This window comes from Argopecten irradians, chromosome 7 (assembly GCF_041381155.1).
Source record: "Argopecten irradians isolate NY chromosome 7, Ai_NY, whole genome shotgun sequence".
In the NCBI taxonomy this organism is placed as follows: domain Eukaryota; kingdom Metazoa; phylum Mollusca; class Bivalvia; order Pectinida; family Pectinidae; genus Argopecten; species Argopecten irradians.
The window spans coordinates 10,521,151-10,593,239 of NC_091140.1; the positions used below are offsets into that span (position 1 = coordinate 10,521,151).

The 72,089-nt window shown below is 35.3% G+C and overlaps 1 protein-coding gene and 1 pseudogene across 3 annotated transcripts; both read left to right on the plus strand.

Moving 5' to 3' along the window:
• The first annotated feature begins 8,703 nt into the window (after positions 1-8,703).
• On the plus strand, positions 8,704-54,185 carry LOC138327530 (alpha-1,3-mannosyl-glycoprotein 4-beta-N-acetylglucosaminyltransferase C-like). Of its 3 annotated transcripts, none has more exons than XM_069273699.1 (4): positions 8,704-8,980; positions 31,762-31,844; positions 49,463-49,556; positions 51,856-52,017. In XM_069273699.1, the coding sequence occupies exons 1-4, from the start codon at positions 8,851-8,853 to the stop codon at positions 51,900-51,902; spliced, it is 354 nt and encodes a 117-aa protein (XP_069129800.1). In that variant the 5' UTR covers positions 8,704-8,850; the 3' UTR covers positions 51,903-52,017. The 3 variants fall into 3 exon arrangements, with proteins under 3 accessions (XP_069129800.1, XP_069129797.1, XP_069129798.1); XM_069273696.1 differs by having other exon boundaries at positions 8,737-8,980; positions 51,856-54,185; XM_069273697.1 differs by lacking the exons at positions 8,704-8,980; positions 31,762-31,844 and adding an exon at positions 48,087-48,350 and having other exon boundaries at positions 51,856-54,185.
• Positions 54,186-64,480: 10,295 nt separating this feature from the next.
• Positions 64,481-66,373, plus strand: LOC138326900 (uncharacterized; annotated as a pseudogene).
• The last annotated feature ends 5,716 nt before the right edge of the window (positions 66,374-72,089 follow it).

A 72,089-nucleotide genomic window follows, 5' to 3' on the forward strand; every position in this document is an offset into this window, starting at 1 on the left:
CTGTAGTGATGGTCAGATCATCCATTAAAGCCTCTGTTTGGTGACTGCCTAATGTTATTGGATGTCTTTGGACCTCTCGACTACCTTTCTCCAGCTTGGATGATCATCTTCATGCCCATTACGAAGAGGATAACTGAGATGGTACACCCTGTCACGATGTCCTTCTCCAACTCCTGCCACGATGTTGTGAATGACTTGGTTGTATTTCGGTGAAGTAGCTTTGGACCAGTCTTCTAAAGTGCTCTGGAATATGGTAATGTTCCAAAGCCTCCTGTATCAGCATATGTGGGATGGTTCCATATGCGTTTGCAAGGTCCAACCATATCACAGTGAGGTCTTTCTTGTTGAACCTGGCTTCCCGGATTAGTTGGGTTATGATGCTGGTGTGTTCTACGCACCCTGAGAATCCAGTACATTAAATGTTTTCCTCTCTTCTGTACTGATGCATCTATATACTGGTTCTCTGTCATGTATGTTGTCAGCCTCCTTAATAATACTAAAAATATGTCGCTGCAACAAAGTGCTATCTCACTAATTAGCACAATTAACAACTTTCGATTTGATAAATTTAATGTAAATTCTACATAGCATAAAGAACTATAAATAAATTAACGATAAGTGATAGCCACCTTATTTTGTACATTCGATGTTCACTGTTAAAACACTTTAAACGCGGTTTTCTCAAAACTATAAAATCGAGATACCACTTTGTTGCTCTAAAGGAACGATAATTATTCTGTTACTTTGTGAGGGAAAGATAAGTAAACAACATCAAAGATTATTAGCCGAGGGTTTTACATTTTGTAACCTCCAGGGTGGAATATCCTCTGTCCTCCAAGTATACATAATGAAAGATTTTTTTTATCTCTCATATCAGTACAATATAACTGTTAAAAATACCTTCCGGTGCTTCATTTTAATTGATTTTAAAAGCGTATTTGTTTTAGCAAACTGAAAGTTTTCAGGCAAAATAAGACCATTTTGTTTCATCTTATCTTGGTGAATGCATAATTCTTCGAAAAAAAATATTACCGACTTTTTTCCTGTATTCGATCACAACGTACAAGTATGCGTACATCCGCGAAATATATAGCGCCAATATCCAAAACGAAAGAACAACCAAGGAGAAAGGATTGATTTTTTTTGTGTTACATGAATTTCATAATCATAATCTAAATGCGAGTGAACATTTGAATTTCCCGCTTCAGCCATTTAACCTCAACTTCGCCTCCTCTGATATAAGTTTATTCTAGACCCAATATTTTTTTCGTATTAGGTCACTAACAAACTGTGTAATTAATAATCTCAGTCGAGGGCTAAGACTTTGTAACATAATCCCAACCGAGGCGTTAGCCGAGGTTGGGATATTACAAAATCTTAGTCCGAGACTGAGATAACCCGATCTCGATCACTTACATGTAATAGATTTTTTTCTCGCGCCTCTAAGATATTATAAAACCATTTATAAACGCGTCCAGTGTAAAATTATCCCGTCTTGGGTCTCCTGGTTCAAAGCCGATTGACCATTCCATCTGCGCTTCGAATTTAGTCATTCCGCGTAAAACTATAGTTCGGTTATGATCAATCAAACAATGAATGATAAATGACTGAATGAACATATTTCTAATAATATTGATTCTCTGAAACGTGTGACGTCACCGATTCGAATGTATGACGTCATATGCGCGGACTAATACAGGAATGGAGTATCATGTGAGATTTCTTTGTCCGAGGTGCGAGAAATCTTATTGTGTTACTAAATCATTAAACATATGGTCTTCCTAGCTACAATATTGTAGCTCAAAAACTGTTACACAGGAAATGGTGTCGTCCGGCCGAAAGGTATAGTAGGCCGGGTACGTATATTCGTTCTAATGGTCTTCCCAGTATAGATTTTAAACGTAAATAGTGATACTATCGCCCACTATCTTTCATGTATATATTATGTTTTATATCTGAAACTGAAACTGGTGAGCTAATTAATACGCTCAGAGTACACTGTATGGTAACGGGTAGCCCAAGATACTCTAGTCCTGACACCAGACTTAGATATTATGACATCAATTATATAGATGTCTGGTTTAGGGCCAGAGCGCACTGCTATATTAAAACGTGGAATAAGCCGACATCGTTTGGTATCGGGTCAGGTCATCTCCGATTCAGACTGCTTACAAAATATTACCACCAAGAATCGCCACTTACCTTGGTCTTTTCAACAAATGAATAATTTATGTACTCATAACCATCCATTTTATAACACATGCACGTTCTTTTGTGTCAACACAGTAGTTTCTTTTCCGCAACTTTAAGTTTCTCTCGTTGTCGGCGCCATTTTCTCAAAGTATGCAAATCACCTTTAATCTTGTCGAATTACTATATTTGGGGAGATATAAATTATTCATTTGTTGAAAAGACTAAGGTTAGTGGTGCTTCTCGGTGGACAGGCTGAATCGGAGATGACCTGGCCCGATACCAAACAGTGTCGGCTTAGTCCACGTTTTGATATAGCAGTGCGCCCTCTGGCCCTAAACCAGACATCTATCTGTCATAATGTCTAAGTCTGGTGTCAGGGCCAGAGATCTAGGGCTAATTGAAGATATATTTACATTTTATTTTCTAGCTCAAAGTAAAATATAATTTAGATGCGAGTGAACATTTGGGTTTCTCGCTTCAACCATTTAACCTCAACAGCCAAGTTCAATGGGATAAAAATAGTCCATATGAAAAATTGAAAACACAAAAAAATCAATGTTTTTCAATAGCTTTTCAGTTTACTTTCAATTATCCAGACATTTAAAAGATTTTTTTATAATTTTCATTACCATATTGGTTCATTCAACTACAATGTCAATTTTCCCGCGCGGACTAACATGGTGTAAGTAAACAAGACTCACATCCATTTATATAGATATTACTACACCAAGTCTAGGCTGCATTTATTGGCTCATAATGCAGATCACGATTATCATTAGAGTTATGACAGTTGCTGTGGCAAAATGTTAATATGAAAGAATAAACGAACGAACGAATAAAATTATGATTGTAAGGGCGCAGCCCTTCATGCGCGAAGGGTACGAAGTGCAAAGCACTTCTAAGGTAACACATGCATGAAAATATAAGAAAAATCCCTATCTTCAAAATCCAATTAAATATAGAAACTGCTTCAGTTTGCGGCCGCCATTTTTTATAAATATGGGGAGGGGAATCATGGGCAATCACCGTGGATATGATGCTTTGACGTAAGCTCATTATATAATCGAGCGGTTCAAACGCTATTATGATCTGACAAACGTTATCTTCATCCAGCAGAAGCTCAGTGCTGTTGCTCTTTATTTGCAAGTGATTTAGACCCTCTTTCAATATCATCAGCTGACCATAAACGGAATATCTGTTACTGAAATAAAATTTCTCCCTTGTATCGGGGGTTTCCTTCTTAAGTGGGGGTTTGGGGACAAGGGTAGAATGTGAATAATTATATGAATAATAAATAAGCAGAAAATTTGGCTACGTTATTTCCATAGATTGCACTTTTTAACACAATTGTACAATTAATTGTTTCTGAAGCACCTATCTGCGTTCAGTCATATTATATATCCAGCTGAGGCTATGGGTACCACGTGTCCTTCCGTCATTCCGTCTGTTAGTAAATTGTCTGTGCACACGTCCAAAAGTTTCAGCCATTAAACCATAACGTGCTTCTTACGAAAGAAGTATGGTCAAGCCAAAAATAGATTTTTTTCGTGCGTCCTTTTTTGCTCGTTCGTTACTTTGATCGTTCATCCGTTTGTTCCTTCAGTCAATCTGATTTTATTATCCCCCGCGAAACGCGTTTTCTGTGAATATATATCACACAAGTGCCCTAGTTGTGCCTTTTGCTATTGCAAACCTTCCGTTTTTGGTATCTTTTCTGTTACCATGGAAACTTAGTCAGAAATACCAAATTACTGTTTATTTTTGTCACCAGCTGGGTTTTTTTCAGTTTTTAAAGTTATGCAAGTACATTGCGTTTTCATATATATACCAACTGTGGAGCGCGGGGGATTATGCCACGCTTTGCGGCTCCCTGTTTGTGATTAAAATTTAACCAGGTTGTTATACCAAACTGTATACTAATGATTATACCAAACCGGAGTGTTGTGCGTACCAAACACGTACATCATAGTCATAACATGCTCAATAAACACCGTCGATTATGGCACAAAGGACGTATTAACGATATATTTGAAGTGGTAGATCGTTTTTGTTCTAACCTAATTCTTCATTCAACATCTTATTTTCATGAAATGTATCCGATATCTTGAGATATTTTCATATTTTCACGCATTTTTCTCAGTTTTGTACAGAAATACTATCCAGGTTACATGTTTGAATACAAAAAAGGATACTTTATTCTCATTTTCACATACAATTGTGGGAATTATTAAAATTTCACTGTTCTAATTTTTGATAGGTTTCGATAAACAAATGAAATAATATTGAGTTTTTGAAGCGATTTAGCATGTACCCCATTCAATATTATTTGGTACGATTTTTCCGGAAGTAGATACCAAACAATTTGGGCCGGTGTGGCATTTTCATTTGTGACCCGTTTTCAAGTGTGACCTGTGGCACTATGTAATACATGGACTGGACTAAGACTTTTATCGATCCGTACCGCAATACTATGTAACACTTATGGATATATGACAGAAATACATTTCAAATGTATAGTTTTTGGAGGGGAAATGGTAATTAAGTATCTCTAAATAAACAAGAAGCTTTATTGAACGCGATAAGGAGAAAAATAAAATAAAAAACCGGAGGTAGAATACAATAAATATACTGCGAGGACTTTTTAAAGTTTCTTACATTAGAGAATAAATGTAATTAAAATCTACTTAGGATAACTCACCATAATATTTTGTTTAATGTCTTTTTTTTTTTTTTTTTTTTTTTTGAATATCAGAATTTAAAAACATTAAATCCAGAAACGGATCCCGTTACCATACAGTGTACATGTAATAATTGGGAACTCGGCATCTTCTCGACAGAGGGGATGTCTCCCTAACTCGGTTGGTAGGGTGGGCTGTCGGACCAGTAACTCCTTAGTCTGGAAATTGAAATGCCTATAGTGATATATAAATACAATATACTATTACCAACAATATTACTCAAACTCCAAATAGGCCATGGGCTAGGAGGGTCCCACATGCACCCCCCCCCCAAACCTCCGAACCAATATTTTTCTGAACCCTTATGACCCACTGATCACAAATCAAAATGTTAACATTGCATAAGTTGGGATGAACTTCCGGTTATGACGTCATCAAGATGGCCGCCATCTCGAATTTGACTAAAAATTGAAAAATAGTCATAACATTGACATTTTTCAACCGAAGTAGACAAATGAGGTATCAAAATGACCACAATAGAACAACAAATACATATCAGGACCAAAAAATCCAATATATGTAGTGATTTCTACGCAGGAAATGAAAAAATCTGATTTTAACCTCAAAAATGGAGATTTTTCAGCAATTTTTTTCATATTTAGCTTGACGCAGCAAAAATGTTTCCCAACAGCAAACTATTATTTCTAATAAGTTTTTTGACCACTTATCAATCAGTTTAAGCAACAAAAACAACAAAAATCAATGTTAACATCGTATAAATTCCGGTTATGACGTCATCAAAATGGCCACCATCTCGAATTTCACTGAAAAATGCAAAATAGTTATAACACTGATATTTTTCAACTGAAGTAGACAAATGAGGTATCAAAATGACCACAATAGAACAACAAATACATATCAGGGCCAAATAATCAATATATGTAGTGATTTGTACGCAAGAAATGAAAAAAATAAGATTTTAAGCTCAAAAATGGTGATTTTTCAGCAAATTTTTCATACTTGGCTTGACGCAGCAAAAATGTTTCCCAACAACAAATTATTACTCGTAATCAGTTATTTAAACTCCTATCAATCAGTAAAAACAACAACAACAACAACAAAAATATACAGGAATGCAAAAAAAAATATTGTTATACCCTCAATTGTGTAGATTAGCAGCGCCTCAAAAATAATTATTATAGCACAACGCCTAATGATAGCGTAACAAATGTAACCTAAGCTAAGCTTGTGTTTCCGTTAATATCATTAACAGTTTCCAAAACGTTTGTGTCTTTGAAAATGAGCAGATTCATTGTTTATTTTCTATGCATAGCATAAGCAAAATGTAGGATGGTTACTACAGTGTCACATATGTCTTTCACTGGTTCTCAATGATAACCATTATCATTGCGCGTGCTTTCTCGCCTCACTGCACTATCCACTGAAGAGACTCGGCATATCTGGTAGCTGGCACATGCAGTCCGAATCAGAGTAATCGAGATATCGGTATCCAATTCGTTGAAAGTCAGAGCGTCGTCTTCGATGTCGATGAGCTGATGTGACACTACATTGCCAGTGTTTGTTCTAGCCTGTCTTCTTTTATGACCCATCCATGGCAAGAGTTCATATCAGGAACAACAGGTTCAGAGATGTGGGATCTCTTTCAGATTCTAACATATCGTACATATATGCTGTTTCAGACTTCTCCGGCATGATGGGAATTACACCAGATCCACATTCATTAGTTCTCCTTAGCGCATAGCTCCATAATTCGTATGAAGTACTATTCATCAATCGTGTGGACCCTCGTGCAACCATAAATGGCACAGGTGATATCATCGAGGTCATTAATGAGGCCATAAATGTTAAATGCTTTTCATTGGTCTGACTTTTCCCACTCCCTTGAAGGTGCTGGTTGTGTCACATCTGGTGTATGCGTAAAGAGAACATTGAAGACTCTCAAGTAAAAAGTTCTCTACAGTGCTTTCCAGACTTGGCAAAGAGTGAAACTTCACTGCAGACCTCATCTATGACCTCAAAGAATCCACCTGTGCCACCTATGGTTACTGAGGTTCACAAGAATGAGGAATTGTGCTTCATACGAATTAAGGAGAACCAACCCAACCCTCCGCAGAATGTGGATCTGGTGTCTTTTCCATAATGCCGGGGAAGTCTGGAACATCATATACGATATGTGAATCTAGGTGAAACTAGGTAGGAAAGAGGAAGAGCTCCAACATCCCGGAATCCGATGTTTCTGATGTTATATCATGGACGGTTGACAAGTTAGAACCACGATGGTAACCCGATAATGTAATGTCACATCGGGTCATCGAGGTCGAAGACGACACTCTGGGGAGAAAGCACGCACAACGAAAATGATTATCATTAAGAACTAGTGAAAGAAATATGTGACACTGTAGTAACCATCTTATATTTCCTAACGTTATACACAGGAAGTAAATAATAGATGTGTTCATTCTAAAAGACACAACATGTTTCGAAAAGTGTCATGGTATTTGCAGAATTTTAATTTGATACCCTATAGCTATTAGTTGGCGTTTTGCTGTAATAATTCAGTTTGAGAGGCTACTAGTCTACAATAATTCGAACATGAAAATGAATTATTTTGAAGTCCTACTTAGATATTCAGCCAACTTTAAATTCAAATTTGTTAAGATATAAATCGTCAATAGCCAATGTTATATTCAGGAAATTCCGAGACACCAGGAAACTGTAGTGTCAGTGGTTTGGAAAAAAATAACAATCATATGCCGCATCCGGTGATGTTTTGTAAACCAAATGATGGTATAACAACAATTCTCTTTTGCATTTCTATATATTTTTGTTGTTGTTGTTGTTTTAACTGATTGATAAGAGGTCAAATAACTGCTTACGAATAATAATTTGTTGTTGGGAAACAATATTGCTCCGTCAAGCCAAATATGAAAAAAATTGCTGAAAAATTACCATTTTTGAGCTTAAAATCGTATTTTTTCATTTCCTGCGTTCAAATCACTACATATATTGGATTATTTGGTCCTGACATGTATTTGTTGTTCTATTGTGGTCATTTTGATACCTCATTTGTCTACTTCAGTCGAAAAATGTCAATGTTCTGACTATTTTTCATTTTTCAGTGAATTTCGATATGGTAGCCATTTTGATGACGTCATAACCGGAATTTTTACGATGTTAACATTGGTTTTTGTTGTTTTCGTTGCTTAAACTGATAGATAAGTGGTCAAAAACTTATTAGAAATGATTTTTTTCTGTTGAGAAACATTTTTGCTGCGTCAAGCCAAATATGAAAAATTTGCTAAAAAATCTTCATTTTTGAGCTTAAATTCAGATTTTTTTCATTTCCTGCGTAGAAATCACTATATATATTGGTTTTTTTTGGTCCTGATATGTATTTGTTGTTCTATTGTGGTCATTTTGATACCTCATTTGTCTACTTCGGTTGAAAAATGTCAATGTTATGACTATTTTTCAATTTTTAGTCAAATTCGAGATGGCGGCCATCTTGATGACGTCATAACCGGAAGTTCATCCCAACTTATGCAATGTTAACATTTTGATTTGTGATCAGTGGGTCATAAGGGTTCAGAAAAATATTGGTTCGGAGGTTTGGGGGGGGGGGTGCATGTGGGACCCTCCTAGCCCATGGCCTAAAACACTTAGATCCCAATTTCTTCTTTAGCAGTTCGTACATGTGACCTTTGTAAAATGAACAACACTATCCTCATTCGTTAAATATCACTTACCTGTACGTTGCAACGAAGACACCTATTGATAAATTTACATTCTATTATTGATATTTTACCAGAAGGACATGTCCATAATGCCCGACACTCTCGTTAACCAAGCGTAACCGTTCAGCGGGAGCAGGTAAGCTACACGTCAGTGACACAGAGTTACAGTCAAAATACCATCCCATTTCTGTGTGCATTTACTTAACCAGCGTCGGACTATTCACATGGTGCGAACACTTTGGATAAAAATGCTTATGTCTCGGAAAAATCTGTTCTCTGCTTTCGCCTTCATTTGTTTCTTTACCGTGACCGGAGTCTGGATTCAGTTTAAGAGTATATTCAGTCAAAGAGCATGTAAGTAAACAACTTTAATAAGACATAGATTATTATTCATTATGTTTTATGTTTAGACAGCGGTTTAAAATGGATAATTCTATTAGCCTAATGATTATTATACTTTATGTTTTTAGTCCGCTAGTTTTTGTTTGGTTCACTTCCAAGTCAGTTCTCATTAGCTTCTTTAAAATCTAGTTTTATGAGAACAGAAGCACTCCTTATCGATGCTACCATGACACTTCGATTGATGTCAACATAAAGGTGTTTTTTTTTTGGCAGTTTGAAAACAATTGTTCACATCCAAATCTCAATCATTCAGTCACTTCAGTTTACGGACGCCAATTAGAGTAATCAAGTGTGTGGCTACATATGTATTTATACCGTTTTATCTAGAGAAACAGTTAAATCTTGGTTCAATTTCACTTAATAAGGAAACGACGAAGATGTGGTTGTGATAGATATTTAAGTCGTGATTACGATATACAAATGTAAGTTAGTCAAAATTACAAGATGGCCGAATGATAAATATAGGTATAAGTTGCCTCTGTCGTTATTTCGGTGTAATTAGTTACCGTAGTAATCAATGTAAGTGCTCTTATTCCTCACAGAATATGGTGAATGACATTAAATTGTTGATGTAATAAGCTTATGTTTTAGTTTTACGCCTGTGTTCCCTAACGTTGAACATGTTTTAACCTAGACTTGATGGTCTACATACTGTTATCTTCGTTATCCAAACACAGATACCACAGTATCAATAAAAATATTATAACGAAACCTATTTAAACATAGATCGAGACCTAAACTACCTATACCATTGCTCTGTCTAGATGGCAATGGAAACTACTGAGAATAACACCATGTTTCCGGAGCTTGTTTCACTAGGGCTTTCTAATCTACATGTAAGTTCAGCTCCAGACAAAATATATAAAATGAAAACTGCTGGAGATACAGAACTGCACTATGTTTACGCTACTCGTATCCATGTACAGATGACTGAATGTAACAGAAAAGATGTAACTATACATGTTCAATAAAAATGCTAATTATTTTGCAAAATATTTTTCTCGCCATTTTAATTTTTAATTTTAATCTTTATTTATATAAACATTATTAAAATACGATGTTGTGATATAAAGTTTGGCGGCCATAATGACTATTGCTATTATTATTAATGTATAGATATTATTCTTTTACCAAATCTTGATTAAGATATAGCGAATATTTATCGTTCTCAATACGTTTTACAAACACGGTCGCTTTTATTTCATGCACGTCAGGAAGGATTCCTAGCAGAATAGCAAAGATATTAGTTTTTTGTCGTTATAGTTGGAATGACGTAAATTGTCACGTTTATACCCCGATACACTCTCTAAATCAGTGCGCCCCTCTTAAGAAACATACCACCGATTAAATTCCTCACCGTTAAAACTTATTCGATGAATACCAACTGTGGCCCTATATACTTCTAACCACTACCATTATACAGCTGGGCGTGATGTAGTTTGGAGATTTAAAATGTTTAACTAGTATTTTGTGGACTTTATCATAGCTGATAAAGCGGGTGGATATCAACATAGAGGTTCGTGACATATGCTGTCTATTCTCTGTTCAGCATGAGTACACATGTTTGACAATGTCTGGGTCGACGGAATTCAAACGTGAATGGAGTCGCTATTCACAATCTACGCATTCTTATAGAGAGTAAGTTCGTTCTCGTTTCTGGAGGGACAGGCATAAGAAAGCGGATACATTTTATATTGTCCTTCGATGCGCAGGGCTCATATTTCACTACAGAGTCAGTTGGACAATGACATTACTGTGTGACGATTTATCTAACATCATTCTCAAAATACTAGATATCAAACGTTAGAAAGATAAATGTAAATAAGTCCAAAAGATCTTTTAGAGATGAAGAGGGTTTTTCTGTCTTGATACTGAACCTCTTTTCCACTAAAAGGTTGAAAAAAGGCAAACCTAATTCTATTACATTGGTACTTGCATTCTGCAGATAGGCTTTTCTTGTTCATCAAAACAAGTAGGAGATACTCTCTCTGGTTTACAACCTATGCGAGGCCGCGGTGACCGAGTGATTAATATGTCCCGACATATTACCACAAGCCCTCAAACACTGGGTCGCGAGTTCGAATCAAATATGGGCAGTTGCAAGATACAGACCGCTGATCGATGATTTTTCTCCGGGTACTCAGACTTTCCTCCAACAACAAACCTAACACGTCCTTAAATGACCCGGGCTGTTAATAGGACGTTAAATTGATAAAACTAAACCAATACAACCTATTGTTCAGATCTAAACGAAAGGTATTCAATGAGAAAATTCATAAGCAATCTTCTTCTTCTAGCAGTACAAAGTTCGTGAAGGACGAAGACTTGTGCAAGGTTGGGTGTGTGTGTAGAATGGGATCCATGATATTGGTAATTACTGATACTACAAACAGAAGATTTGAAAGAAGAAAGTGTTGGTTTTGCTGCTAATTCTGGTAGTATATAGTTCCACTGGTATTGTTTTCAGGAAGAAGCTCCCCTTCAATGCCATGGTGTCATTACTTAATTACCAACTGATGATGCGTTGTTCGGCACCTCAAAACCTTAGCAGCTCCATCGATACTCGATATCCCAGGGTTACCAATCACTGGTATTCACGACAGTGACACCCAAATTCAAAGCCATATAGTTAATCATAGTGTACCGTTATTCGATTCTTTTGATGTACATCAAATGAGCAAACTACTTGTCTCATATGATATCGCACACAGAGCCTTCAGCTTTGCTATCATATATTTCATAGGGGATATTACGACAGGGATTGTAATCCCTATAATATCGATAATGTTCCATCGAAGTTCCCAGTGGAGAGTGAACAGTTCAATATCTAATAGCATGGTATATGATCGGATTTTTTATTAATCTGTCGCCGATCAAAGACCATAAATACGTTTTTGATAACGTGCAAAAGGAAGGACAAGGAAATCCAATGAATACCGAGTGAAAGATCATTGGAGTGACTTGATAGATCTGTTACTCACAGCAATGTCAGTAAAGCGTTGTTGCAGATATGATTCAAATTCGTGACATGCAGCAAAGATTTATTCATTTACTTACAAAGCTCTGATCGGATTTACTGTCATGGAAAGGTAATGGGATAAGGACCTATAGCTAACAGGGAAGAAAATATATCCTAGGTAGAAGACTCAGCATGTCTGGTTTGCGGGAGACGACAGTTACGCGGATCGCTAACCTACATGATCATAATTCAATGAAACATACTAAAGAAACTGTCAGCAGTATACGCCTAGTATCAAACTAATCACGATTTAAATGTTATTTTGGTCTACTTAACAACGATTGCGAAATAAGTCAACATAAACAAATATCTTTGGATCGCCCGTATGTAATTACATGAAGGGGTCTTAGAGTGAGGGAAAGCTGGAGTGTCTGGAGGAAACCCACGTCATCTGATCCCAGACATTATGTAATCTTGAAAGATATGAACATAATTATATTATATGGGAATCAAACCCCTGTTGTTAAGGTGAAAGCGAATGTCTCAAATCCATCCGACAATGTCTGGCAATGCGCAAAACTTGACGACTGATGTTACGGCAGATACGACCGTTGGTAGACTGCGATATGTCTCTCAAGGCAGATGATCCAAGTACCAATAGTTTCAATAACTTTTATCAGATGACTCAGTTTTGGCTCATACTTTGGCCTATTCATTTTTTTCATTCCACGATGAAAAAAAAAATCCGAGAATGACGCGGAAACCCGACGTTATTGTGACGTCACAATAGAAACATTGACGTTGCGTATTGATTTGGAACAAAAAATCAATGGAATCGTACGTGTAAACGTATTTCCTTTTATAAAGTAGCCTGGAAAATTAATCATAAGCATTGAAGTCACTATTTTTAATGTCATCGGGCTATGAAATAAATTTTGTTTGCAAACTTTTGTGAGAATACGCTACGCGGATTTACACAGTTTGCAAACAAAATTTCTTTCATACCCCGATGAAATTAAAAAATAGTGACTTCACTGCTTAAACACTATTACACCGGGGTGTACAGCTGATAAGGTCATCGTACTCGGTCATGCTGATTTGAGCAGTGTGCTGAGCAGCAGAAGATAAAAATGAATAAATATATGTCTAGATATACTGTTAAAGTCAAGCCGTTATTGCTTATTATGTCGTGCTCCCAAAACAGATCAAGAACACTTAATGGGGTCGTCAATTAATGCGGTTCATCTGAAACTGAAAAAAATGATTATGGTAACAGATGTTGAATACTTAAGATAGATTACAAATCTTCATTTTCCGATTTAAACTATCTAGTTATTCAGTAATTCTTATACATGTAGTACATGTGGCTCCGCTGCGGTAATCAAGTTACTATTCGAGATGTAATTTTATCTACATTTGACCTGGATTTGTAATATTAGATAAGTACGACATAGATACCTCTAACATGACTAATAAATAAGATACGTAGTCTGTACTATTTATTTCATGTTTACAATTGACTACAGTTATCTCTATGTTTTCGTGTTGTTGTTTATTTCTTTGTTACCACATATATCATACGTCCAAATAACTTTCTGTTCGGTAAATACACCCTGTGAATGTTTAAATACAGAACCTCATTTCCTAATTATAACACTTGAATGTTTGTGCATTCAAGAATGACTGATATTACGTCCAGAATTTGCTTACTATAATCTCGCTGAACGAAAATAGCCTTTGGAAATAACTAACTTACAAAAAGTTGAAAAGTTGTTAGTGCCATCCTATTACCTATAGCTAGCAGATTGCAGATCTGTATTTTAAACAACGCGAGTAAGTCATTTTAATAATAATTGACTAGAATACACTATCTACTGACTGCGTTTATATTAGGTTTAATTGCTAATTATCCAGGTTCATTCATTGAAGTCCATCAATCATATGCGTTAATTCCGACTTTTTATTCTTTTCAATAAACTTTCTCATTCAACACCTCCAGAAGGTGTACTATTTTGCTTAAACTTGTGGTTCCTATAATCGAATTACTTATCCTTGTTCATTGGAATAACGAAATCAAAAGTTAACAGCAGGAATTTCATTTTAAAGGATGCATTTTGTTATAATAATAAAGTTTTGAAAGACATGATTAGTATACTGTGGAGCGGCTATGATTTGCGGGTTGTTTAGTTTTACTATATTCCCGTTTTTTACTTATTTAAAACCTCCTTATTCTAAATACCAGCAATATTAAAGATACTCAACCGCTGAAAAATGGTATTTTTTCTCTATCAAAAACAGTATTTTTCTTCAGTTACAAAACTTACTTACTTTGCACCATTACCACCATTGAAAAGTTTGAGCTTCTAATTTTATTTCAAGATAAAAATATTAAAAATAATTAATTGCATCCCGAAAAAAATGCTTGACACTCTGTGGAATGAAGTACTGATTGCGCATGCACGTGAGGCAAACTTATTTGATGTTATTTTGTGTTAATTAGACACATATATACACGATTAAAAACCTATTTTTGTTCAAATGTTAATCGTTTATGCTCTGACCTTAAAGGAATTACTTTTTTACCTTCACGAATACATTTTTATACACAATATATATTAAAACGCCTGGTTTGTTTTGCGGGCATGGTTAAAATGCAGTTTGAAATGTAAATTTGAACAACCAGTATGTCTTGAGAACAATAGGGTGGTTAGCTATCTCATTAGACATCTTTCATTTTGCCCGACACGGAATACGGACACCGACACCGACACGGACTTCCGAAATTTGGGGGCCGTTAGCGTAACAAATACGTTATAAATAGAATATACTTGCCATGTTGTATGTTTTAAAGTTAGACACTATTGCTGGATGTAATTTTAAGTTTAAATGGTATCATTTTCTTTCATTTTATAATGTCAGGTTACATTGAAAATCAATCAAATGTAAACTCAATTAATATAGTATCTTACAATACAAGGTTTATTTTGGTGCGAGACTTAGAAAAGCCGAGATGACGATGTTTATCCTGCAACCATTATGGCATTCAAAACGAAAGCAAATTGACAGTTCCTTACTATGTTTCGCTCAAAGCGAGACGATTCTTTGATGCGGAGGTAAAGATTCATTCACTTTACCGAATGAGAGTGCACTCCTTTTTTACTGCCGTGGGAAATAAATAAGCGCATTCACAAACAATCACCGTAATTCTATTCAGTGTGATATATCACTGAAAGGAAATGAAAATACTCAAATAACAATAAATACCCATTAAAGAATTACTTAACAATACATACCTTTGTCATGAGCCAAGAAAAAGACGGCACCGCCATACGAGATTCTCGATATCGTAAAAATGACGTCATTTCGGTGAATGTGACGTCACGTTTTAGCGGGACTGAATGACGTTTCATTCACCGGAAGGTTCAAGTTCTGGGTCAAGTTAGAAAAAGTGCCGTCAGATATGGAACAAATTCACGTGATCGTATTGACGGATAAAGCATATCGTATTGACGGATAAAGCACAAGTTTATCCGGCAGTAGTTATCGGTCAGTATGTGGGACAGTTGCAGGATAAATTAAAATACGATCCAGTCATTTGAAACTAACTAATATATCACGATCTAAAATTTCTACACGTAGAAATACCAACTATCCGTTACGGTACAGTGAGTCAGGTACATAACAACGGTTTGTTCCTCTTTCTCCCACTTTTTCGAGATGAAAGGAATTATACAAACACTGGAGAACAATGGCACACCAATTATAGTCTGTTCTGATAAAGTACTGACTTACAGGTAGATTTTTTACCTGTAATTTTACAAATAGTCACAATTCTATTAACTGTGAATATACCTATTCTGCATTTTATTCCCATTTCAAATGTTTTCATATTTTATCACACCATCTTAAAATGTGAAATGTAATAAAACATTAATTGTTAAGAGATAATCAATTAAAATTAAAACATTTAAATATATACAACATATGAAACTTAAAGCACTACACTTTAACATTAATGAGAGATTATTAATTAAAATTAAAACGTTTATATGTACAACATATGAAACTTAAAGCACTACACTTAAACATTAATGAGATATAATTAATTAATTTCAAAACATATATGTACAACATATGAAACTTAAAGCACTACACTTAAACATTAATGAGAGATTATTAATTAAAATTAAAACGTTTGTATGTACAACATATGAAACTTAAAGCACTACACTTAACATTAATGAGATATAATTAATTAATTTCAAAACATATATGTACAACATATGAAACTTAAACATTAATGAGGGATAATTAATTAAATTAAAACACACACATATAGGGATTGGATTTCGTTTTTATGTTAACCATGCTTGTATGGAGCGAAAAGTGGGAGGAGCTTTCTCAATGGAACAGCGAATGATGACGCTTCACGTAAGGTAGAATTATTCATCCGCGACGACAAAAAAAGTTCAATATTTTAGTGTAAAATAAACATGACAACAAAGTAAATTTCAGAGACAATTTTATTTAATCAGATCAGAACTTTAAATATATACTCAATTTTGCTAAAAGTAAATATTTAGCGTAATAACATAAAGAATTTGTACACGGCCACATGTGTGAACTCGGTGACCGTTATTGTGCAGCGAGGCGAAGCTGACGCACGCTTACACACTTGAGTTTGCCGAAGTTGTTAAAACACCGATTTCAAGTAGCTCAATGTGTTTGAGATGTCGTCTGACTTGACGATATTACATCCTTGGGAGCCATGTGATTATATAATCTACGCTTAGATCCATATCGCCATCGATAGATGAAACAAATTCACTTGTGTTCGATGGATACAATGTATTTGTGGTGACGCGTAACTGTCAACACGTGGATTATTAGCGGTGCATGTTTTATAATACACATGATTAAATTCTCAAAGAACAAAGACAAGAGGATATGTTTATAACTGACCGATCGTAGGACGAACATAGGCACAGAGGTAATGTTTACAAATGAAAGCACGTCCCCCCTGTCGGGATATTTTTCCGTTTCTTTATACAATTGTTAATTTAAAAATTGTTTGAATCATATATAGATATAAAACATGTATATATTGTTTACATTTTTCCAAATTTCTATGAAAAACAACAATATACACGTAATGTTGCGTCAAAATGTAAACAAAGTCATGTGTTTCTTTTAAAAAAAGTAGTCCTTTTACGTTGCACAGAACATTTTCATACGCAAGTTCAAAGTTCAATGTTACCATGCAGTTATGGTAAACAAAATCGGCTAGTATTAGCGTATAGTGACCAAGTCTAGCAAGTGTAAATATATATATACACACATGTACAACATATGAAACCTAGAACACACGGATGATGCTGTAGATATTTGGGTGGGAGTGTTCAACCTTCTTCTTGAGTTTGTTGTACCATCCTTCTACATGGTTTGTTATTCGAGGGCCCTTGGTCTCAAAGTGGTTCCAGAGTGGTTGGTCGCGCTCTATCCACTGTGTAATGACGTAGTCGGTGAATGCGGTGGTGTCGTGTGGTACACCAGCATTTTCAAGGTCGTTGAGTGCGTGGAACCAGACATCTTCTATATGGTTTAAAGGGACTAGGGGGTAGGGCTGCGGCTCGCCGTAACAGTCGTCTGATGTCGTCGTTGTCGGCGTAGAGTTGTTGAAGTCCGGTTTGCTGGGCTTTCCTCCAAATACACTGCGTGAAATGAAAAAAACATCCCTTCAGTGTGGCTGCTGGGAATACGGAGCGAATGGCATTCTGGGCAGCGGTCTCGAAGTCCAGGAAAACAGTAGTCGGGTTGAGTTGGAGGTTCAGTTCAGTATGGCGGGGTAGTCGGGTATGGTGCATCTCTCCTCTGTTGTTCTTCACACAGTGGATGTTACCATTATAAGCAATGTTCTGTCTTCCAAATTTATTTCTAAGAAATTTCACTTGAATCTGTGCGTTTGCCATGTTAGTGGTTGATAGAGAACTGTGAAAGTCAACCTCTCTGATGTCCTTACAGACTACATGTATGCTAATTATTTAAATTACTGATTCTTCACTCATCAATTAAGTATTCAGTTGATGGACCCAAACCATCAGGTGTTAATTAACATAAGTAGCAGTGAGAACAAGCCAAATTAGGTCAGAGTAATCAAATAATTAAATCAATCGCACATTATTGTATTATGCACATAATTAAATATATAAATAAAATATATTGCCATCATAATAAAAATAAGGTCCTATAATGTAATTCTCTAATATGTATTAATTCAAATAAAACATCTCTATATATTCTCTGATTTAAAATTCAAAACTGTAAGACATCTCCTTATATATAGTATCACTGTCTTCTATAGACTTAGCTGATGAAAATGGTATATGATATGTAAATATTGTTTAAATAATTAGATAACTTTAAACAATGTGTAAAATCCAGGTAATGTGGGAAAACACAGGTAAAATCCGGGTAATGTGGGAGAACAAAGGTAAAATCCAGGTAAGGGATATGTGAAGCAGACTATAACTGCTGTCACAACATAACTGCACCTATGTTATTATAAAAAGTGGGAGAAACAAGAACACACCGTAACAACTCAGGTAAAACACGTGTTATTTGCAGAGCTCCGGTCTAGCCGTTGCCGCTTGGTGTGATCAGGTGACACTAATTAATTAACATATATAATCGCCCAGTCTCGGTCATGGTCCGACGGGCTTCTAAAAGGGGAGTTACAATGTATTTCAATTCATTTTATACCGTTCACGGTCAATAAGTGCAAGTTACAACTTGTCAAATATACAATTTATATATTACAAAAGAGACGGAAAGTGATACATATACCATGGATTTTAAATTTTCAGCAAATGTCTCATCTTTTTCACCTTTCTCACCTTTCCTTAAAAGCAAAATAGATAAATCAAGGATTTATAGTGTGTTCATCTAAGTCCTTAGTGTTGTTACTTGTAAATCCTTGGATAAATTTACCAGAATTTTGTAATTCTTTAACGTTGTTAACACTTAATATATTTTAAAAAAGTGGTCTTCTGTATTATTATTTCTTAATATACATTTGGCGTAAAACATTGTAAAATGGACATTGTAATTTAGTGATATTTATCACCAAATAAGTTCATTTAAATCACAACATATACAATAGGTTAATTTGTAAAATAAAATTATAACAAAAATTATCAATTGAATGTTTGTACAGTATACCATGTGTTGTATTACAGTAAATACATTGTTAATAACCTCTTGTCTATATGCCTCATTAATTCTATTCTGAATAATTTGAAATGTGTACTGTAACAGTCAGCGTTATTTGGATATCATATTCCTTCACAAATCGTGTTTGAATATGTACGATAACATATATGTACCACGTACAAATACAATCCCGCAAAATACAGACCTTTATCACTCACATGCATCACATGCAAATTAATGGAACATATAATCACCAGCGCCACCATGTCACATCTGGAAAACAACAACATACTTTACGACAAACAACACGGCTTTAGACCTTCCAGATCGTGCGAAACCCAACTGGCCACATTCATACACGACCTCTCACAAAACCACAACAACAACACGCAGACAGACATCATAATCATGGACTTTGCAAAAGCCTTTGACAAAGTACCACACAAACGCCTTCAGTACAAACTCAAATACTACGGCATCACAGGTAACACACATGCATGGATAACAGATTTTCTTTCACATCGCACCCAGACAGTAATACTTGAGGGCAAACACTCACACAAAATACCAGTAACATCCGGAGTCCCTCAAGGAACCTGTCTGGGCTCCATACTTTTCTTAATATATATCAACGACCTACATGAATATATGAAACACAGCACCCTTAGACTTTTCGCAAACGATAGTATCATTTACAAGACCATACACAAACAAGAAAACACACAGAAACTACAACACGACCTTGACAATGCAGGACAATGGGAACACGACTGGCTAATGCAATTTCACCCCGACAAGATTTAAATATAATTAATTTGATTTGACATCAAGAATACAACCAAATGAAACTTTTGAGGACCCAGGCAATTTCCAAAAATAACCAATGACGTCATGGCGGCCATTTTCCAATATAGCCGCCACACATATAACTTATTACTATACATTCCAACAGCATCAAATCATAGTAATCAAAATTCATTTAAGATTTAATTATTTTATTTTGATTTGACATTAAGAATACAACCAAACAAAACTTTTTAGAATCTAAACCATTTCCAAAAATAGCATATGGCGTCATATCGGCCATTTTCCAATATGGCCGCTACACTCATTTTGCTTATGTAATATTGCCGCCACACTTATTACTTATTACTGTACATTCCAACAGCATCAAGTTATAGTTATCAAAATTTATTTAAAGATTTAATTATAATTAATTTGATTGGACATCAAATATACCAACAAAGGAAACTTTTTAGAACCTGAGTCATTTCCAAAAATAACCTATGACGTCATGGCGGCCATTTTTCCAATATGGCCGCCACACTCATTTTGCTTATTACAGGAGTATCGGAATTCATTTGTGATATGTAGATAATTAATCTAATTCATATAAGCTTGTGATTTTTACTATAATTCAAATTAGCTTTTAATTTTTAATACATTGTTTTATTAAAATATGTCATCGTTCAGGCAAGTGTTGTTCCTGCTTTGAAGGTAGACTCATTACCAAAAAGTTATTCTCTGCGCAATGCTTTCCTAACTGAAATAATAAAAAAAAACTTACACTACCTATTGTGTAGATAAGAAATGCAACTTTTCATATCATAAGAGCATGTGATGATTATTTGTGATAATTTATGTTGCATCATTTCTGAAGATTACACTATTTACTAATTTTTCTTTATTTATGCGACATATTGGTGTCATTGGAAGATTCAACCATAGTCGATATAAACGATATTTCTGCTCTTGCTTAGCACACATCATAAAGTGAATTGGACGACTGGTTTTCCCATTTGAAGTTTTTTGGGTCTTTGACAGTGCATCTTTCAGTGAAGAAAATCTTAGACATGAAAATCTAGTGTGAAGACATAACAAAGGCAATTATATGCTTTATTCATATATAAGGCTCATTAGAAATACCTAGTAGTAATTAGCATTACCTAACGGGAAAGGCAGTAGCTGAATCATAGGAACATGTATATTAATTTAAAAACTGAAAAAGACCAAAAATCCGACGAAAAGACAACACATTATCGGCTTTTCTACTTAAAAGATGTCAAGACATTTGCAGGTGTGATCTGTCGTATGGATAATCCATTTTTAGAACAAGCAATGGAATGTATCGGTACAGACAGCATACCCTTCTCAGAGAATGACTTATTACTGGAGAAAAATCATACATTTTTTTAATAAAATTTCACCATCTTTTTTCCAAATAAAATTAAATAGCAGGCGGAGGTTTCCAACGTCCTGTAGGTGGAGTGTGTTGCTTGGTGTCTTCGGCGGCATGCTTCAGTGATATAGCACTATAAAAAGGGCAAGAGTTCCACTATACAAGAAGACACAACATGAATATACCGCAGTCTCCCAAAACGTGCATCTCGCACAACATACACGCAACACACCGCATACATGGTAGGCCGTCCTTATATGACCATAGTTGTTAATAGGACGTTAATTAATGAAACAAACAAACTATTGCACGATCGTAAAAGGCGGCTCAATTTAGGATCTTATCTTTTTTCTTTCTAACATCTCCCTTGACACCACCACCACTTTTGGCCTTCTGTTGAGCGCTCGCCCCTATGAGGTAGGCTATGGGTTCTGTCCCCTGGCCGAGACACGCCAACGTCTATAAGAGTGGTAGTTTCTACTCCTGCTTAGCACTCAGCATAAAGGTAGTGGGACGACTGGTTATAAAAAGTGCAAGAATTCCACTATACAAGAAGAAAGGCCTGTATCGCTCACCTTGGTTTTTTTTTAAGTAATTATCACAAAGACTCTAACAATTAGAAAATTAGCAAAATTAACTCTAAAATTTGTTCAATTTTGAATCACAACCATATAATGATGATTTAGATAAGATACAAATATGCTATCCAATACATAGGTTCAGAGAGAAAGTAATTTAAATGAAAATAGTAGCCTAATTGACTTTTTTGGTCCCCGGGGGTCAGCCCTATCATCTGTACAATTTCAAATCCCCAACTTATAAGGATGCTACAATTGCATTATGAGTGCTCTCCCATGCTTAGTTGTAGAAAAGAAGTCATTTATATGGAAATAGCCAAATTGAGCCCTTTTGACCCCGCCCTTCAGGCCCCCAGGGGGTCAGCCCCATCATTTGTACAATTTTGAATCCCCACCCTATAAGGAAGCTACCATTGCAATGTGGGTGCTATCTCATGCTTAGTTTCAGAGTTCTAAAAATAATATGTTTTATCCCTAAAATGATTGCCTATATCCAGAACAACATATAATGTAATCCTAAGACCATATACCAATGCAGAAATCAATGTCAGTTGGTGAGGAAAAGTAAAGTACAGATTGGCCCCATGAGCATCTTGAAATTCTCAAAATTCTACTTTTTACCTTTTTATATTTGCCCATACCAAAAACAATACTTATAATCCAATATCTGTGTTGAAATCCATATCATTGTTTAGATAATGCATGTATAGCCTTTCACAACATGCAACAAAACCTTAATCTAGTATTTCGAACCATTGAACTTCTTGAAGTTATCAAAATTCAGCATTTTCTTCCTTTAATGATTGTTCCTACCCATCACAACACTTATAATACTATGTTAATGTAGAATTCAATGTCAGGTGTTACATGTTACAGATAACTATCCCCCCTCCTCGGGAGGCTAGTTAAAAGATTGAAATATATTGAACATTCATATCATTCATGAAAATCTCACTTCCGAAGTTTTGCAAATATCAATTCCCAAGTTTTGGATATTAAATCTTTAGTATATATAGATATATTTGAAGGATATTAAACTTTAATAGATATATATATAACAGTTTCATTTTTTTTTTATAAACTAGTGGCCATCTTGGAAAATGTCAATTAGAGACTGCCATGTACTTAAATAAATGCGTATGTCCATTAGTAAAATTAATATCAAATGTGTCAAGGTACAGCACACATATTCTCAATTACAGAAGATATAATGATGTTTCCTTATTCTTTATAAATTGGCGACCATCTTGGAAAATGTCTTTTATATTGCCATAAGTCAACTTATTGGGATTAAAAGCATTATTTTATTATCTATTTCAAATTGCTGAAATGCTTCAGTAAAAATACCACTAAATATGTCAAAGTCCAACAAAAATAGTCATAAATAGGAGATATAGTGATATTTCTTATAAATCGGCGGCAATCTTGGAAAATGTCTTTTATAACGCCATAAGTCAACTTATGGGATTAAAAGCATAAATTTATGATCTTATTCAAATGGCTGAAACACTTCAGTAAAAATACCACTAAATATGTCAAAGTCCAACAAAAATAGTCATATATAGGAGATATAGTGATATTTCTTATAAATCGGCGGCAATCTTGGAAAATGTCTTTTATAACCCCATAAGTCAACTTATGGACTTATGGGGATTAAAAGCATCAATTTATGATCTAATTCAAATTGCTGAAACACTTCAGTAAAAATACCACAAAATATGTCAAAGTCCAACAAAAAATAGTCATATGTAGGAGATATAGTAATTTTTCTTATAAATTGGCGGCCATCTTGGAAAATGTCTTTTATAACGCCATAAGTCAACTTATGGGATTAAAAGCATAAATTTATGATCTTATTCAAATGGCTGAAACACTTCAGTAAAAATACCACTAAATATGTCAAAGTCCAACAAAAATCGTCATATATAGGAGATATAGTGATTTTTCTTATAAATTGGCGGCCATCTTGGAAAATGGCTGCCATTTCTATATTTAGAAAAAATCTGAGGTGGCCCGGGTCCTTATTTTGTTTCCTATATGCTTAAGTATATTTGTTTCATGCTTTTATCAAAATGTGCACAATATTTTCACGAATCCGCTGGACTAAAACACATTAACAACATCACCGCAAATGCAAACAGAACACTAGGTTTCCTAAAACGAAACCTCACAATCAATTCACCACACATAAAAGAACACGCATACAAAGCACTTGTTAGACCCAAACTAGAGTACTGCTCCTCTATCTGGGACCCACACAATACTGGCCAAATACAACAAATAGAAAAAACTCAACGCAGAGCAGCAAGATATGTACACAACAGATATCATAACACTTCTTCAGTCTCAGACATGTTATACACACTCCAATGGCCAACACTACAAACACGCCGTCTACAATCACGACTCATCCTCCTATATAAAATCACACACCATCTCGTTGCCATCAACCCAGAACAATACCTAACACCTGTAGACACCCGCACTAGACACACACATCCCTATGCATACAGACACATCGCAGCCACAAAGGATACATTTAAGTACTCCTTTTTCCCCACACACCATCACACACTGGAATCTCCTCCCTGTGGCAACAGTACAAAACACTACACTGGAGGGCTTCAAGGCAAACATAAACAACGTAGCCCTTGAAGCCCCCACTCACAAATAAACACCTCTTTTTTATCATGTTTTTAACCTACCTACTTTTATCTATTCCAGCACCAGAAGAGAAAAAAAATGCACTGTATATAACCCCTTCCCCCACGCCACTGAGCCGATCACCTCACCTAAAATCGTCAATATTGACGGATGGTGATACACCAAAGAAAGAAAGAATTACCCAAATAACGACAGAAACATATTTGCAGAATAATAGTAATATGAAATTAAGAATAAACAAATAATAATGAATTATAAAAGAATGGCACAAGACTGTTTTTCATTAATTTTACATATTTTGTGGTCCAAAATTTATATTGTGGACTTAAATTTCATAAATGTTTATGTATTTTTACATTGAACGTCTCATATAATTTGTTCAAATATTTGAAGACCTCTTCTTAAAATTACCGGCAATGCATGTAAACCGTATGGTGAACTTTATATCCATTATCGGGATACAGTAATTACGAAAGACCTTTACGAAAGACTAGTGATTTCCGTCGTGTATATACCACGTGCCATACGTATACGTATACAAGGATTTATAAGTGAGACCTTGACGTATACAACAATTTTATTCGAAAGAAACATATTAGTGCATTATTCCTCGTGAAAATGATTGCCAATGTCAAATTATGTATATGTATTTTTTTTTAAATATATTTGTATATATTAAAGTTATATAACTTTCAAGTGTGTTTTTTTATATTATAAGATACTGATAAAATGCCTATTGTTGAATGCCAATCGTTTTCAGTGTTTTTCATATTATTACACTTACAATTTTATTATTTAAGCATTGAAGTCACTATTTTTTAATTTCATCGGGGTATGAAAGAAATTTTGTTTGCAAACTGTGTGATCTCACTAAAGTTTGCACACAAAATTTACTTCATAACCCGATGAAATTAAAAAATAGTGACTTCAATGCTTATAATATACCCGATGCAGTTTAATGCCGGGCACACGCAAGATTCTATGTTTCTCTCAACGTTTACATGCACAAATACACAACAATGGAACTTTCTTTGCAAAATGATTTTCATTTCATTATTTATTACAATACAATGTATATCAGCTTTGATTGCAAGGCGATATTTCATTGGTTTGTTTTAAGACGATAATTACTTCAATTCAAACAATATTTTTTTCTGATTAACGTGATTTTTTCTACAGCACAAGACTAAACAGTAGTAGTTCAGGACAACTGATTTTTCTCTCTATGGATTTATAACTGACAGTGTACATGTATATAATTGAGATTTTTATGCTTACGAACCATTATTATCCTTTAGTTTATAAAATCAAGAGATTTCAATTTTTATAAATTATTACTGTGTATATTAATTTTAGTTATTTAAAATTAGTTTTTCTTATAGTAAACACATTTTGTAATGGTTGGTCAGCCATCTGCCTTAAGACATATCTGCTTTCGCCCTATAGACTTATGAAAAATTGTGCCATAGGTCAAATAATAAACATATCTTATAAATATATATTTGATAATTATGGTAAGGGTCAAAGAAGTAATATCAACAGGATTTTCTTGATGACACGGGATCCCATCAAACGTAAGTCTGTAGGATACGAATTACTTCAAATAGTAATTATGGGACAAGGAAATAATTCCAACCGTGTGGACAAAAAAAATGTCAAATTTTCGAGGCGATCTGTCCCTTTATCAAGACATACAAAACGAACAATAATGTAGGACAAATAAAGTAGACAAATATTGAACTATACAGCACAATGGAGCACTATATATAAATTTCGCCACACATTTGAAGTCACACATGGCACGCTTTCCAGTCATCGCTCATACTTTAGCGTTCTGCCGAACAGCATATCTACATTTTGGTAGATCCGGCCTTCGGTTGCTAATTGCCGAAGAGTAAATTGCGCTCCATTGTGCTGTATAGTTCAATATTTGTCTACTTTATTTGTCCTGCATGACTGTTCGTATCCTATTACGTAATCGTGTTCTTTTTGTATGTCTTGATAAAGGGGCAGATCGCCTCGAAAATTTGACATTTTTTTTGTCCATACGGTTGGAATTACTTCCTTGTCCCATGGTAATTCTGGAAGATACACTCTGTTAATATGAACAGTACTTGTTTTTAAGTGTTATAAAATGTTGTCTAAAAAAACTCATATAAGTTGCATTCATTTCTTATGAGTACTTTTTAATGGTTATGCTGTTGTTGTATATATATGTATATTACTAAATATTCATATGGAAGTTCTTTTAACATTTAATATCGTACTTTACCTGTTTGACTCTTATACATATTTTACATATTTTATAAACTTATGAAAAGTTTCTCCCACTTACGAATGTATGGAGAAAAATATGTAATTTGAAACTTCACCATTTTATGTTAAAGGCGAAGTAGTTTTGTGATATAACACACACATTTAATTGTTGTTGCTCCGACCTTATTATAACATAACACATATAATTCATTACATTTATTACTTACACAACAACAATGAAATTCCAATTTCATTTTTATTTTTTTCCTTCTGATAACGGCATATCATGAACACTTAAAAGTCGTACAGAAGTTTGATTTTTTGGAATATTTTTTTAAAATAATAACATTATGAATTTACATACCACTCAATATCATTAACATATGTAAATCCAAACACCACTGTTACATTGTACATGTATATGAAAATTTATTTTAATGAGTTTTATTTAAATATTTACATTGTATGTCAAAAGAATGGTTTACATATGTACAGTTATCTTTAGTTTTGATAAAATCTTTTTTGCACGGTATACATTCAATCATTGTTTTTAGTATAACGATCCCAGAATATGAAATTTAATTGTCCTTGTAGCAATATGATATCAAATTTTAACTAATTTGAAATCATATATGAGTATAGGGCAAATGTAATATAATGATCCCAGAATATGAAAATTTGATTTAGAGAAAGCTAAATGTTGGCTTGGCGGGTATGTCCTCAGGCCAACAATTAAATGTAACAGTCTAATACTTGTCTGACCGGTCAGTCTGAAGTAGCTTCCTAGCTGTCACTCTCATAATGTTATGATGTAATTACATGTAATGCCTGTCAATGAATATCTACATGTATGATATTAATTGCTGTCATTAGGCAATATACTACCATTATAAATAGGGTTTGTACCGCTCAATTCTCGGGGGTCAGGCACACTCTGGGTCACAAACACTTGTGTGTGGCCACTTTTCGGCTCACGATGTCAGGCACGACATATAATGTATATTATATGCATATGTAAATATGTACGATACCAAGAAAATAAACGTTGACACAATATTGGAGTCACATCTTCATTTCAACACAACAACTACATGTACCTGACGAGCCATATCCAGTCATACACCAACGAGTTCCATTGCCATTGACGCTCGGGTATCGTAAAGTAAATAGGTCAAGCGGTTAAATTTTACTGTCGTTTTAGGTTGAATGTCTTATTTCTATGGTCAAAACGAAGTTTCGAATTATGCCTTAAATAAGTATGGCTTCAGGTAGATCTTTTATGAAAATTATGTCATGGTGAATATTTTTAATTCTATTATTATAATCTTAACCTTTTTCACATTAAATGACGTGAAGTAAAATATATGATCCCTTGATTTTGTCCTTACTCTGCGTAAACCCTGAACATAAGCTGATCCCGAACCTAATGTCATGCCTAATCCCACACAAACGTTTTTCCTTGTTGCTATCTAAGGTATGTTATTACTTAGGTACTAGATCTTGTTTTAGTCTGTACTTTAAGTATTTTTATTATTTATACGTGTGTAAGTGTGTTGGCATGAAATCTCTCGTCACAGTCACTTAATGTGTGACAAACATACACTTTAATAAAACAGGTTTCGTGAAGATATTTCCATTGTTATTGCCAATCAGTCCATACTTTCTTTCCCGATGTAGCATTGTTAATAGACACCTAGCGAAGATACTAGTTTATCTCCGTGCTCGTTCTTATTGGTTTTGTCTGTCTCGTGATTTGTTCTCATTTTGTCAGTCAAGCGATAGAAAGATGTTCTTTCTATTTCCCCAGGCAGCCATTACAGCAGTCACTACATTCGGTGTGTCTGCCGCACTGCCCTCATTTTCACGGGTTATATCGTTCATGGCGTTTCTACAAAAATAGGTCAACAACAGTGATATAAAGACGAAAACTTAAATGATAAAGAAATATCGACATATTACGAAAGAAACCGAAATTACTAAAACTTTTCGCCTTTCTTAAAACCTCATCTATTAAAACGGGATGACAAGACATCACAATATATGTATATTGTCTGAAGATTTGTGCCTTTTAAATGTTTGTTCACAGGTTATACTCTAATTATAGAGTACAGTCTTCAGTATATATCTAATATGTGTTAAGTTTCTCTTCACTGGAGTCCGTCGTCCGTCCGTCAACATTTCATTTAAATCGCTACTAGTGATAGAGTTCTACATAGATTGTAACCAAATTTGGCCAGATATATCCTTTTGGGAAGGGGAACAGAGTTTGTTTGTATAAGTTTGGCTCTGACCACCCGGGGCCAGGAGGGGCGGGATCCAATAGGGAAACAAAGTTTATTCTTTTAATCGCTACTTGTCATAGAGTTTCTCCATGGATTGAAACCAAATTGACCACAAACAACCTATGGGGAAGGGGAACAGAGTTTGTATAAATTAAATTTTGACTCTAACACCCCCACCTGGGGGGGGCAAGAGGGGCGCGACCCAATAAGAAAATTATGGTAAATCTTTTAAATCGCTACTTGTCATAGAGTTCAGCATGAATTGTAACCAAATTTGGCCAGAAACATCCCCTGGGGAAGGGGAACAGAATTCGTATAAATTGTATAAATTTAGTCTCCGACCCAGAGGGCCCAATAGGGAAAATTAAAGGTAAATTATTTAAATTAGCATTGATTGTATCGACATTTGACTAGAAATATCCTCTTGGGAAGGGGAACAGAGTTTGTATAATTTTGGGCCTGAACCACTGGGGCAGGACGGGCGGACCCAGTAGATGAAATGAGAGGTAAATTCTTTAATTGCTACAAGTCATAAAGTTCTGCATGAATTGCAACCCAATTTGGCGAAGAAATTCCTCTGTGGAAGGGTAACAGAGTTTGTATAATTTTTTGCTCTGACCCCCGGGGCAGGAGGGGCGAGGCCCAATAAGAAAGTTATGGTAGATATTTTAAATCGCTACTAGCGAGTTCTCAATGGATTATAACCAAATTTGTACAGAAACATCCTCTTGGGGAGGAGAACAGAGCATGTATAAATTTTGACTCTGACCCCTCGGTGGCAGGAGGGGCGGGGCCCAATAGGAGAAATGAGAGTTATTTTTTAATCGCTTCTAGTCATAAAGCTCTGCATGAATTGCAACCAAATGTGGCCAGAAACTTCCTCTGTGGAAAGGGTAACAGAGTTTGTATAAATTTTGCTCTGACCCCTAGGGGCAGGAGGGGCGGGGTAAAATAAGAAAACTATGTTAAATCTTTTAAATAACTACTAGTCTTAGAGTTTCTTCATGGATCGTAACCAAAATTGACCAGAAACATACTGTGGGAAAAAGTTAGAGATTGTTGATTATTGGCCTTAACCCCGGGGGGCAGGAGGGGCGGGGCCCAGTAGGGAAAATAAAGGTAAATTCTTTAAATCACTACTTATCATAAAGATCCGCATGGATTGGAACCAAGTTTGGCCTTAAACATCCTCTTTGGAGGGAGAACAGAATTAATATAAATTTTGGCTCTGAACCCCTGGAGCATATGAATGGGGCTGAGTACGAAATAAGAGGTAAATATTGAAATTCCTTCAGAAAAGAAACAATGAACTTGTATTCAGAACATTACTTGGCATTACAAACCAGGAGAGCGATACATTCTCTCTGGGCCTTTTGTTTAATTATTTTTTAAATCTCGTATTTTCTGAAAACCAATCGCATGACTGTTAGGAATATTCATAGTATATCCACCAAATGAAATTAAAAAAAAAATGATAATGTGTGACAACATCCATTTTAATTGCAATGGTCTGTTGTGGTTTGAGGTTAGGCCTAGCTCTCCAAGCTTGCTATATCTCATTGAAAAAAAATGCAAGTGTGTAAATGAACTTACCTAAAACGCAGAGGGGTGCTACGGATTCGCATATTTAAGCGTTCTCAGAGCAATATATATTAAGTAAATCCTAAAAATTCGATTTTTCTTGAGATCAGTTTTTGAGATAAAAAGAGAATATGACCATTTTGATGCAATTTATCACTAAAAGGTTCTGATTTATTTGAAAAATATTAATTATTTTATAGAGTTATGATTTCGGTATCCCCTAATGAAGGTATGAACATGATATGGGTATATTAATTTTATGTTACGGGAAGTCACTGGGAGAAAACCATATTGATATAAAAATCCTTAAAACCGGAATATTAAGTATAATAAGTCATTAGTAAATATCTTTCAGCAGACCCTTGAAGAAAAATTTACCTGGTGACATATGATTTTATAAGCTTTCTGTGATCAGCGTTTGCCTAAAAAAAATATAAGAAAAATAAACGAAATATCTTCTGAGGAAACCGGAAGGGATGGTCTACATTAAAGGTTTCACTACTTCTCACACAACTTTATTCATCCACCCTCTTCCCAAATATTTATTGTTTATATTATGGATCATACAAGTACACCATCAACAATTACCCAAACGTTGTTGTCGGTGGATATTCCAGTCGGTAAGAAGGACGTTCAAAGCTAGGGAACAATATTATAGACGATGTCATTTAAGTGTCCAAATTCTTTGATGATTAGATTTCAATGAAGAAATAAATTGCCATTTAATCCCCATGTCGTTCTCTACAATATATATTAAGTTTGGTGTATCACTGTTGTAACTCAATCAGAAAACACATTCACTCAAGGCTTCGTTGACAATTAAACATATTCTTCTTGTTATTAGTTGACAGTGATGAAATTATTTTGAAACTTATTTTCACATTTGAATTCAAACAAGTTAAGTTGAGACAATATTTAGTCTTCATACCAGCTATGGGATCTTATGCTTCTTTGGCCATTTGATAATTACCTATTTACTCGTGACTTAGCAGCCTGTTTTCTTCACTTTTTGTTTTAAATTTCAGATATTTTTAGAAACCTAACACGGGGCATAAAAGCTGAGACACGACCATATCTGTTGGATAGCTATGACGACATTGTCGATGAGGTAATGTGTAATTTATTTATTTATTTATTTATTTTCATTTTAAGAAAAGTTTTAAGGATCTACTCTGGTAAGGTTTCAGTCTCGTTTTAACATTAATCAAAGAGGTTTTTTATTTTTAAAAACTGATTGTCTAAATTTAAAGCAAGTTGCCATATGAAACATATGTCAGAAATAGACTTATTTTGCTTGCAGAACTTTATATACCCAAATTTAAAGAAATTTGGCGACCATTTTGAAAAGGAGCATTTCTTACGCTTTGTAGAGAGCTTAAACTTCACACTTGTTTGTTTCAATTGTTATATATGACACTAAATACATGTAGTTATTAGATAAGGGAGATAACTCCTTAAGCTTTATTATCAATACATCCTATAAAGTTCATATCATTAATTTAGGTTATAGAACTTTCTAGAATATCATCATGTGTAAACATACATGCTTGTAAACATGTTGATTTTAAGTAGGAATCTAGAATGATCTATTTTCAGAAAGTTCTGTGTGTTTACTGTTTTTAGTTAGATATTTCTAGAAGTAGAAGGTTCTCCAATATTATTGAATTAGGGTTTAGCTATATATACTCCAGCTGCTAATCAGAACTGTAATGAGACCTGTTATTAGACATATCAAGAATTGTACAGCGCCATATTAGATTCTATTGGGAGAGCTATTGTGACTTTATCTGTGGATTGTTACATCGCATTGTGTGGATTTATTCATATTGCCCGGATCTTTACAAATTATCTGTGGACATTCATTTTCCTCGTTGATTTGTGATTATTGTTTATTCGGAACCTGGAATGATCAAGGATTATACTAGGACATCCGCATACAGATAAGCAACACTTCAAATTATCGTATTATTTTGTACCAACACCAATTACTTTAGATATTCTAAACCATCTCTGTTTAATATTGTATATATAAATAAATTGTGTTTTGAATTAAGCTGCTGGTTTCTAATTTCTGTTATTCTTGGTCGTAACACAATATTTTTTATTTAACTCACCGGTGCTACAAGATTTTAAGCTATATTAAGTTAATTTTTGCTGTAAATTATTTTAAATTTCACTGAGTTGAAAATAATAAGCATTTAAGGTTAGAATAATAACCTATATGTTTTATTTTTTTTACATTTTAGTGAAGATAAAGTGATTTCAATTTCTTTAGCAAGAAATACTGAAAAATAACGTATTCCGTATTGGGACAAGAAACCAAGCACACCGACCTCTTATTTTTATTATAGTTTTAGAAACAGCAACTTCTTTTATTTGATTTTAAACATATTTTTATTGTCGTAAATTATTGACAACAGGGATCGGACACAAGTTTTGCCAACTTAGTAACGTGCTCTCCCGAATACATAATATGAATATATACATAATGGACAGCAATGAAGGCAATACATATATACAAAATGAATCAAAATTTTCTATTTTAAGAAAGAAGGAGAAAGGGGAAGATTGAGGAGTATAGGAGAGGAGAATAGTTATTTATTAGCTTATAATTATTTGTAAACATGATAATTGTGAACATAGTTATCTGACTGGCTGGGAAACACCGATCGGTTACTTCCTTAAAACGTTGTCCATTATACACATCCCATAGAAAACATTACACTGGAGATCCACTCGAAGCCACTCCTTTCCTTGAAAATTTTTCAACTACACCAGCCAGCAGATACAACTGATTTATACTGTTGACGTATGTATAACATGTAACATATTAATTAACTAAAATACGGGGTAGATATAAGAAATGGGGTAGGATTCTCATAATGTCAAAACCTGCCAGTACTATCAATATGAATTTGGACTGCTTTTGCAATATTAAGGTTAGCATCATTTTCTAAATCTGCATCTCCTCTTAGTAATGTATCTAATGTGATGTCACCGGGGTACCAATGAAGATCGTAAAATAATGTCTGTCGTATAATGTGATATTTTTCACAGCGTGCTGACGGCAAAAGAGTGGATCTAAAAAGATCGTAATTTAAAGTACTTGCTCTATTTCTTAATCTACAATGGAGAATATTAAGCCGTCTAGTACCAAAATTTAGAAATATTTGATTAGCCAAAATTCCCTTGGTGACCATGGTAACCTGTAGCCTTGCCCATGGTAGACTGAGTCGATGTACTAGAAAGTCCCAATTTCTTAGACAGAGTTCTACTGTCGTGAATGTCCTTGATTTTCTTTGGAAGATCATCTCCAAATAATTCGGTTGTTACTGCATTCCCCGGCATACACAGTTTTTGGTACCTTTTGTCGAGTGAATGTTTGAAGTTATCTTTCCGTATTTGGCTGAGTTCTGTAAAAGCCCATGCCTGCATTTTTATAGCGTCTGTAAGCTTTGCAACGTTATCTTTAACAGAACGTCCGGTGTTACCTCCCTTGGATGCGGTGATTAAATTGTCTGTTGCCTCCAGCACTGGTATAGTTGCTTTTGCCATCATTGCTTGTACTACCCAAACACAAATCGGTTTCTGGAAGGAAAGATTTACTTAAATTTGATTTGTAGGTATTTAAAGTTGGAGAATTTCTAATATGGGGCAAGGAAGTAATTCCAACCGTGTGGACAAAACAAAATTGTCAATTTTTCGAGGCGATCTGCCCCTTTATCAAGACATAAAAAACAAACACGATTACATAATAGGATACGAACAGTAATGCGGGACAAAGTAGACAAATATTAAACTATACAGCACAATGGAGCGCAATATACCCTTCGGCAAGTGGCAGCCGAAGGCCGGATCTACAAAAATGTATCCATGCTGTCCAGCAGAACGCTTAAATATGAGCGATGACTGGTAAGCGTGCCAGGTGTGACGTCAAATGTGTGGCAAAATAGCTTTATAGTGCTCATTGGTATAGGATACAAATTTAGTCGCCTATCATCTCGGTGTGTTGGCAAAGATGCAAAGTCCCAAAATTAGTCGCCTATTGCTGGCCAGCATATGTAAAGGATCAAAAACGCGTAGAACAGAACGGGGGGAAAATGCTGGAAGTAGGGATAATAAATTGAAAAGCAAGTGATCAATTGATGTCAATAAGTATATTTAACGTTCGTTAATGCCTTTGGGATAGCGGGTCTGTAGATAGGTAATCCAGAATCTCTCTCTAGATCGACGCTTGGATTGTGTCCAGTAGGAACAGTGCTCAATTGCAATCACCTGTATGTCTTTCCAACTATGGATGGGTAAGTTGAAATGTCTAGCAACCGGATAGTCAGGTTTGTTCTGTTTGATAGACCAGCGGTGATTGTTGATTCTGACGTTGAGTGGACCACCGGTTTCCCCAACGTATTGCATTGTGCATTTCCTACACGAGAGGAGGTAGATGACATTGCTGGATTTGCACGTCAGGTTCTGTCGGATGTTGTATGCTCTGTTGTTGATTGCACATTCAAATTCAGAATTTCTAATAGAAATATCTAAATTATTCCAAAGAGAGGAAGTTGAAGGAAAGAAGGAGTTAATGTGCGTTGGAGTCTATAACGATGTTGCCTCACGTCCTGGAAATTTCTTAAATCATAGTTTGTCAGGACACCGATGTTTTCTGGTAAGATATCACATAAATATGAGGGAGCTATGTTGTGTTTAATATTCTAAAAGAGGGTTAATTTTCTTATCTCTCTCCGTTTAGATAATAGAAGCCATCCAATTTCTTTATAAATAAACTCTGTTTTGGTATATATTGGTAGTCCTGTAATAATACGGGCGGCATCAAGTTGTAAATTTTCAAGATTATTAGAATTTGCGACACCACAATTATCCCAAATTTCACATGCATACTCTAAAATAGGTCTTATACATGTTAGATACATTTTTTCTAAAAAAAATTCTGCTTAATAGAAATTTCAATTTACGACGTGTTGCTATATATATCGAAACCTTCTTAATAATTTCATCTATGTGTTCAGACCATTTAGTATCGCTACTTAAAATTACTCCTAAGTGTTTGTGTTTGTGTGTGATTTCTATTACTGTATTGTTTAATGTAAAAAGTGGCTGGTAAGGGAGATTTGAAAGAGATACTAATATAAATTCTGTCTTTTTGGGGTTGAAGGACATAAACCAATCCTTTGACCATTTTTAGTGTTTTAAAATCAGTATTTACAACACGTGTAATATCTTCTAAGTGTTTAGAAGAATATGATAACGAGGTGTCGTCAACAAAGAGACGACATAGTGAAATTAATTCGGTTGAAATATCATTAATATAAATAAGAAAAAATAAAGGACCTATGACAGAACCCTGTGGTACACCAGCATTAATATTTTTTTTAAAAAGAATTTGATGTATTTATAAAAACAGACTGTTTCCTACACGACAGATAATCAGCTATCCAGGTAAGTAAGTTTCCATTTATTCCATATTGTTGAAGTTTGTATAAGAGACCTTTGTGCCAAACTCTATCAAAGGCTTTGGAAAAATCGCAAAAAACAATACCTATGTGTTCATGATTTTCTAAAGACAGCAACATGGAATGATATAATGCTATTAGCTGATGTGTGCAAGAGTGTTTTGGTAGAAATCCTAATTGTAACTTGTAAATAATATTATTTTGGTTGAAAGAATTGTAAATATGTTTGTATACTAAACGCTCAAAGATTTTTCAAATAAAACTTAGTAATGAAATTGGTCTCTAATTAAATACAATGTGTTTATCACCACCCTTGAATATAGGTCCAACTATCGGGATAGCAACAGGTTTGAAGGGACGCATTAAATATGATAGATAAAGGTAGGGCAATCTCGTTTATAATCCATTTCAACATTCAATGGCTTATTCCGTCAGGACCTGTTGCTTTATTTATACTTAAAAGTTCGATGAAGGTTCACAATATAGAGGAGATATCTCGATGTTTTTCCCTTTAAGTAAGAGTTTAAGTAATTTCCAGTATGTTTTGGGGTCAGAATTGGATCTGTCAATAAAGTTATCTACGTTTTTCGAAAAAATTTTCCTTGGCACATTTGATCATATTATTAACTTTTTTTCGTACTTTTTTGTATTTCGATATGTTGAGATCAGTGTTGTGTTTAATCATTGTATGTTTTAATCTGTTTCGTATACGATTTTTTTTCTAATGTTGTTGTTAAACCATGGTCTGTCGTGTTTGCGTATTTGCACTAATTTAGAAGGTATACATATATCCATAGCCATCCTAATATTAACAGTTAAAGGTACTAAATCGTTAGAAAATCATGTAATAAAAGATAAAACGAATAATAGAACTGAAAATAATTGTAAGAGTTGTGTACTTTGTGTTAATAACAAAATTTAAAAGTTTGTATAACCATTTTGTTCAAAATGGAGAGAAAACTGAAAATAAATAGAAACGATCTAGTCACTATTTCATATTATTATCTTTCGGCGAGGTAAACAATCCCTGTATGCATGCGCAATGTGGGAACATTCACCGAAATCTCATCTATCAAATGGACATAACTGCTATCGACTGAAAACACCATTTTATCGACTACAAGTTCCTGATTACTGTGTTAAATCTAATAAACGTTGAAACGTATGCAGAAGTTTTGTGAAGAGTTTCTAAATGTAAATATTCATATATTGTACAGGTTTTTGAAGCTATAAAAGAGATTTTCATTACATTATATGGTTTTATACATGCTTCAACCATTATTTTATTTTCATTTGTCACGATATTAGGTACTAGTCCGCTAAACCTGCCAATATTATTAGTTTTTTAATGGCTTAATATATAGACTTTATAATAAAGAAAAAAATTGGAAACAAAAACTAATAATATAGGCATGTTTAGCGGACTAATGAGGTACATGTATTTCTTTTATCATTATATCAAAATTTGAAATTCCCTATACATGTATATCCGTAGTTATATAATGTCTATCCGTCTAATTGGCATTCCCTATATATCTCTAGTTATAGTCTCTATCCGTCTAATTGACATTCCTTATATATATAGCCCTAGTTATAATATATATCCGTCTAATGGACATTACCTATAAATACAGCTAGTTATAGTCTCTATCCGTCTAATGGAAATTCCCTATTATACAAATAGTTCATGGGTTACTGTGCTCTAGTTCATAATATTTACCCCTCCGGTGGTAATCAACAAATGTTGTATTTTATTACTTAATCACTAATTTTTTAGTTGAATATTTTATAAAACGAATACGACAATCACTTAACAAAATCACCAGCACCGTACCGTGTATCATAAAACATGCACCGCTAGTAATTCACGTGTTGAAAGTTACGCGTCACCACAAATACATTGTACCCATCGAACACAAGATTGTACCCATCGAACACAAGTGAAATTGTTACGTCTATAGATGGTGATGGATCTAAGCGTAGATTATATAATCACATGGCTGTCAAGGATGTAATATCGTCAAGTCAGACGACAATCTCAAACACGTTGAGCTACTTGAACACCGGTGTTTTGACAACTTCGGCAAACTCCAATGTGTAAGCGTGCGTCAGCTTCGCCTCGCTGCACAAAAACGGTCACCGAGTTCACACATGAGGCCGAGTACAAATTCTTTATGTTATATGTATTAACTTTTAACAAAATTGAATATATATTTAAAGTTATGATCTGATGAAATAAAATTTTCTCTGAAATTTTCTTTGTTTGTCATGTTTATTTTACAATAAAATATTGAACTTTTTGTCGTCGCGGATGAATAATTCTACCTTACGTGAAGAGTCATCATTCGCTGTTCAATTGAGACTTTTGACCGACTTTTATTGAGTAATTTCGTCACATTCAAATGACGATTTTATTGCATAAAATATAAATTTAAAATTCGTATATGTGTAAATGTAGGGATTGGATTTCGTTAACCATGCTTGTATGGAGCAATTCCTCTAAGAATATATTCTATGGGGCTAATGCACCCCATAGAATATATTCTTAGAGGAAAGAGGAATTGGCCCATACAAGCATGGATAATAATAACAAATAATCACAGACATACATTGTACATAAATATGTGGCCTTGTTCACACAAAGAAAAGTGTATTTGTAGATTGAAACATGATTATAAATTATTTAGTAAAAAGGGGATGTTACACGATCTTTCTTTTTAACGTGGTAGCTCATTTAACTAATTTGATCTGGCAAATGTTAAGTACCGACTGATAAGTGTCGAATTCACCAAGTGGCTTGTCTATCGGAACATTGTGAAATTTCAGGGCACCTCTCCTTGTGTATTGTTGTTGTTCATCAAGGTCAAACTGTAGATTTTGGATTGTGTTTTTGAGTTCGGGGGCCTGATCCTGCAATTGGGTTTTGATGGGTGCCATGACGTCATTGATATGGGAATCGATAACCGATTTGATGGTGTCGTTGTCAGACAAGGTTTCTTTGATGTGTTTGTCGATTTCAGGCTTCAGAGACCCAAGTAACATTTCGGATACGATGCCTGCTAACAATTTCGGCGCTAACATGTCAGAGAAACGAGTTATAAAATCAGGTGTAAACAAAGAGTCTTGTTTACTCTCGATACATGCCGGACACGTTTTCTCTTGCGAATCCGAAGGAGATCATTTTTAGCTGCCCTCCGGTAAAGGTGACGTGTGGAGGGGAAAACGTTTATTTTCAACACCCTCTGGAGACAACGGACTACTCATTGTTTTCCGTTTGCTGGGGTCAGACACAGCTGGACTTAAAAACTTGTTTAACGTCGACTGCGACATATGTATACACCGTATTTGTCGGACAGACCGTTGTAACGGAGCAGGCTTTGGCGGGCAATGTCGATGGTGTATTTGCTAGCTATTCAAGATTTCAAGATTTTATTTGTTACTCTCAGACACATGAAAATATGTTACATGAGGACATAATGATATACATAGACATATACATGACAAGATGGATACAATATATATATATGTACAAGATATAAAAATACATAGAGTTATAATCGTATAATGTTTAAAGTAATTTCGTTATCTTTCTTAGAAAAATTGCGAATTTGTTTAAAACTTGAATACTGCAGATATTCAATAGTCGTTCTAATTTTAAAAATGTAGGATATTTGGTGTAGTACTGAGCAAAATATGTTTCTCTAATAGCTTTTATTTCCCTTTTTTGACATTTGAAAAGATAGTGAAATTCATCTCCGATATCAACTTGACATAAATTACATATTCTATTTTCTTTTGGGATACCGAGCCATCGTCCAGTTTCAATAGGGAACTTTATTAAAATCGTCTCTGAGTAAAGTAAGGGTACAGTTAATATCTATAAAGCTCACCAACATGTACTTTAATCGTTACTAATTTACGATCAATTACGATCTTATAGAGCTGTAGAGAGTCAAGTTACATTTTAGGTGTTCTAAACCAGCACTACAGACGACCATGATAGAAACTACAGCCTTTGGAGCTATGTGCCGAGCGCTCTGATTGGTCTATTGTGAGGGGCGTTAAAGCAATGTGAGCCATCGTCTCTACCGCAAGTATAAATAGTCGTGCGCAAACGCGTTACGTGCGCACACGCGTTACGTAACTCGTGTCCCGAAACGTTATATATAGCGTCACGGTACGTAAAACTCTTCACACCGCGTTACGTAAAACTCTTCACTTCGCGTTACAGCAGATTGGTTACAGGTCTGGTAGAGCCAGCCTATTCACTGGTAAGTGCCAGCAGTCTCCGGAATAGAGGCACTATGGTGCACTACGCCTCCTTATTACCTCCAAATTCAGATAGAATATGAAATTGAATGAAATAATACGGAAATCATTCTGATAGTACCATGTAACAACTGTAACTAGTATAAATAAACAGTAAGCTGGCCGTGTGGTAATCCTGTGTATGTTGGCCAGATATAGCGTAATTACTGCTTGTCGGCGATAATGTAACTAGTTCAGAAGAAAATTAGATATTTTGGGGTTACATTACCTGAGAGAAAGACAGGTTTTTACCGTCTATTTACCGGGAATGTGTTTAACAGTGACAAGTAATCATAATGACGGTTAGCCACTATGGGGAAGCGCATGTGATTCTATCTATGGTCTCGAACAGTGGGCAAGCTTATATATAATTTTGTCGTACCGGGAATAGTGGGGGATGAGGGTGCGTTGACAGCGCCTCGGTTGAACGGGTATCGTACGTCCTAGGGTGAGACAAGTAGGTTTAGGTCGGCCCAGTGCGTTAGGAATATGTTTGGTTAAACTCTCAAAACTTCCACTTATAACTTCACTGTAAATGTTGTGCAAAGTTATTAAATTCCATATCTTAATTAAACCTGCGCTCTGACAGCGTGTGTAGGTCAAGATGCCGGTCTGTTCTGTTACTCGTGGTTAAAGGTCAATAGTTGGGACATGGTAATTGGTACTTCGGGTTTGGGCGGTTATTACGCATACAGGAGACCAATTGGTCTTCTTCCATTGACATGACGCCGTTAAAATATGACGATTATGTCACGGTGACCTGAAGGGGTGCAAGGGTGTGGAAGGATTCGATTTGTGTTTTTTTAGTATTTAGATAAAAGGTGTGTGCAGAACTAATGCGTGAGGGCTTCAAGAGCTACGTTGGAAATGTGTCCTCGAGTGTAGTGCATTGTACTGCTGCTACAGGGAGGAGATTCCATTGTGTTATTGTTTGTGGGAAAAATTAATATTTGTATGTGTCCTTTGTAGCATAGATTTGTCTGAAGGAGTGTGGATTTGAGTGTCTGGTTCTGTGGTCTACTGGTATGAGTATGGTCTGGTATTCGATGGCAACTATATTGTGTATTATTTTGTAGAAAAGTACCAGTCTTGTGTGTAGCCGTCGTGTCTGTAATGTTGGCCAGTTGAGTTGATGTATCATGTTTGTAACTGAACTGGTGTTGTGATATATTTGTTGTGAAAATATCTTGCTGCTCTGCGTTGTGTTTTTTCTATCTGTTGAATTTGGTTTGTGTTGTGGGGATCCCATATGGAAGAGCAGTATTCCAGTTTGGGTCGGACTAGTGCTTTGTATGCGTGTGCTTTTATATGTGGTGAATTAATTTTTAAGTTGCGCTTTAAAAACCAAAGTGATCAGTTTGCATTAGCGGTGATATTATTTATGTGCATGTCCCATTTTAGGTTTTTTTGTAGTGTTAGTCCTAAATATTTGCTGGACATTACTTGCTCGAGTGTGTGATTGTGGAGTGTGTAGTTCTGATGTATTTTGTTGCGTTTTGGTGTAACACTGATGATGTTGCATTTATCTGGGTGAAATTTCATTAGCCAGTCTGTTTCCTGAAATGTCCGGGTGTAGGCTTTCATTAGATGTTATTTCAGGAACAAACACGGCGCACATGTTTCACACTTTATTCCAATATGGCGGGCAGTCAGTAACAACAGCAATAGGCATGCGCAATACACATACAAAGTTAGTGGTACTAAATACCACTATGACTATATGTAATGACAATTACCGCCTGGATGATGACTAGTGCAATAATCTAAAGTATTCCAAATCTACAAACATTACACTTTTCCCCTCTTCAAAACAATAAACCAATATTATGATCTGTAATAATCGTTAGCTTATTTCAACTAATTTTGAGCACATCTCTTTGTAAGTAAGATAGAGCACAGTTCATGAATATCAGTCTTGTAAAACACTGAAAACAACCTAATTAACCTAATTATACTCCTTGCATAATCTTTAACTGTCAATATAACAATAACAAAAAGTAACACAAATTACAGTTCAATTTCAAATGGACTCGATTAACCTCTTAGGTTTGGAATGTTCGCGACGCGGAAAACGCGACTCTAGATCTGTGGTCATGGATTTATCACACAAAGGAATGGTTTCTACATGTACAGTTTTTTGTGTGCTTAACTGGGTGTTACCGTTCGTGACAGTCTTAGGTGTTGTTTCACATTGATGATTGGCTTTAGGACTTATCGCCATATCCGTTGGTTCAGTTCTTGGGACCCTCGATGGGACGAAATGCTGTGACAAGTCGTCGGTACACGCATTACTCGGTGAAGATGAATGTAATGGCTGTGACTCGCAATCCACCACACAATCGCGCATCTGATCAATGTGTCTCTTCCAGATTAAGTCCCCAACCTGCACTCTATAGGTTACTGGTCCCAGTTTCTGTATAATAACTCCACGAATCCATGATCGTTTTCGGTTGGTGCCTCGATAATCATGCACCATTACCAAGTCTCCAATCTCCATTTCGCGACTTTTCTTGGCCACGACATGTCGCTGATTACGTATTTGAAATAATTGTTCAAGATTTGGTCTGATAATGTCCAAACGAGTTCTGAGCTTCCTGCCCATGAATAACTCAGCTGGTGTGACTTTGGTAAGCGTATGAGGAGTTGTCCTATATGACAATAGGAATGACGCCAGCTTTTGGTTTAATGTTCCTTCCTCATCTTCCAAATTTTTCATACCAGTCTTAAATGTTCTCACCGCACGTTCAGCCTCACCATTTGAACTTGGATGATATGGCGCTGATTTGATATGCTTGACGCCATTGATCTTTAGGAATTCTTCAAACTCAGCTGCCACAAACTGTGGTCCGTTGTCTGACACTATTTCTTTTGGTAGTCCGTACGCGGAGAACATATATCGAAGCGCGTTAATAGTGCTTTCAGCACTTGTTGACGACATTCTCACAACGTCCAACCATTTGGAGTGCGCGTCCATGACAACTAAGAACATACTATTCAGGAATGGTCCTGCGTAGTCGATATGTACACGTTCCCATGCTTTGTTCGGCCATAACCATGGATTGGATCGCGACTGTGGCATGTTAGGTAGTTGTTTTCTACAACTTTCACACTTTGCCACCTTAGTTTCAATATCTGTGTCCAACATTGGCCACCACACGAACAATCTCGCCAACGCCTTCATTCTTACTATTCCTGGATGGTTACCATGTAACTCGCTCAAAATTTCATCCTGGAACCGATCTGGAACAATAACTCGGATTCCTCTCAGGAGACATCCTTCCTCCACTGTCAGTTCCTCTCTGACACGGTAAAAGGGAAGTAACTCATTTTCTGGCTTTTCATGCGACCATCCATTGGTCACAAAGTACATCACTCTAGACAATACAGCGTCCTTTTTCGTTGCTAAGGCAATCTGTGCGGCTGTGATCGGTAACTTGCTCAATTGGATTTTGTTCACCTTCATGGCTTCCTGGTCTATTTCAGCAACATCCTCGGTGTCAACAGGAAAACGCGATAAAGTATCAGCATTCCCGTTCTGAGTAGTTGACCTATACTTTATATCAAATTGATACGACGACAACTGGATAGCCCACCGTTGTAACCGTGAGGTTGCTAGTACAGGAATACCTTTCTTTGGTCCTAGAATCAGTGTCAGAGGTTTATGGTCAGTCAACAAAGTAAATTTTCGTCCGTAAAGATACTGATGAAATTTGCGGACACCATACATGATTGCCAAAGCCTCCTTCTCAATTTGGGAGTAGTTTTTTTCGGTCGCAGTGAGGGTACGCGACGCATACGCGATTGGTCGATCATCTTTGTCAATAGTGTGAGATATCACGGCTCCTAAACCGTAAGAAGATGCATCTACTGCCAAGGTTACAGGCTTTTCGGGGTCATAATGAACCAATACATCTGATGACACTAAAAGTTCTTTGATTTTTTCACAGGCTGAGTGACAATCTGCTGTCCAATGCCAATCGACCTTGTCTGCCAGTAATGTCGTGAGGGGTTGTACAATTGTAGACATGTTTGGTATAAACTTCCTGTAGTAGTTTACAATGCCTAACCATGACTGAAGCTCTTTCTTATTTTGTGGATCCTTCAACTGTAGGATAGCTTCAACCTTGCGTGGTGATGGGTGGATACCATCTTTATTTACTACGAAAGCGAAATATTCCACCTCCTCCCTCATAAAATAACACTTGTCTTTCCTCAACTTGACACCATAGTCATCCAAACGCTTAAGTGTAGCATTCAGGTTTTGCTGATGAACTACATCATCTTTTCCGGTCACGAGAACATCATCCAAGATACAACCAACACTGTCCAATCCTTGTAGAACGGTTTCCATTGTCCGCTGGAAAATAGCAGGTGCAGACGCTACACCAAATGGAAGCCTGGTGTATCTATACAAACCAAGGTGAGTGTTGATAGTTACATATTTTCGCGACTCCTCATCCAGAAGAACCTGGTTGTAAGCTTGGGTCAAATCCAGCTTTGAAAATTTCTGTCCTCCGTTGAGCTTGGTGAATAGCTCCTCGCTGGTAGGCAGGGGATATTCAGGTACATCCAGCACAGGGTTTATGGTGATTTTGAAATCGCCACATATTCTCACTGAACCGTCCGGTTTCATGACAGGCACTATAGGTGTCGCCCAATCTGAACTTTCCACCTTTTCCACTATGCCAGCTGCCTCTAGTCGCTGAAGTTCTGCGCCTATCTGATCTTTAAGTGCATAAGGTACTGTTCTAGCTTTGAAAAACTTAGGCTGGGTATTGTCCTTCAGTTTGATAGATGCTGTGATTCCCTTAACTGTGCCTAATTTGTCTTCAAATACGGAATATTTCTGCTCGTTGATAGTCATCAGGTTGATCGTTTTCCAGTTAAGATGTAGCTGTCCTAACCAATTTCTACCAAATAAAGCAGGTCCATCACCTTCCACTACTAGCAATGGCAAAAGTTTGTTCTGTCCTTCATATGACACCTGGACACTAGCCTCGCCCAACACTGGCAATACTTCACCGGTATATGTTTTTAACATAGTTGAGCTGTCTTGTAGTTTAACTTTATCCTTGAACATAGCCCTGTAATCTCTGTCTGATATCAGAGACACTGGTGATCCGGTGTCCAACTCCATCGTTTGAGGTGTCTTTTCAATTTCTAATGAAATACGGATCCCTTTTTGCCCTCTGGACTTGATTGAGAATATCGGCCATACTTCCGAGACCTCTTCTTGGTCAGAATCCTCCATGAAATGGATTTTCGAACTCTTTTTACTTTTCTTAGAGTTTCCCTTTGTCTGTCTGGTTGAATCAGAACTACTAGTACTTTGATTTTTTGAAGTCCAATGTTTATCTTTGGAAGTCTTTGATTTCGGGCACTTTTTATGTAAATGTCCTATCTCTTTGCATGTATGGCACTTACTACTTTTGTAGAAACATCTGTCTGCACTATGGTTCGTCTTACCGCAGCGAAAACATTCCTTGAATGCTTGAAATTTGTTGACATTTCCAGCTTTGTCTACGCTGTCTCCTTTCAATTTCCGTGCCTCATTTTCAGCCATCTCCATGCTCACCGCTATTTCCTTTGCCTTTGACATTGTTAGAGTTGCCTCTGTGAGAAGTTTACGTTGTGTAGGAATCGAGGACAAACCTGACACAAACCTGTCTCTCAATGCATCGTCTAGAAACGTGCCAAATTCACAATGTTCGCTTAGTCGTCTCAGTTCAGCTACATACTGACATACGGTTTCATTCGATTGCTGATTCCTTTGATGGAATTTAAATCTTTCGGCTATAATAAGCGGTTTTGGTTTTAAATGTTGAGATATGAGTTCCTTCAACTCATCGTATGTCTTATCAGAGGGTTTTTCGGGAGATGTGAGGTTCCGCACGAGACCATACATTTTCTGACCCATAACTGTCAACAATATCGAGCGTTGTTTATCAACATCATCAACTCCGTTAGCTATGAAATATTGTTCTACCCTTTCTACATACTCATCCCAGTTCATTTCAAAATCGAATGATTCTATTCTACCGTACACTGCCATGGTTGTGTTTACGTGGAATGGTAACACTGAGAAAAGTTCGGGAACATTCGCCACCTTGGCTGCCGGTGAATGGCTTTTACACTAATTTACAACGATTTTGGTTTACCATACTGCCGTTTCTTCAGCTTCGTTACACCAGAAATCCTCGTCGCCACTGAAATGTCCGGGTGTAGGCTTTCATTAGATGTTATTTCAGGAACAAACACGGCGCACATGTTTCACACTTTATTCCAATATGGCGGGCAGTCAGTAACAACCGCAATAGGCATGCGCAATACACATACAAAGTTAGTGGTACTAAATACCACTATGACTATATGTAATGACAATTACCGCCTGGATGATGACTAGTGCAATAATGTAAAGTATTCCAAATCTACAAACATTACATTTCCCATTGTGCTGCTGCGTCCAGATCTTTCTGTATTTTTATTGTGTCGTCTTTGTTGTTTATTGTTTTGTATATAATACTGTCGTCTGCGAATAATCTTAGTGTGCTGTACTGCATGTATTGATGGAAATCGTTAATATACATGAAACAGACAAAAACAGAATTGGGCCAAACCAAGTTCCTTGAGGGACTTCTGAAGTTACTTGTATTTTATTTGATTGTTTTCCCTCAAGTACTACTGTTTGAGTGCGTTGTGAGAGAAAGTCTGTGATCCATTTGTGTGTGTTGCCTGTTATGCCGTAGTATTTGAATTTGTATTGTAGGCGTCTGTGTGGGACTTTGGCAAAGCTTTGGCAAAGTCCATGATAATGATGTCTGTCTGTTTGCTGCTGTTATTATTTTTTGCAAGGTCGTGTATGAATGTAGCAAGTTGTGTCTCGCATGATCTGGATGATTTTGTTCATTTAATATGTTTACCTTACAAGAGGTGTCTGTCATTAGATGTCCATCCTTTCTTAGTGCTGTGCTATCTGTGTTCTCTTTTCTTGTTATTTTGATGAATGAGAATAATTTTTTGGGGTTTTATTTTCTTCTTTTTTTTTGGTGACTCTTGCTGTGGCTCATCTATTGGTAGGTCTTTTATCATTTTTTCTATGTAGTTTAGATATGCATTTCTAGTGCGTTTTTGTAGTTCTGATTTGCATGCTTTGTATTTCTGTTTGAGCTCTTGGTCTTGTTTGTTTTTGCTATGTACATGTTGTTTTTTACAACTCTTCATGAGTTGACGGATGGGTTGTGTTATCCATGGTAGTTTAGATTTGTATGTGATATGTTTTTTTGGTATGTTTTTATCTACTGAGTCATTAAGTGTGTTCTTAAAAAGGTTCCAGAGGTCGTCTATTGTTTGGTTTGTTGGTTGTCTATAAATATCATTTACATATTTCATTAGTTCTTAGTAGTGATAGCTACTACATATTATATATTTTCTTAGGTTAATAGAAATAATCAGTGAATCTATTGGTGACTTTATTTTATGATTTTATTCAGTTCATAAGTATTCATTATAGTGAATTTCTATGCATAATTTGGTTATAAATACGAATCAAATACTTTGTACATTCCAATTAAGTCTAGGATAATTCTTCTACTTTTTGCTTTTGTTATCGGTTTACTTTATGTTTATATAATAAACTGTTGACATTTATTTCACCTTTCGGTTATTCTTTCCATTGTGTCCCGCCGGAATCTCAAAAGAACATTGCAGAGGGAGAACTTGAGGAATGGGTGATGAGCCATATATACTAAAACACAACGCGAATTACCATCTCCACTATACACGGAAGGCTCACCCATTCGTCAAGACCCCCTTCTGCTATATAGTAACCAACACAAAGGGTACGAGCGTTTCTCACCTGTTTTACACACCTGTATGACTGTGTACAATAAAACACAGTGATTTTCAGTAAAAGTTCGAAGTGTATGGAATTTAAAACTTCTTCTAAACACAGTTCACCGCTCGACCATTTTCCTATTTCAACTTTTTTTCTTTTGAAATGTTTAAGGACTCTAAATTTTCAAAACTGTTATTTAGTGATTAATTTGTTATATTCTTAATATTTAGTACACCCCCGATTCAACTATAATGACTGTTTCCTAATTTCACAGTTGTAGTTGCCATGGTAACGATCCGATATATGCAAAAAATAATGAAAAAATGTGGAAATTTTGACAATTTTGACAATTTTGACAATTTTTTTGCTATGTTTTTGCCTATGAAACTTTAGAGCGCATCCGTGAACAAACTAAATATTTACTAAGAATATGTATGAACTTTCAATGAATCTAAAGTTGAAATAGTGGTTACCATGGCAATTAAAGCTGATAGATTAGGGATGTACTAAATATGTCAAATCCACCAGTTTAAATACTAAGTGACAGTTTTGAAAATTTGCCGGAATTTGGGGGCCAAAACGGGGCCAAACCATACATAGTAATATTAATACTTGTCAGACAAGTAATGTGCAAATATTGCTTTAGTTTGTCCTCTGTTTGCTCAAAACATTGAAATTCCCGTAAAATCCCAATTTACGTGAAGTAGCCATCTTTGATTCTTTATTAGATTTTTAACTTTGGTTTGAATTCCTATTTCCAAAAATCTATATTAGAAAAAAAGTTAGTCGTAAGACAATTTAGACGTTTCACTATAGCAGATCCTTAAATAAGCGAATTTGTGCATTACATGCCATTTTTGTTTTTCCATTCAATATAAGTTTTATTCATATAAACTTAATTTAAGCTTTGGTTATACATGTATATAATTTAGGAAAAATTGGCGAAAATTAGTTAAACCAAATTGATCCAATCTTTATTGATTAGATGGAATAAACAGAAAATTCTATGATATAACATAGTCAAGTAAGATACCAAATTACCTCGCCTACTTGATAACTACGTTAGCTATTCAGAGAATATGTATTGAATGTATAAGTTTGAACTCTGTCTTACAGAGTGGAACGGGATTGGCCTATCTCAGACGTAATGCTGGAACCTGGCGGCAGAAGGCAGCTGTTTTCCAGCCCCAGCCTCCAAGACTACAAAATCGTAAGTGTTACTGAAATGTTAATAATGATAATCTTTATCATATACATATAATCCACATGGGGCCGCGGTGGTCGGATGGTTAAGATGTCCCGACATATTACCATCGCGAGTTCGAATGCCATGTCGGGCGGTTGCTGGTACTGACCGCTTGTCGGTGGTTTTTCTCCGGGTACTCCGGCGTTCTCCGCTAACAAACCTTACATGTCCTTAAATGACCCTGGCTTTTGGGGGTGTTCTCTGAACGCCAACAAATTTATCAACAATAGGTAGTCGTTGTTTTAGGAAACAATAGGAAGACAATCATATACTGTTTCACATAAGCTGTCTCTATTTTACCTGTAAAGTCAACTGAGATTTACCTGTATTTCAATCAGTATCATAGGTCACACCAGTGGTGGTTTTTTAAAGAAATAAGTCCTTCAATATATTTTAAGAACTTATTTGACACCTCTTACAATACTATGTTGGAAATTTTAAATCAAATATAATCAATGCTTTAATATACATGATTATATGCATTGAAAATACTACGATATAATTCGAAGCTAAATGCAGATTATTAGAAGAACAATGCATTTTGGGTTCCAGTTGAAAAAAATTAAATTATATTTAAATTTTATTAGAAAAAAACAGGTTTCTTTAACAGCGTACTCCAGGGCTACATTCTTAACCAACTTTCATTCCTTGTAACCATGCATGGTTGATTTCCCTCATTAACCACGTAGGCTTTGATTTACAGATAATGTTAACATTGCATTATAGCTTATAAAGTCTTTTTCACTACAAATACGATGGATCATACAATGAACAAGAATGATGATAAACTAGCCCTAACGACTATCTATATTGCCTTCTATGATCAACATCTCCAATCACAAAATCTCCAAATATCTATAAGATTCAAATATTCCGAATATGCATATTACAGTTATCTGTACTTGCGGGTAGGTATTGATTGTGACGTCATGTGTTTGGGAGCGTAACGTCATACGTTTCGGAGAAAACGACGTGAATTGCGCTCACGAAATAATGACGTAACAATCGATACATACCCGCAAGGGAGCTAACTCTGTAATATGCAAAGACGGAATTTTACTAGTGCAAGAGCTTGCGCGAGGACCATTGAAAAAAGATTACTTAAGATTACTTTGATTAAGAACCCTTTCAACATTATTTGCTTTAATTATTTGAAATAAGATAGGGGTTGATTTGGTTACCTAGGTTCATTATAAGGCATCTTAGAGCGTGAAGCAAAGAAAACACTATTATCATAATATCGTTTGACTACCGAGAACAGTTACCAACACAATACTTTAATTGACGGCATTTTCTGAACTATTCAAATAAATCGACATTAAAGTTGGTCTATAACTTTCGCTCTTTTTGTCATAGTGAAAACTGTTTAAGTGTTATACACATATTTCTCCGTCTGTCTGAGGTTTAAACTTTTAATTTTACCACTTTTTATAAAGTTGCAGCACTGGAAGTATCTTTAATTATTAAAGTAAAAAATCTTTTTAACGTGTACACGTGAAAAATAGGCTCGAAAGATGCCGAATCATTCCGAACTCTTCCGAACATCGTCGCGACAATCTCGAAGTAAAACGAGAGTTGTGAAACCAAGAGAAAATATCAACAATTTTCATAAACAAAATATGTGGTCGAGCTAATCAGACTCTATCTACAAAGAAAATAATGCTAGCACATTACAATATTTGATACACACAACATTTTACGGTAATGTGTAAATTGGATGTTTCAAATACTCAATCTGTGGACATATACTAGCATGATTTGCTTATATAGGCCAGAAGGAAAACGTAAACAAACACATGTGTGCTTACGCTAGTTACCTGGCTCACCACGTGCAGGTCGTGTCGAACGTCAGTCACGTGATACGATTAGGAATCCGACAAAACCCGAAGTCACTGAACATGGCGGTGATTGAAGGCGCTTTATTCAAAACCAGGAATATATGATTCCTAGATTTCGGCTCTCTTATAGGCCGACATATGCTTTTGAGGAGCTAAATCATCAAGTTACATGTCAATGTTTAAATATCAAATGTTTAAGTTACATATCGTTACAGTGAAATTAGCAGCAATACAACTTTAACTTGATTTTACATTTTATAGGTACAGTATGATGACCATTGGAATACCGACAATCGGCGAGAGAATAAAACCTACATATTTGATACTTGATTTTACATTTTATAGGTATGATGGCCATTGGAATACCGACAATACAGCGAGAGAATAAAACCTACATATTTGATACTTGATTTTACATTTTATAGGTATGATGACCATTGGAATACCGACAATACAACGAACGAGAGAATAAAATCTACATATTTGATACTTTAGAGTCTCTATTCAACTGTTCCAATGAGCGGCAGCGGAAGGATATTTATATCGTAGTTCTATTGGCTGACTTTAACGAGACATGGAAGGAAAGGATGAGTCGAACACTCAACCAACTGTATCCGGAGCCGATTCGTACAGGATTGTTACAAGTTATAGAGGCACCGAGTGATTTCTACCCACCACTGACAAATTTGGAACATACATATCGGCGTCATTCTATAGAGAAAAGGAAATGGCGAGCTAAGCAAAATTTTGACTATGCATTTTTGTTTATGTACAGTAAACCTTTGTCTACGTATTACATGCAGTTAGAGGATGACGTGTACACAGTCCCGGGCTATTTGGCTCGGATTAGGAATCATTTACTGGAAAATAATGAATGGGTTTGTCTGGAATTCTCCGAGTTGGGATACATCGGAAAGGTTTACCATTCTGTAGACTTGGAAAAGTTGACTAGAATGATTTTATTATTCTATGTAGAACAGCCTGGCGATTTTACCTACTTGCATTTCAACTCATTAATGTTACAATTCAAAAGGAAAATAGTTCGTCCAACGTTGTTCCAGCATGCTGGCTACCAATCATCTCTGTACGGTAAAATCCAAAAGTTACAGGATAGATTCTTTAACTTAACTCCAAAAGTTTTTGGACTAGAGAATCCTCCTGCTAGGTTGTACACAACTATACCGAAGGTGAACCCTCAGCAGCCACTGTTTATGGCTTACGACATGGTGGGTGGTTATTTCTGGACTCAATGTAAACCAAAGCAAAATAATACTATTACAATTATATTTGATACTCCTCAGACGATAGACCAAATCGTCATCCTGACAGGAAGTGAAAAATATCCACAAGATGTAATTCATAACGGAAAGTTAGAAGCTAGTCTGGGCTTAATCAAGACGAATAATGACACTGTACGGGCGACATGTATAAATGATGTTCTACTAGGTAACTTTAATGGCGACACAATGATGAACATTACAGATGTGAGTAAAACTCTCGATTCCCGTCAAGTGAACTGTTTACGTATTACCATAACAAGGAATGAGATCCGACATATTATCATAAGAGAAATCGCCGTGTTTACGCCCGAACAGTCATCGACACGAAAAACGGACGCATCTTTTCCCACACTGCCGGAGAAGCCATAAATGTATGTTATTTGGAAGTCGTTGTACATATGTTATTTAGAGTTATCCATCTGTTCAAAGTTAATCTTTGTGTTTTATTTGAGTCAGAAAGAGGATGGCGTTATTTTTGTTTAGGGAGACTGTGCAGGAATCTGTGTGGACACTATTGTCTCAAAAACATGACACTGAAAGTCTTCAAAGCCTACTACATGTAACAGGTGCTATTCTTAATCAGATAGATGAGTGTATACCTTCAAAAATTATAACTATTAGACCTGATGATAAGCCATGGATGGTTAGAGAAATTAGATTGATACTCCGCCAAGAAATAGAATCCATAAAAAGGCGAGAGAAAAAAAAAACAGTAAAAATCCTGTACATTGGGAAAACTTTAGAAATATTCGAAATGAGGCAATTAATCTGATTAGAACTGCAAAACAGGATTACTTTAAAAATTTACAAAAATCTTTATGTGATAAATCTATTCCCTCATCTAAATGGTGGAAAATTGCAAAATCAGTTCTGAAAAAATGAACATAATTCTGAGAGCATACCTGATGGAGTCAGTATACAACTTCCGATTGATCAAGCTGTAATTATAAATGATTATTTTACATCTATTACAACTTCTTCTCCTGATCTAGAACAGCCTCCCCCTCACACCCATGTACATCGTTTTTGATATTGTTTGGGTCTTCCAAATATCCTAATTATGTCCAAATATTCTTATCATTGTTTATAAACTTCCTGTATGGCGATGGTGGGTAGTGATGGCAATCAGAACTTCTAAAGAAAAAAATCCTTTCATTATATGTATCTTATATGTTAAATCACGATCATGATCATACTAAGCATTTCTCTCCTTTTCTAGTTTTATTGAGTGCGAATCTAGTATTCGCCTGTGTTAGGGTTTTATTCCAATAATTGGCTCTGGACTTTTGTAGTCCCAGACACAGGCAGAATCACTGGATTATGTACCCATTAAAACTGAGAAAACTTCAAAAAAGTATAAGTGGCTTACTAGTCCGTTATATTACATAGCTAATTACTATCTTACTACTATAATATTATTCAGTCTATTAATGAATTATCTCCCTTGTATAATTATATCATAAATCAAAATGAAAATCTGTGATTTTTGTAAAAAGTTTTTTTATTTTAGACTTTTCTTTATAATTCTCTGTTTTTGTAAATAAAAGGTCTTTTTACAAAAATCACAGATTTTAGAAATCAAAATGCATTGAAGAAATTATTTCAAGAATTTAAAATAATTATGTATAAAGTATGTGATACAATCTTTCTCAAGAAACATGTGTGTCAGCTTTATTGTATGTAATTCCTTTCCTTTGATCATTGTAATAATATCCTACCCACGCCGTGTGTTATTAGTGTTGGCTAGTTAACAAACAAAGAATATCTACATAGCTAATTGCAATTTTAATTACTCTATGGTCACTTGAAGTAAACACCTGTTCCTCCAGATTTATCTTCCCTTTGTACAAGTTATGTCACCATCATGACATTTACAAGGCACCTGTGATTTTACCTGGTCAGTTAATTATCTGACAGCCGTGTCAGGCATTAAGTATCAATTAGCGACAGTGTGATTAGATGCCAGTGCGCTGTGTCGCAGTAAACGGTAGTGTCTGATTGTCTTACCTTGATCTTAGATCTGATTGGCTGACCAATCAGAATACGGAAAAAGTTCTTCGGACAGTCTGTTTAGATTTGGTTCATCGTCCAGCTCTTCACTCAGAGCTTGGACAAGGAATAAAGAACATCGGATCTAAACAGCTGTCTCATTTATATTTACAGGTAAGCAATCCTTTATTTTTACTATCTTTGTTATTTTTAAAAATCATTTATTCGTCATCAGTCATATTAGCTATTTGACATTATATTGTTAAATGATTTATGTTTCATTTTGATTTAAAAGTTATTTAATTTTTCAATGCTGTATATAAATTTTTCATTTGTATATTTTACGTACATGTATGTATTCTGTGTCGCAGTCTTTCTAACAAAAGAAACGAATTAACAAATGCGTAAATTTGAATGTTCGGAATCTAAGCAGCATTATTATCTGTTTTACCTATAACTTAACTCTAGGGTAGACCATGTTCTGTAAGAAATCAGTTTACCTTAAAGTTATCAGTATTATCTATGCGAACCTTTGTGGTTCAGTGAAGCGTTACCTTAAATTACAACTTTTGTTAGAGTTATCTCCCTTGTGAGATCTTCCGTAAATAAAATGACTGCCGACATGTGCGAAATACATCTTTGTGTAAATCATGTTCCTCGATTCAATATCAATTTCATCATTGAGGTAACTGTATGTAATATTGATTTATGATTTTTGTCTTTTTAATCTGAAATGTATACTTTTCTCTACTAGTTTAATCTGATCTGAATGAGCGAGTTTTAAACTACAAGTGTCATAAGTTTTTGTGTCAGTTGCTAACGTCAATGATCAGTAAATTTAAGATGTAAATATTTTTATTATAATCTTTGAATAACCATTGATCCATAATGTACATTTTCATTATAAGAGCTTAATATTCGATCTCGGATTTAAGCTCGGTGATTATTGATGATTACTATCTATCTAACGAATTTCGGTCTGACGGGAAATGACCACTACATGCCGGAAGTACAGTATCAAAAGTGAAAGTAGAAGTTGTCAATGTAAACAGAAGATAGTCAAATCTTATTCATGGGTCGTGCTTATTTTATAAATGTTGTGTAAATGAGTTTTCTTCTAATTGTTCCAATGTCTGATATTAATTTGTTGTTTTTAATATCAGTATTGTAAATAATAGATCGCTTGTTCATTTATCTATAGGCTAAATGTACTTCTCATAGCCAAGTGAATAGACTTTACCTTAGCTAATCCCCATTCCCCAAATACAATATGTTTAACGAAAGTCTTCAGTATAGTATATATTTTCTTTATATACAGTAAATTATTTTGATGTACATTGTAGTTCAATTTAATATAATTGTAACTCTTATTTGACAAATAGATATTTCTGTATTGTATATCTAAGTCGATATCAATTGTAGTTTACCTTTGTAGTTTGTACTGAATGATTGTTTATCATATTCATGTACTTCACTCAGAGCTTGGACAAGGAATAAAGAACATCGGATCTAAACAGCTGTCTCATTTATATTTACAGAAAATCTTCAGAAACTATAGAAAAAAGAAAAAAACAACATGAAAATATCATAAATCAAAATACAAAAATGTATCTATATGAAATTTATTCCCAAACTTGTATATCCATAAGAGTACGATACTTGGCATATCAATAGTATTAATAAGATTATTTTGCTACATACCAAATTTGTTTAATTAAGATGTTTAATTAACTTAATACATGCATATACATATACGTCCTTGGTTTGTGGCTAGGAAAGGGCTTATATAAGCCTAGCCTGTTGTCCAATCATTTTGATTTATTCAATAAAATTTGTTGAAATGAAACTGTGCAGGAATCAATGGAATTAAAATGTCTTCCTTATATACAATACACGTAAGTTTAAATAAAGGTTTTAAGGTCAGGATAACCTAATGTCACGTATTTCGTACATCGTTGTGAGCCACGCGCTGTGCGCCAAGTATCATTTTGACAGGGACATTATTGTTTATATAAAGGATCCAATTCCAAGGACAGAGGACGGGCCCCAAAGAAGGATTTTTTTCTTTAAGTTTGTTTTAAAATTGTACTTTACATTAGCACATAAATGAACTTGATTAATTTAGTTTTAAAGGGCCGCATTACAACAGTTAAGGAAAGTTCCTTTGCTTTCCCTGAAACTATGTAATACTTTTCCATGGAGAAATTTAAGTTATAGAATGTCTTAAAGATACAGAATGGTAGTGAAACTGGACCGACTCCCAGGGCTAACCACTCCTAAAATGTTGATTTAAAATCCTACTCCTTTTTAACCATTGATAATGGATTATATCCATTTTTCGTGCGTATCATTGGAGAGGACAAACATATTTCATTTAAATTGGCCTGGTCGGACCTCCAGGGGCAGGACCCAAATGGATTGCAACCATATTTGGTGTGAAACATCATTGTGAAAGTGAATAATATTTTATATAAATATGGCTTGTTCGAAGTTTATTTTAAATTCCTACTCCTTCTCAAAACAGTTACAATCAAATATGGTGTGAAACATCACTGATAGAAAGTAATAAGCTTTGTAAGAGGTAGGTAGATCTGATCATTGGGACAGAGGGGCTGACATACAAATTAGGAACTTTTTTTTATTTTTATATATTCAGTCTTTGTGAAAAAAAATCAAATGAACGTAAAGACCCTTGAACCTCTTGGTATGACTAGCTAGCATGTAAGTAATTGTATTTAGAGGTTTGATAACTGGATGTGAGAATGGTGTCCAGTGTTTGTTTATGTACATATTAACAGTGAGCTTTAAGTATTTCAGGTGGCTTAGATAAAACTACATTAAACTTTCTCTCCGTTCCATTTATTGGTACATTTTATTAGGGATTTCCATTTATGGATGGAAATTCCTATTGGCCCTATTTAATGATACGTAAACTTGAACAACATTAGATACTTTTAAAGTACTAAACAGTTCAAATTCACCACTTATGTTATCTTGAAATAAAAATTACAAAATAAATCAAAATAACGAAGTTGTATTGAATACTGCGTGTGTTTGTAAATGATAAAGTCCCCGGCAGTTTGGACTTGGTTAGGTCTTCAAAATAGACAATGGTATAATCAACATACAGAAATCATTGATTTAAAATGCTCCATCGCCGGCAGACCATACACAACATACATATATATCATTTGGACAATAATTGATGTTTAATCGTGTATATATATATATATGTACATAATATAAATATACATATGAAATAATCTGTTTTGCTTTTGTTGTCTGTGCAGTCAGTACCTCATTCCATATAGGACATAGTGTCATGGATTTTTTTTAGGAATTTCCAATTACGGATGGAAATCCCTTTTGTTATTGTTCTGTTTTTAGGGATTTCCATTTACGGATATCTCACGAACGGAACACACTACGACGCTCAACTTTGGACATGTTATGATCGTACATGAGTTCTAGACGTACATTCGATTTTTTACAAAAATGTTCAAGGTCACGGTCAGAGACGTAAAAAACTACCTTTTTGGATAACGTTTAAACGTTCATAACTTCATTACCGTACGCTGTACGTTGTCCACGTTTAATCATTAAGGTAGATCGTGACATCGCGCGTGTTTTGTTCATTACATGTTATCAGAGATTGTGTCAAGGTCAAGAGTTAGCTACGGGTGTCAAACAAAGCTCAAAAACGAAAATTGCCAGAGAAAGGTTTTAAAAGTTGGATATGAAAAGGCATGCTCTCAGATATATATGATGACAAGTTTCAAGGTCATGTGATCCAAAATGGCGGAGATATAGCCCTTTGAAAACTGGCGATTTCAGCGTTTTCTCCCCAAAAATGTACAAGGTTTCAGCGCCTTTATTACTTTAAACACATGCTTGAATTTTTGCATAGACATAGCATGGATAGGTGTCTACAGAACTTATGCTTTTCATTTACCTTGACCTTAATTCAAGGTCACATGGGTCAAAAAACTTAAAATCTTTAAACATTTTTTTCTTAATAACCAAGAGGCCTAGGGACCTGATATTGGGCATGTGGCATGCTGGGATGAAGGGCTAATCAGTTTGTTCAAACGAATGACCTTGATCTTCATTCAAGGTCACGGGGGTTAAATAGACTGAAATATATTTAAACGACTTCTTCTGAATAACCAAGAGTCCTATAGTGACTTGATATTTGGCCTGTGGAATGCTGGGATAGAGGTCTATCATGTATATTTAAATGAATAACATTGCCACACATTCAAGGTCACAGGGGTCATATAAGGTAAAATATTTATACAACTTCTTCTTAATAACCAAGATGCCTAGATACATGTACCTGATATTGAGCCTGTGGCACGGTGGGATGAAGGACTACTTAACTGGTTCAAATAAATGACATTGACCTTCATTCAAGGTCACGGGGGTCAAATAGGCTAAAATCTGAAAACGACTTCTTAATAACCAAGATCCCTAGGGACCTGATATTGGGCCTGTTTCAAGCTTGGATGATGTGCAACCATGTTTGTTCAAATAAATGACCTTGACCTTCATTCTAGGTCACAGGGGTAAAATAGGTCAAAATATTTAAACGATTTCTTGTGAATAACTAAGAGGCCATAATGCCTGATATTGGGCCCGTGACATGCTGGGATGGAAGCCTATCACGTATACTCAAATGAATGACATTGACCTTCATTCAAGGTCACAGGGTCAAATAAGCTAAAATCTATATACAACTTCTTCTTAATAACCAAGATACCTGGAGACCTGATATTGGGCAATGGCCAAATTAGTCCAAAATTGAGGTTTGAAATCCGGATATTAGTGTGTCAAGATACGCGGATGTTTGCGTGATGTTTTGTTAACTTTGGATAAAACCCAACTAAAATATCCTTTGATAGTTTACGAAATGTTTGTTTTAAGTTCTATATCTAAACATGTATACGAACAATGTACACAGATTTCCGTTAATACACGTACGTGTGAAGCTACGTATACGTACATTGTACAAACCCAATTTTAAACATTAAAAAAAAGCCTTTTATGAGTGTGGCAGAGCAGTCAATTGTGACATCTGATGTTTACAAGCTATTTTGGGAAAATACTCACCGGGTTTGGATACTGCACCATGTAATGCTGTGGGGAAGCAGCAACATCTTAAAGTTCCATCTAAAACAACACTTTTGTGTATAGGTATGTTGTGTATGTAGTTGTATGAACGTGATGAAATTACATAATGTGACCAAAGGGGTAATAACTCTGATTGCACGAGTTATTCCTTGGTATAAGAAAAAGGAGAATGAACGTGGACTGGGAACACAGGGACCTGGCACGATTTTTTTGAAACTAACAGTATACATATATATATATTATAGTATCAAGGGTATGAACTCGGCGGTCTAGAAAAACTGACCTATTTTTTTAAAACCGTGATTATTTTAATAAATGGGTTCTATACAACATTGACGGATATCTTACCTTAAAGAGAAATAATTTCTATTTCCATTGAGTGCTTGATGAATAAAATTGGCCAAGTATTGACGAAGTTATGGCTTGATGAATCGGTAAATTTACGAAAAAATTGCTAGGTAGACATTTCCCTGTCCGGTCGAAATGTCGTCTCGGCCAGTGGCGTAGCGCCCGTGCATGCTTGCATGCTCAAGCATGCAAAAAATATTCTGACTTACATTTTTATACAGTCAGAAAAAAACACAACATTTGAATACACGTAACGCTGCAGAATGTAAATTACGTATAAATACATATGATATGTCCAACTATATGCCTAACATAACTTTGTGCACATTAGAAAGACTTGAAGATTGGCCATTCTGGAAATTTATTATAATAGTCTATATATTTCCGGTTACCGTGTGCATTTAGTTGTTAAATTTGATTGTTTGAATATTGTCGAAGGCAATATTAGACTTCTGCACAAAAATCCCTCAAGCAAATGTGGCTTTTGAATCGGGAAACACTTACGAATACCAAAATCAACAACATCGAATGAAAAGTTGGAAATATTCTAAAAGCATAAAACTATATTAAAATGATATCAAATCAACTAAAATAGCAATTGCAACATGTTCTTGGCCAAAGTGAATTTTTCAATTTTAGTTAAAACGCGTGTTAATCCATGATTTTCGGTGTCTACTCACGAAATAATTGACTTTTATTTTTGTCGAATATGAACAGATTGTTCATTTAGAAAATATTTTTTGTTGTTGTAATTGTTAGAATTAGAATAGAATAGGTAGAAAAATAGGTTATAAATAATATGTTTAATTTTTTTTTTGAGGTGGTCGTGGACTGGTCCCTTCTTACGCAATTTACGCCATTTTGACAGTGGTCTTTGACTGGCCCATCATAAACAAACCAACACGTAAACTTAATTTCAATTTTGTTTAAAATATTCGCCATAAGTTTTTCATCAGTTGAAATAACACAAAATTCTCCCATTGCTTACTATTTTGATTTTTACAGACAAAAATCCGTGTTTTTTGTTCGAGCACTTGTCAGGGGAGTCTAGTATAGTACGATCATATGTATATAAAAAAATCACCACTGTTCTAATTTTGTGTATAGTTCTGCATGGTTATCAACTAAATATCGTGACCTCCATTTAACCATTGGAGTAAAATGGTTACTACATTGTAACAAGTTCCCGTCAGCTTCTGGGGGGGGGGGGGGGGGGGGCCCCCCCCCCCATACCCCCTACCGGGGCTTCGCCCCTGGACCCTGAGCAGGGGGCTATCGCCCCCTGCACCCCCAGGCATGCAGGCGTATCCAAACCTAGCTACGCCGCTGTCGGCTCTAATGGGTACCTCAAAAACCAAGCCAAAATCACAAAATCTACGCTTGTGGTGGTAAACAGTACCCATAACTGTATTCATCCACAATCTCCTTTGGAGGTGTCATGACCCGTACTTTGTAAAAACTCCATTTAAACATCGTGTAGCTCTGTTACATTAACCGTCACCGCCATGTTCATTTGTTTTTCGGAACGCTTCTCGAGTTTACCCACAAGCACAACACTACATAATTTGCATAATGTAGTCAAGATATGTAAAGTCGAGGAGCGTTCCGAGAGAAAAATGAACATGGCGGTGACGGTTAAAGTAAGTGAGCTACACGATGTTTAAATGGAGTTTCTACAAAGTACGGGTCATGACACCTCCAAAGGAGATTGTGGATGAACACAGTTATGGGTACTGTTTACCACCACAAGCGTAGATTTTGTGATTTTGGCTTGGTTTTTGAGGTACCCATTAGAGCCGAGACGACATTTCGACCGGACAGGGAAATGTCTACCTAGCATATTTGACGTAAATTTCCTGATTCATCAAGCCATAACTTCGTCAATACTTGGCCAATTTTGTTCATCAAGCACTCAATGGAAAGATAAATTATTTCTCTTTAATGTAAGATATCCGTCAATGTTGTATAGAACCAATTTATTAAAATAATCAAGGTTTTAAAAAATAGGTCCGTTTTTTTCGACCGCCGAGTTCATACCCTTGATACTATAATATATATATATGTATACTATTGGTTAAAAAATTTCGTGCCAGGTCCCTGTGACTGGGAACCAAACAGAATCAAGACATGTAGAGCGAGCAACACAACCTCATGTCCATGACACAACTGTAGTTTGGTAAAACACTTCAAGTACTAGAAGATAGTGTATTCGGAATACCTTTGTATAAAAGATCAAAAAGTGCCTGAGAGGCGAGACCAAAGAGTCAAATTCAAATTCAGATTAATAATAAAATCTGTTACCTGTAAGTGAACGAGATCGGGTTATCTCAGTTGAGGGCTAAGATTTTGTAACATAATCCCAACCGAGGCGTTAGCCGAGGTTGGGATGTTACAAAATCTTAGCCCGAGACTGAGATAACCCGATCTCGATCACTTAAAGGTAATAGATTTTTTTTCTCGCGCCTCTAAGATATAACAAAACCCATCTATATACGCGTTCCGAATGTAAAACTATCCCGTCATGGGCCTCCTTGTTCAAAGCCGATTAACCATTACATCTGTGCTTCGATTTCAGTCATTCCGCATAAAACTATAGTTCGGTTATATCAAAAACAAACGATGATCAATCGGTACATACTGTTTCATAATTAAAAACAACAACCAAACAATGCATGGTAAATCACTGAATGCACATATTTCTAATAATATTGACTAGCTGACGCTTGTGACGTCACCGGTTCAAGAGTTTGACGTCACATGCGCGGACTGTTACATGAATGGCGTAAAATTCCGCCAAAATTCGCGTAAAGGTACCAGACAGATCGGACGAGATAGAAAAATCTAGCACCGGGTATCATGTGAGATTTCCCTGTCCGATGTGCGAGAAAAATAAATCTTCTCAAGATCCAGATAAAGCTAGGAACGTATATACTTCTGTGGTTTCAGTCCCGTTAAAGTCTCGTTTCGACATAGATCATAAACGTTATGAGATTTTCAAATACGATTTATCAATATCTGTAGCATGTGGTCTGTAGCAAATTTTGTCAAAATATTACATTTCTATTTTTAGTAGATTTTTTTACACAGCGATTTTTAGAAATGGCCCATTTGGCGGCCATTTTGAAATTGTGTCTTTTTTGGCTTTGAGAAGAGCCATCGTTTTCCCATTTTTTACTTAAATTGTTTTTACTTAAATCATCACCGCGTCAGCATTTTCAGTTGTATCGAGTTAATTTTTGCTGTAAATCTTCACTGGGTTCATTTTAATTAAAATATTGAACATTAATGTGTGAAATGATACACTTTTGTCACTTTATTTTTACATTTAATGGTAATTTGAGCACTTTTATTTTTTAGTCAAAAATATTGAAAAATAACATATATTTAAATGGGGCAAAAAAGTAAGCACACGGAGCCCCCATTTTTCTGCCTGATTTAGAAAGAACAACCATTTCCCTATTGATATGCAAACTATTGACAAAAGTTTAATACCAGAACTTTTTCTATAAAGTATTAAATTTGACAAAAATGGCTGAAAATGGTGCATTTTGGAGCTCAAAATTAAGGGGTAGGGGTAGCATATGTTGTTATTTTGAGAAAAAATATGACTGTTATTAATCTTAGCTGATATATTTTTAATGAAGACTACTGGAAAATAAATTCTACAAACATCCATACATATCAAACACCTCATTAGGAAATTATGGCTTTAAATTCTAGTGTATGTGGTCAAAACGGCGAAATTCCAATAAAATCCACTATTTTGTCATTTTGGTATCTTTGAGTGACAATAACTCAAAAACGAGCACACGGACATATGTTTTTTCTTCCATTTTCTTTCATGGTATGAACTCCTCTTTCCAAAAATTTATATGAGAAAAAAAGTTTAATACAAGAAAATTTTGACTTCTCAGAGGAGTACATCTTTATAGATGGAATGCTGTTAAAGTCCACAACAAATAGTTGTATACATTATCTTACTGGTCTCCTTTTCTTTCTATCGTCATGGGAATAAATGGGTCCTATAGACTATATACATGTATGTAATTATTTTCCACATGTACATGTGTATATCTGGCAGGAAGTACATCTCAGTATAACAAATCGGTACTTTGTGTTAGTTTGAAATATAAGATATGACAATATCAGTACACATTTCCAAACTTTTCCAATACAAATCCCATTAAAATAGGGAACTTGTTTTTCTCACCTGACTCCCGCTGATTGGCTCATTTAATTGCGAGACCTTGGGCGTGTGTACAGACAGATTAATAGACGAAAAGAAGGATACGTGGTTATTAATATGCAGATGAATGCAATGTACAATCATCATTTTATTCGTCCGATCGTTTTTGATTTCGTTCGTTAATTGCTCTTTTTTCTTTTGTTCGTTCGCTCGTTATTCATTCATTTTTCAATCGACTTCAAAAAACAAAGCGAAAAGAAAGGGTATTAAAGTAAACGTCTGTTCGATAATATTACTTATATCATTACCTGGGTGGAAAACCCGTGTTTTGATCGCGATCAAATCTAGTTTCTGCTTATTATTAGGGTTTTCCATTTACGGATGGAAATCCCTATTGTTATTGTTCTGTTTTTAGGAATTTTCATTACGGATGGAAATCCTTTTTGTTATTGTTCTGTTTTTTCTTATTTTCCTTTTTCTTCTTATTTCCACAAATCTTGTTAGCAGAATATCTCACAAACGGACCAAGGTACGACGCTCAACTGTGGACACCGTATGTACGTCTATAGGTTCTTAAAGTCAGTCGCAATTTAACAGAGCAGATATAAATAATTTGATATCAAATGTCCGTGAGATTGCAAGTAAAAATGAGAAATCAAGGATTGACTTTGACAATTACCATGCTCTCAGCGACTGTGACTACCACAATCTTATAGGTCTGTCCAAAGAAGATTTTGATGATATGTAAACATCTGGACTCCTCAACAATGCGGACTTCGATAAAAACAGAACTATTCGGACATGTGAAGCCCTTCTCTTAGTAAAACTAAAATCTGAAATGTCTAATAGATTGTTGTCAACATTGTGTAACATCAGCAAAGCTGGTATACGGAGAGCAGTGCAGTCGACCAGAGTGGCGCTTTCCGAGAACTTCACATCGCACTATATTGGTTTTCAACACATCTCACGAGAGAAAGTAATTTCTGAACATACTCGTCCATTGGCTCAAGAACTGTTCGGGAGTATGGTATATCCCCCTGCAATACTAGTGCTTGACGGGACATATGTGTATATACAAAAAAGCAACAACTTTACATTTCAGAGAAAGAGTTACAGCATGTAACAAAGACCGTGCACTTGTGAAACCTATGGTTATATCCACAACAACAGTTTATATTGTCTCAGTAATGGGTCCATACTTTGCAGACACGAAAAACAATGATGCTGGAATTATGAAACATGCATTCCATACAAACAAAGAGGGAATTTCGTCATGGGTGAGCGATCAAGATGTTATGATTGTAGACAGAGGTTTTCGGGATGCTATTGAGGTGTTACAGGATTGGGGAATCAAGGTTGAAATGCCAGTGTTTCCGCCAAAGGGACGAAAGCAGCACACCACTGAAGAAGCCAATGCATCTCGTAAGGTGACTAAGATCCGTTGGATTGTCGAGTCTGTGAATGGCAGATAAAACAGTGGAAATATCTCAGCAATATTGTTCCAAACACTCAAATTCCATTCATAGGGGATTATGTTCGCCTTGTTCCTGCTCTCTGTAATAGATACAAAGTTCCTCTCACTACAGGAGAAAGCCAGCAGGGCCAAATATTGGCAGCTAAGATGAGAGTTTTGTCGCGACAGCAAATTCTTCTCCAAGAAAGAGTTGAACAGGAAAAGCTTGATAGGCGTCAGAGTCATGGAAGATGGACGCGAGTGATGCGGCAAAGATTTTCCCCATCTGACAGAGGATGATGTAAGGGACATAACTCTTGGAACATCTGGACGATAAAGGCGACTACCTGATCATGGTTGATGATGGAATAGAAAACATCACACGTGTGCAAATACAAAGCCGACATACATCAAGGAAACGTTACTTGGTATTTATAGAGTTTGATGAACTCCAGGTAAAGGCATGTTCTTGTCATTGTCACGCTGGAGCACAGGGACCCGGCACGAAAATTTTAACCAACAGTATACATATATATATTATAGTATCAAGGGTATGAACTCGGTGGTCGAGAACCCGGCACGAAAATTTTAACCAACAGTATACATATATATATTATAGTATCAAGGGTATGAACTCGGTGGTCGAGAAAAACGGACCTATTTTTAAAACCGTAATTATTTTAATAAATGGGCTCTATACACCATTGACATATATCTTACCTTAAAGAGAAATAATTTATCTTTCAATTGAATGCTTGATGAACAAAATTGGCCAAGCATTGAAGAAGTTATGGCTTGATGAATCGGGAAATTTACGAAAAATATGCTAGGTAGACATTTCCCTGTCCGGTCGAAATGTCGTCTCGCCTCTAATGGTACCTCAAAAACCAAGCCAAAATCACAAAATCTACGCTTGTGGTGGTAAACAGTACCCATAACTGTGTTCATCACAATCTCCTTTGGAGGTGTCATGACCGTACTTTGTAGAAACTCCATTTAAACATCGTGTAGCTCACTTACTTTAAACATCACCGCCATGTTCATTTGTTCTTCGAAACGCTTCTCGATTTTACCGACAAGCACAACATTACATAATTTGCATAATGTAGTCACGATATGTAAAATCGAGAAGCATTCCGAGAAGAAAAATAAACATGGCGGTGATGGTTAAAGTAAGTGAGCTACACGATGTTTAAATGGGGTTTCTACAAAGTACTTTGAAATATGACAACAATTATCGTAAGGACATCCTTGCTATATTATACTAATGACCACAGGGACTTGGCACGACTTTCAATTCAACGGTTAATATATGTTTGTTACTATCATGTACCTATATATATACTGATTGTTTGTTGGGCATTCATGCCAAGTCCATGTGGTCATTAGTATCATAAAGGTTATAAAATACTGGTTTTTAAGGCTTCTATTTCGATTGAAATGTTGATTAAGCAATGACAAATTCAAATCTAAATTAAGCCTGATCATTTTCAACAAATTCATCATTTGGATTATGCTTTGACCTTTTTATCAATCGGCAAAGGCGCTGTTGCCATGGACGAAAAGTGTGGTTGCTAAGATAATACAATGGTCGTCAAGGAGGTTATTTGATAAAACTTTGATTATATAGTATAAAAATTTAAAAATTCAAAACCTTTTCCATGACTGTAAAAGCGTTTATTTTTTAAACCTGTTAAAGCCTTAAAACTGGCCGAAATAAATCAAAATTGAAAAAAATGACTTTAAAAGGTTGCTAGGTTCGTTGCTAGGCAACATAGTTTCCCATAAGTTCCTAAAATAGTCTTATTTTAACTGTTCGATGTTTATGCATGTATGGTAAAAGTATAAAGGATATTTAAATTGAGACCGAAAATGATCCTTAGTGTACCTACTCCTTTGTTCATTTGTATGACATTGACCTTCATTCAAGGCCACTGGAGTCAAATAGGCTAAAAAATAATTTGTTCGTGTGTTTGTCTGTCTGACCTTATGAAATCATAGCTGAAAGTATGTTCGTTTAATATGCATTGCCTGTCCTGTATGTTCGTAAGTATATGTGCATAGACAAATGATACCCATGGACAGCTGATAGATATAACGTCTGTTACAGTAACCCGTCGTTCATCATCGTATAGTAGCTAATCAGTTTGAATAAAATTACGAAAAGACAAGATTTCGTAATATTGAACAAACAGTTCCAAAATACGCTATGTGCAATATACTGTGTCGCAGAACTGATTTTAGTAGGTCATGCCATCATACGATAACAACGTTATTTATCAAAAGTTACAGTTTTTGTCACTCACATTTCACCGTGGCACACCAGGTTCGGATACTCCACCATGAATATCTACGGGAAAGCAGCATCATCGTTCCATTTCAAACAAAATATTTTTTCTAGCTGTTTCCTTTCTTGTTTATTCTTCATTTAAGCTCTGTCTAATCTTAAATACCCATGGTAAAGAATGTAAGCCCAATTTTATTTTGTGTGCGGGATGTTGTGTATGTAGTTGCATGAAAGTGGTGAGATTACATTTTGTGGCCAAAGGGAGATAATCTTAACTCCTATTGTACGAGTTATTCCCCATTGGTTGAATATCTTCATAAGAGAAGAAGAATGAACGTGGACTTGAAACCAACCAGATGTGTTAGAGCGAGTTCCCTAACCCAACATGTCGTCCATGACACATCTGCAGTTTGGTTAAAGACCTTAAGTCATACAAGCAGATCAAAAGGTGCCTAAGAGGCGGGGCAAACGAGTAAAACTAAAATTCAGATTTTAAAAATTATTCTCAAGACCTTATTATTACTTAAATCAATACCTGGGTGGAAATCCCATGTTTTGATCGCGATCAAATCTAGTTATTAGGGATTTCCATTCAGGATAGAAATCCCTATTATTTTTGTTCTGTTTTTTACTAATTAGGGATTTCCATTTACGGTTATGTTTTTTCTTATTATTAGGGATTTCCATTTACGGATGGAAATCCCTATTGTTATTGTTATTTTTTTTCTTATTATTTTTTTTTCTTCTTATTTCCACAAATGTGCGTTGGATTTTTTACAAAAAATGTTCAAGGTCAAGGTCACAGACGTAAAAAACAACTTTTTTTCGACCAAATTTTAAACGTTCATTACTTCATAACCGTACGCTGTTTAACGTGTGCATTTCGTTATTTAGGTAGATCGCGATATTGAACATTTTTTTCTTACTACATGTTATCAGAGATTATGTCTAGGTCAAGAGTTCGCTAGAGGGTCAAATGAGGTCAAACAAAGGTCAAAAATGAACTTTACCATAGAAATGTTTCGAAAGGCACATATGAAAGAACATGCTCTCAAGCACATACAATGACCAATTTCATGGTTATATTACACAAATCAAAGGCGATATTGTCTACATATTCTTTTGTAGAAATATTCCGAGAATATGGAGATGTTTAAAAGGTCTTCATTATCCATTGTTCCAATATACTAAACCATAGTTCTATGATCGTTTTTATGGAAGGGTTTACAAAAGCGGTCAAAATATTTATACATGGAATGACAATTCTAATGAATCTACAAAAATTATATGTATATCATGTTTTGCAAACGTTTACTAGGCGCACTATGAAACGTGATATATATCCCCTGTTTAAGTAAATTGAGTATTGAATAAACTAAAACCTGGTACAAACTCAAAATTGCATTTTTAAATCGTGTTGTCAACTACGGGACTGTTAAAACAAATTGATTTATGAGTGAATTGTATGGAATAGATTTAGATTACCTTTGGATAAAATACACTGTAGATCGCATTTTTTATGGTATAACCTAGCAAAACTTAATGGATATGTATTGACAAGATTTTATTGAACATAAAGAGTACGAACATCTTCAAACGATCCTTTTACTCATGTCTTGAATACGAGTTTTGTTTACAATATTATTTACCAAAACCAAAATTGAAAGATAACGTTTTGAAAATGCTAATCTCTGCGCACAATCTTATCTAGAAAACGGTTGTTACCATAGTATATATCATCATTATTAAAGATGCTCCACCGCCGACAAATTGTATTTTTTCTCTATCAAAAACAAGAGCAGGCGATCAAGGATTTATCTTCAGTTACAAAAGTTACTTACTTTACACCATTACCACCATTGAAAAGTTTGAGCTTCTAATTTTACTTCAAGTTAAAGATACGAAAAATAATTAATTGCATCCCGAAAAAATTCAGTGGCACTATATCCTATATGGAATGAAGTACCGATTGTGCATACACCAAAGGCGAAATAAATTATTTTATATATTATTTTTGTGTTAATTAGGCATAAATATACACGATTAAACACCAATTATTGTTCAAATGATGAATATCATTTATGCTCTGTCGGCGGTGGAGCATCTTTAAGATATATGTTTTTCGTAATCTATACGATGCTGTAAATGTAATTCCTATGTTAATCTGATATCCGTAAAATTTCATCAAAAAAACTTGTTTCGCATATCAAGTACATGTACGTATCAATTAATATAACTTTTTAACCAAGGATTTATACGTCCTTGTTTTTAACGTAAAAGAATTTGAGAATAATGCAAAATGCAATAAAGTCGCTTATGCAAAAAGATCTTTATCAATTAATACCATATGTATACCAAGGATTTATACGTGATATCTAAGACCTTGGTTATATTCTTCCGAATGTAGTACCGTCGATATTTATGTTTGTGATGTATCACTAGGGTAAGTTAAAACAGACCCTAGTGTCCATGGTATAAATATGTATATCCAGTTGATGAGTCAACATACAATGTACTCCAATCTCCTTGTATTTGTTCCGGTTTAAACCGAAAACCGAGTATGAGACACGAAAAAAATGATTGTCACAATCATATATTTATTTCATATTAAGCTTTTACCAATAATTTATAAATCCTTGCTTTCACTTACGTGTGAAGAAATATACACGTACTCCTTTAAAATAAAATAAATAAATGATTATCATTGCTATTCTACGTACAAGTATAATTATGATTTATTTCTATATTGTGTTTATTAATTTATTTTAATGCATTCACGTACGTGTAAGGCAATTTACAATAACGATAATCGACGCGAATACCAAAGTCACGGATTTATAAGCGGGACATCTCTCATATATTAGTTCTTGTACTTGTATCCGCATTTGATTGGTAGATGTCTGTCGTTAACCTGTCAGTCATGCTGTATAGGCAGTTGATTGGTCGATCGATGCGAGAGCGTACGTAATGGTAATTTCGTCACATTTGAGTGGGCTCGCCCTGAACAGGGACCAAGATTTCTTGGCCCTGAAATATACTGTATTGTAATATTGGCCTGATCTCCACTTTCTCACATTTAAGAAAAAAGTGAAAACAACAGTAACATATTGGTTTACCTACACGTCCATCTAAGCTACATGTAGCCTGTTAAAAATGGAAAAATTGCTAAAAATAATAAAAATTGATTTGTAACCAAACACCTGTGCCTTGATCAATCAAATTCCCGAGTAGTGTCCGTCTTTAATTCAAGGTACCTTCACGATAAATCGTTCAGTGTCAGTCTTAATACAGGTACAATATATGGGTAAAAATATCAGTACATGATTGGAAGTATAGCTTTTTTCTGCCAGACAGAATTACATTCTGATTTAGATATGTTTTCTTGAAATGTTGGTTACAAGTGGTCTTTGGTTTTGCGAACAAAGAAGAGCTCGGCGTATTGGCCTCAGATTTGTCTTTATAAAGCGTGTAGTCGGTCAACTCAAGTCACGGGTATTTATTCAAGTTTTCTAAGATAATGCACATTTTAATTGAGCCAATTTATAAATGATTTATTAAAATGGCGCCGGACATCTTTGTCAATTCAATTTGGTAATTACATCAACGTGTCAAAAGTGGCAGACCTTACCTGGCAGTAATCAGCGGATGTTCATAGTAATTATGTCTTTATCGTCAACAGATTAAATAATTATCGTATTTGCCTCACATCCGCAAAACTGTATTACTTTATTTACCAAAAATATATTATTTTACATCAATGGGTGTGATGGTACGGTATGTGGGCCTAGTAATACAAAACAACCAAAACGAAGACAAAAATGATTGTAAAATGTGTGCATTCCCAAATATTAGATCCCGTGTGTGATTAATCTGATCTGCTTCTAGAATGAAGAGTTTGAAATTAACTTACCTGTTTTCCCCATCAGTATGTTCTGTCTATAGATTCATTGGGTATACATGTAGCCAAGGATTTATAAGTGAGAAGG

Bases quoted from the DNA above. Each gene is read 5' to 3' on its own strand.
- LOC138327530 (XM_069273696.1), top strand. From the start codon at position 52,018: ATGAGTCGAACACTCAACCAACTGTATCCGGAGCCGATTCGTACAGGA.